Genomic DNA, 63,680 nt, shown 5'->3' with positions numbered 1-63,680 from the left:
GCATGTGACCAGGAGGTCACGGGTTCAAGCCTTGGAAACAGCCTCTGGCAGAAATGCAAGGTAAGGCTGCGTACGATACACCCTTGTGGTGGGGCCCTTTCCAGGACACTGCTCATAACGGTAGCTTTAGTGCGGTGGCTGCCCTTTTTTTATATATATATATTTGTCCATATACCTGCGGCTTTACCTAGAGATAAAATACCCGCCGATACATTTTCTCAGGTAATGTCGCAAGTAATAATTTCACAAGTAAACCCCCAAGAATAAATTCCCAGCAAAATTCGATGCACAAAATCCCCAAATAATTTCCCAGGTAATAAAATCCATTACATAAATTTCCACCAAAATATCTTTACATAAATTCGTAGGATAAATTACCTGGGGATTTTCTTATGGATTTAAAAAATATATATATATTTGTCCATATACCTGCAGATTTACCTAGAGATAAAATATCCATTGATATATTTCCCCAGGTAATGTCGCAAGTACGAAATTTGTGTAATATGGCGCCAAATTTACCGATGGAATTTGCTGCAAATATATAGTTCGAAGTAATATATTTTAATATGGAGGAATTTAATAGTTTCGTAGGTAAATCTGTATATATTTTCTGGGATATTATTTCCTAGGTAAAATCCCCATGTAATTTACAGTTTTCTAGTAGTGTAAGATCTCTGCTTTAGTAAAATAAAAAATTGATTTGTGGCTAGGATAGGAATATACCTAGATTGCCTTATTTGGTTACAAAATAAGAATATATATAAATGCATTCAAATTTGGTTATCGCATCTCCGCTAAACGTGTAGCTTTGAGGTCAGTTTAAATAGACGATTAGAGGCTCAAAAGACCATGATCATATAATCAACCTTGTAAATCAACAATTAGATAATCAAACAAGTTGATGGAATTGATACTCGACATCACTGTTAGCGAATTCATGACCCTAGATCGATCCATTCATTAATTGTGTAAAATTTGCTCTTCTTCTTGGTTAGTTGTTCATTAGTTATTTTCTTTTATTATTATTATTATTATTATTATTATTATTATTATTATCAGTTTAGAATTCATAAATACATATTTTGGGATTTACTTCTTGAATAAATAATGAGGATTAGCTTAATTTTTAAAAATAGTTAATCGACAAGTCCTTGTGGGTATGATATTTGGACTCTTAATTCTATATTGCTTGTACGACTGCATACACTTGTGTATGCAGTTATGCACTTATGAAATTATGCATATTACTTATGCAGACTGCAGGGAGCTATTAGACAGTCTAACTTACACTTAAATGCAGTTATGATGTTATGCAAGCTGTTAGAACTTAGACATATGCATTTATACAAATTATTTTCTTATTTTGTTATTCAGTTCACGTCATGCAGTTATACAACATAACTTTGAAAAACTTATACATAATGCAGTTATGTTAAACCTATGGGTTATTTTATTTCATTTCATGCATGATGGGTTATTTACATTATGAAATGAAAATCAGGTTTGGAAAAGCCATTTTTCTGGAAAAAAACTACCAATTTCAAAAGTGAAGTCATGACAGAAAAGGTCCACTACTTTGATCTTCAAAATCAAAAAGAAAAACCCAAAAAAATAGAACCGAATTTGCAAAAATCAAACTAAACCAAATTTATATCAATTCAGCTACGACAGTCATTTTTGCCAAATCAAAAATTAAAAATCCAACCGATATTCAAAAATCAAACCGAACAAACTGCATGTCCACCCCATTGAGTACTCGAGCTTCTTCTAATAAAAAATTACAACAAAGCCAAATATTTTTTTTGGTTTCCCATCTGATGTCTGGGACCTGCATTGGAGCCCTGACTAATTCGGATCGCACGTTGCAGGGCCTATTAAGGTGGCAATGCTCCCAATAGAGTTTTCTCCATACCTAGGGTTGAACTCTCAACCTCTGGTTAAGGGTGGAGCAACCCCATCTATTGCACCACAACCCATGTTGGTAAAACTAAATATTGAGTTAAATGAACTTGATAAACTAATGATTATTTGATTTGATTTAATGTTAAATTTTAGAAGCAAATAATATTCTTTGATTTGATCCATTTTAATTCTTAGAACCTATAATATTTAAGTTTTGATTTAATTGCTAACCCAAACAAAACCAATTATACATTTGTCCGAATGCCCCTAAAGTATGCAAAATTTTCACCGAATTTGTCGGCTTAGTTCAATTTCATTTTTTTGTTATTCTATTTTACTAAAAATGTCATTATTTCACACAGAACTTAGTCGAGAGCATATTTTGACCTACCTACAGTATAAGGATTTTATTTTGTAATCAAGAGATGTATTAAGAAGGAATAGTTACAGAGGAGTTAGTCTGGTTCAAGAATAAAAACCTTTGGGCTATGCCCATGAGAAAGTACTGGAACCTTTCTCACATTAGTAGTACCAACTATATCCGCCCATACATTTCGAGCTACAAAAGAGGGGGGGGGGGGAAACAAAAATATTACAAAGACTTAGCTGTTCCTTCCTTGCTCCATGTTTAGCTAAGGTATCAGCAACTAAGTTTTCCTCTCTATAGTAATGCTGAATTGTTGTTGGTCCCAGCTTTCCTAATATCAACCTTCATTCATAGAGGAGAGGGTTATAAATAAGATTTCCCTATAGGAGCATCACAATTATTTCTTCAGAATCAATATTAATATGAATTGGAAGCAAACGATGCTGCAGTACAAGATGAAGACCTTGAATCAGGGCCAATAGCTCCATCAAATTATTGGTAGCATAATGAAAATATTGGGCAAACCCAAAGATCCAGTCCCCATTATAATTCCTAATCACACCCCCAATGCCACTATTACCAGGGTTACCCAAACAAAACCCATCGGTGTTTAGTTTATAGGTACCTCGTGGGGGAGGTATCCAAGCAATGAAAATGGGAATCCTAGTAGGGAGAGCGGTCTGGTGGGTGAGGTGAGCAAATTTAGTAGCTTCTACATAAGCTTAGGTAAAGAAAGGAGGTAAGGACTTATTATTGAAGAGGTTTGTGTTCCTGTTCTACCAAATAGCCTAAAGGCAAAAGGGAAGAAAAGTAGACCAGGAGAGAGAACTATCAAAGCTTGATTGGTAAAGCTTCTTGGCAGTGCTAAACCAATATGCAAGGTGAAAGGAGTCTAGGGATAAGGAGAGCCCACCCTTGTAGAGCTTGATCAGGTTACTCTAGAAGGAGGTAGCTTGAGGACACTTAAAGAAAATGTGAGGGATATTCTCCAAAGAGTGAGTGCAGGAAGGACAAGAAGGGGAAAGGTTGATACCTCTATAAGCAAGCGTAGCTCTAGTGGGGAGGCTATTATGGCTCGAAATCCATAGAAAGCACTTAATATTATTAAGAATAAGTGCTTTCCTAATCCATTTCCAATGGGAAAGAGCAGGTCCAGTCCCATTAATCCTGGATAGCAAAATATGGTAAGCAGAAGCACAAGTAAAGGATCCATTACCAGAAAGAAGCCATTTAGGGAAGTCAGTGTTGATAGAAATGTCAGGCCTAAAAGTATTATAAATCCTGGCTTGAAGTAGAGCAGGGATATGAAAAGGGAGAGAGTTTAAGAATAGCACCCTATTAGAAAGATAAGAGGAAAGTTTAGGCGGCTTGGGGTCAGGCAAAGGGCCCTGAATAAGAGATGAAAAAGTAGGGAGAGAAGGAACCTAGTGATCATGCCAGATATCAATTTTCTTCCCATCATAAGTAGACCAGAAAAGAGCATCCTTGCATAACGACCAACCTCTCTTAATATTCCTCCAGGTAGAGGAGGAGTCAGAGGTTTTGAGGTTGGAATTACCATATTTGTTAGCCAAAAGTTGGGTCCAAAGAGAGGAAGGGGAGGTGTAGAATCTCCAAGCAAGGCTACAAAGAAAGAAATTATTTTTAATGCTGGCTGCTTGGACCCCCAGACACCCTTGATGCTTCGGGAGAGTGACAGTGTTCCAATTAACCAGGTGCATCCCCTTTTAGCCTCAATAGTGCCCCAGATAAAATTTCTTTGGGTTCTATCAAGTATTTTGTGAATCTTACTAGGGAGACGAATAAATTGCATGACATAGTTGGGAATACTGCTCAGGCTAGTTTTATCCAGGGTGACTCTCCCAGTCATATTAAGGAATCTAGTTTTCCAACCAGCAAGTTTGGAATGGAAGTTGTGTAGGTGGAAATGAAAGCAAGTTTACAAGGGCCCTGAAACATGGGGAAGCCTAGCTACTTCCCAAAAGAAGCACTAGCCTTGATACCAAGAATAGAAGACAAAGTAGATTGGGTAACTGGACTGCAATTAGCATAAAAGATAACCTTAGACTTACTGAGGTTGACCTTTTGGCTAGAGTGAGAACTAAAGCTATCAAGGACCCTGGTGATGGTAAGACAAGAGGCTCTATCTGCCTTAGAAAACAAGATTAGGTCATCAACAAAGATGAGGTAAGAGAGAGGGGGACCTTTTCTACTAATTTTGATAGGGCTCTGTTGGAGAGTGTCAACCTTATGTTGATTCTTTTGGTTAGGAGCTCCATACAGAGAATAAACACATAGGGTGACATAAGATCACCCTATCTGATGCCCCTAGTGGGACGGAAGGCATCAATTTTACCCTCATTCACAAGAATAACAATAGAGGAAGAGGAGAGGTAAGATATAATAAGGTCAGAGAGCCCAGGAGGAAATTTGAAAAAGAAGAGAGCTTGCCTAATAAATGACCATTCAAGTCTATCAAAATCATTCTCAAGGTCAATCTTGAAAATTATGCTCTGAGATCTGCCTTTTTGGGTCCTAAGGTGCCTTAAGTACTCTTGAACAATAATAGCATTGTCAGAGGCCCTCCTCTTAGAGAGAAAAATAGCCTGAGTAGGACCAATGATGGCTTAGAGGTAAGGCTTAATTATATTGGCAATAATCTTTGTGACAACTTTATACTGAGCATTGCAAAGGCCAATAGTCTGAAGTTCCTAAGAAAGGAGGCATTCTTACACTTAGGAATCAGGCATAAATAAGTAGAATTTACCCTAGCATACATGGTATAGGTGGTGAAGGTGTGGGTGAAAAAGGCAATAAGTAAAGGGCCCAAAGAGTCCCAGTATTTTTGGTACATGAAAGGGTGAAGACCATCAGGACCAGGAGTTTTTGTAGGTTTGAAGGAGAAGATAACATTTTTTATTTTAGCATAGGAAGGGAGGGAGTCCATGTCTAGTTGTCTAGAGGTGGTTATGGAGCCCATATTGGAGGAATTTGGCTGACAAGCTTGGAAATTGTAAGTAAGAGTAGTAGAGAAAAGGGAGGAATAGAAGGAGAGGGTAGTATTCTTGATTTCCTATTGATTGTGTATCCAAACACCATTCTCATTGAGGGATTGGATACCATTTTTCCTCCTCCTGTTAATGGTAGTGGTATGGAAGAATTTGGTGTGCTGTTCCTTCTCTATAAGTAAGTTAATTCTAGATTTAAGCATCCAAAAATTAGATTCATCCCTGAGAAAGGACTTGTAGTCCTGAAGAAGCTGCTGCTCAAGGGTATGTAAAAAGGAGCTGGTAGGGTACTTAGGAAACTTTTGAATCCCAGCTAATCTAGCAAGAATATATTTTTTTCTATGGAAGAGGTTACCAAAAACCTCCTTGTTCCAGGTTTTAGCCTTTTCCTCAAAGTCTATGATGGCATCAGTGAGGTCAGAACTAGCAGGGAAGCATTGGCTTACTAAGTTAGGAAAGTCACTATGGTTACGCCATATCGATTTAACTCTAAAAGGTTTTAGGATATGCAGGGGAGGCCTAGAGAGTTAAAGAAGAAAGGGACAGTGATCTAAATTGGTCCTAGAAAGATGAAATACATAGGAGTCAGGGTATAACTGAATCCAGTAATCAGTAGCCAGGCACCTATCAAGCCTCTCCATGATAAGGAACTGTCTATTCCTATATCTTATATTGGACCAGGTAAACTTACTGCCCCTAAACCCTAGGTATATAAGCCTACAATAGTTAATACATCTCCAAAGAGCATTATACCTATACATATTAATACAGTTTCCTTCAAACTTCTCAGAGGTACTCAGGATCTCATTAAAATCACCACCTACAAGCCAAGGAATACTGATATCATGATTAAGAGAGTCAGCCATGGAACTGAGATGGTCCCAGAGATTATGTCTGAGTAAGACATTAGTGCTAGATTACTAACCTGAACAGTAGCATGAATAGCCTGAGAAGAAATAGAAATGCTAGTGAGGGAAATGGTGTCCTTCCTCTAAAAGATAACAATACCCCCAGAGTGTCTAATAGCACTGGATTGGAGAAAACAGGTGAATCCCATCTCATCAGCTAACTTAGAGTGATCCACCATCCTAGTTTCCAAGAGAGCAATGATGGAAGTTTGATCGATATTAACCATAGACCTGCAATGTCTACGGAATTCAGCGTTGTTGACTCCCCTAGCATTCCATATTATGCTATTTTACATCATTGGTAGGGGGCTTTGGGGGTCACCGCTTCCAATTTTTTTACTTTTCTCTAAGAGCTGGAGGGCTCCTGAAGGGAGGGGTTCTTCATTTTCCTGGATAATGGAGCAACCTTCACTTTGAAAGGATCTCTTAGCATAAGTTTTGGTAGGCTGATTCCTAGTTCTAACCTATCGAGATCTTGAGGTAGAAGAAGGATGACCATCTCGTGTAGGAGCTCCACAAACTCTAGATTTATAGAATTTGCAAGAGTGAGCACATCCGTCTTGGGAACCCTTTGCTGAGCTAACACGAGTTCCATCTCGCGGTTACTCTTCCTTAGAGAAGCTAAAGTTTTTTTCCCTTTTTCAGCTCCAGGGAAAGAGAGTTGGAGTTGTAAGACAATGGGGGAGTGGGTATGGTTGATGTCAGACTGACCCCATTGAGATTGACAAAACGAGGCCCCTGGGATAGTAAATTCTGATTCAGAAGAGGATAAAAGGGGAGAGTTAAGCTAGTTTGGGCCATTAGCTCTGAGATTAGAGTAGGGGTGAGGTCCCCCTGAAATGTGGACTAAAAATCAAAAGCATTATCACCAACCAGACATTGGGGCCGAAGTACTAGAGCTCCTCATTGAGATAGGTCATGGCCAGCTGAGCTAGATAGGATGGGTCCTGAATGAAGAAAGTGAAGTGCATCCCCTGCTAGTGGAGATGAGGTGGAAAGGACTGGTTTGAGAGGCACATTTCCAACCATAATGTTGGAAGGTGTGATGGATGGAAGGGTGCGGAGACTAAGGTGATCGGATAAGGAAGGTTAGAGGTTATTTTGGCTAGGAATGGTTTGCTTGGCAATAGTAAAGAGTTTAAAAGTAGAACTTTTTGCAGGAAGCAGAAGAGTTGGGGATATAGTACATTCAAACGCATTAAATGCAATGTCTAAATCTACCTTGATGCCCATCAAATCCCTTTGGAGGGAAGAAATAAACGTCATCAACATGGTGAGAGGAATATCCCTAGGAGGGTTGGAGGTAATGCTTAGCGAAGGAGAGGGAGGGTCTACCTGAGAGTCCTGCATTCCCAATTGATTATTAAAAAGAGAGACAAACAACAACAACAACAAACCCAGTGTATTCCCACCTGGTGGGGTCTGAGGGGGGTAGGATGTACGCAGTCCATACCTCTACCTCTGAAGAAGTAGAAAGGCTGTTTCCGATAGACCCCCGGCTCAAGACATGCGGTACCACACAAACACATAGTAAAGCACAGCACAAGGTTACAAGATTACATAACATAAATACGGCACCCATAAGTAATCTAAAACAAAGGAAAACACACAGATCCATAATAAAACATGGGACACGGGCTCCTAACATGCATAAACCCCCACCAAGTAGTTCCCTACACTAGCGACTCAGGCTGGCCCTAGTCCTCTGCCCTGATTCGCGTCCTCCAGACCTTCCTATCTAGGGTCATGTCCTCGGTGAGCTGTAACTGCTCCATGTCTCGCCTAATCACCTCACCCCAGTACTTCTTCGGCCTACCCCTACCCCGCTTAAACCCATCCAACGCTAGCCTCTCACACCTACGGACCGGGGCATCCATGCCCCTCCTCTTCACGTGTCTGAACCATCTCAATCGGGCTTCCCGCATCTTGCACTCCACTGGTGTCACACCAACCTTCTCCCGGATGTTCTCATTCCGAACTCTATCCCCTCTAGTCAGCCCACACATCCAGCGCAACATCCGCATTAAAAAGAGAGAAATATATAATATTAACAGAAATAGTAGTAGGTGGATTATTTAAAGAAGTGGAAACCAGGTGGGCCTTGGGTGAAGGATCCACGTCCATGGATATTTTTGGGCCAAAATATGGCCCAACAGGGGTTACTTCTGACCCAGTGGCAAATAATTAGGTAGTTGAGACCGAGGTAGATCTGGGTTAGCCATGGCCTTAGTGGATGAGGGCCCAAAAAGGCGAAGCCCTACCCTGCCCTGGACGCCACAACTGGAGGTAGAGGCGGCATGAACATCCATGGAATATGGGGGGGAAGGAGACTTATCTGGGGCCGGCCTGGCCGACTCCGTTAAAGCTTTAAGAGGACTCCGGGTAGGTGATGCTGAAGAGATATACTTCTTCTTCTGGGGAAAAAAATAGTGTGCCATTCGCCATAATCCGTCTCAGTTGTCTGTAAAACTGGAGGGCTTTGTTCGAATGGTGGCTCCATGGGAGGAGAAGCCATCTTGTGGGAACAATTTGGGGCAGTGTGACCGAGGTAGCCACATAATTTATAGAGAATTCTCTCCCCTTCATACAGTAGAGATTACCGGTGCTTCCCGATGATGATGAAAGATTTGATGAGTTAACCCAAGTCAATTTGAACACAGATGCGGGCATATCTACCTATAATGGTGGAAGATGTGCATGTATCTACCTTTAGTAATTTGCTGATCTTTTGACCTAGCCGTTTCAAAATATTAAGATCGTAAAATTCCGTCGGCAGTTAAGGGAGACGCACCCAGACAGCTGTCGAGTCAATTTGAGAATTACTGGGGACGAAGTTCGGTTTCTAACTCCAAAGTGAGATGTAGCTCCCTGCAATAAACTAGGGCCCCCCTTGCAAGATCTTAGCCTGAATAGCCGGGTTTTGTAATTTGACGGTGTAGAAATTGAACCCCAAATCAAACAAACAAAGGGGTTCTAGAATTCGCCAAAGGGCTTCCAGTTTCATCTTCAAATACTTGTGAGTCAATTTGGCTCTAAAGGCCTTCACAATTAGGGAAAATTGCCAAGGGGAGTACAAACAGGTCTTGTCCTCTAAACTAAAAATAATTATAGTCTTGTAGATCAGCTGGGGTTGGAGCATCAGACGAATCTACAATCGTAGAAGTGGATGGGGCTAATTTACCCAAAGTGACATCACAGTAAGAAGGGTAGTTGAAGATAGGCTCGGTGGGAGTTGTGGTGAATTCAGAGGGAGGAGAAGTTGATTCAAGCATAGTGGAGTCCATGAGTGAGAGGAGATGAAAGCAGTATATAGGAAAGCAGTAGCAAAGGAAAAGTTTGAGAAGAAAATGAAATGAAAGAAACTAGAGAGAAGGTAGACCCTCTCTCTCTAATGTGGCAACATCTTTTTTACTTTGAGTCTTAATTATACAATATAAGGATTTATTTGATCCAATTTAGTTCTAACTGCATTATGTTGGAACTTAATTGAATTGTAATTAATTTTTCATCAACTTAATAAATGACATAGAGCATATTATGAGTCATTTTTAAGCAACTTAACACCCATTCTATACAATTTAAATTATAAGTTCTTGAGAAAATATAATTATCATAATATCATAGAATAAGAAAATTCATTACATTGTTCCAAACTATCTTTACATCCCATAAAATCACCAATAATAGAATTGGATTCCATCAACCACCGAAATTGAGAGACTAATGGAAATATGGTGACTAAGTAATGTTATAGTTGTCCCTACTTTGTTTGAAAAGCTAGATTGATGTGTGAGAACTTAAATTTAAATGACATTCTTCTCCAATTTTAAAAATACTATTGAAAATCTGCATCCAAAATTGACAAGAAAGATTACATATTTAGGATTGATGAAATTCTAATGCCATTGGGTGATATGATGAAATATGAGACAATTTCTATTTTGAAGCAAGTTTAATTATGTTATTTTGATGTTATGTAATTATATTTGTATGGCATTGTGATATTTGATAATTTGATAGAATATAAAGATAGTTTGTGGTTTGAAACAATGAGAAATAGTAAATATCTTGTGTTTCATAGAATTCGGAGTCTAAAGCATAATTTTTTCATCAAAATTTTCAAAGGGGCAACAAAAAAAATTAGAAATTAAAATAAATCAAAAGGGTAAAGGTGAGGAAAAAGCCCTACCTTAGTATAAAGAGTAAATACATAAAACCCCCTTGACATTCTTCTCCAATTTTAAAAGGATTATTGAAAATCTGCATCCAAAATTGACAAGAAAAATTACATATTTAGGATTGATGAGATTCTAATGGCATTGGGTGATATGACGAAATATGAGACAATTTCTAGTTTGAAGCATATTTAATTATGTTATTTTGATGCTATGTAATTATATTTGTATTGCATTATGATATTTGATGATTTGATAGAATATAAAGATAGTTTGTGGTTTGAAACAATGAGAAATAGTAAATATCTTGTGTTTCATAGAGTTCGGAGTCTAAAGCACACTTTTTTTGATCAAATTTTTCAAAGGGGCAACAAAAAAATTATAAATTAAAATAAATCAAAAGGGTAAAGGTGAGGAGAAAGCCACACCTTAGTATAAAGAGTAAATACATAAAGACCCCCTTGATCTTGTCCGAGTTTTAAAAAAAGACACCTAAACTTTAACTTTGACCTATTATCCCCACAATTCTTCTTTATTCCGTTGCAAATACACCATTTTGACTCTCTGTGTGTACACACGCGCCACAGGAACGTGAAAAGGCTCAAAATTTACTTTGCTGGCCAATTAAAAGCTGTCACGTGTAAATAATTTGATGTATAATTTATCTTCTTATTTTTTTAAAAAAATTAATATTTATTTAATTTTTAAAATTATCCCATACCCCCTATCCCACCCTTACCCCACCATTATCTTCTTCCCCATTTGATAGCTTCTTCTTCATCACCATAACTCAACAATATCAATTACAACAACAACAACAACATCAATTACAACAACAACAACATCATCATCACCATAACTCTACTCACCTTTTACCATCACCATGTTTACTTTCTTCAATTTCAAGTTCTTATTTCAATTTTTTTTACATTTTGAACAATTTTATAAAACTCAATATATTTCAAGATGATTAGGAGTATTTTTTTTTTACGTTTCAATAAGCTATTTATGGGTTTTAGAAAATTCAATAATTCATTTATAAAAAATTTCAATTTTGATATTATTTTTCTCAAAATCTTTATTGCTTTAAAATATCATAGTTTATTCAGATAAAAAAATGATTAATTTCATATTAATAACTTAATCAAAGTTGAGAAAGTGCTAAAAAAATTTGTAAGAAAATGGTTCTAATTGTTGTGTAATGGCTGAAGGGAATGAAAATGTTTAGTGGAGAAGAAGAACGCGTGGAGTAAAATTATTGGTGCAAAGGAAAAAAGAAAGTCAAAAAGTAAGAGAGAGAAAAAAAGAAGAAAAAAATATAAAGAAAATAATTTAAAATAAAAAATATGTATTTTTTTATTAAGTCAGACGTGTCAAATTTTAATTGGTGCGTGTAAAACACCTACTTTTTAAAACTGGATTTCATCCAAAAATAGTGTAATAATATCGATTCAAAATTGTTTGGGGGGGGGGGGGTATTAGGATACTCAAAAAGTTCAAGTGTCTTTTTCAAAAAAGGTCCAACATCAGGGGGTATTTATGTATTTTCTCTAGCATAAATGAAAAAAGAGTCATTAGTTATTTTTGATAAGGCGTAAGAAAACAACACGCCTTACTACTTCATATTTTACCAGGCCTTACGAGGCATTTACTGTCCCACGCCTTACCAGGTGTGTAAAAAACCACGCCTTATGTGACCAAAATATAAGTTATAAAAAAAAAATTATCAGGATACTTCAAAAAAGGTTGCCCCTTTAGCCATGGTTTTAATTTTTTTTAATAAATAACTATAAAAAATAATTATTTATATTTATAAACTATCAGGTCATATTTTCTTAACTTCAAACTTTTGTTGCAAAAAACATTTAATGTATAAGAGATATACTCAAATATTTTTATAAACATAAGCATTCTTCATAAGAAAATACTTCAACGTCAGTCGTTTGGTCATAAACTATTTTTAATTTATGTTATGACCTTAGAATTAGATTAGTTGAAGGTAGTTAGAGGAATAAATGAATGGCCCAGATTAAAAGCTCATTAAATGGATGTAAGTCCCAGATCAGTTGACATGACGCCCTACGTTCCTATAAAAGGTCAGGAGGGGAGAGAAAGGGCCCATTAATAAATTTTCGATAACCTAACTACCTTTTCCTATTTCCTCTCCTTCAAGTTCTCTCACGCTCTATTTCTCTCTCTACCAATTTCTTCTTCTTCTTCTTCTTCTTTTTCGTATTAGTTCAACTTGGAGTGCAACAATGGCGAATTCTAGCTTCATTTTCATTTAGTTGTTCAATTTTGTACTTTAGTTTCTTCAATCAATAAAGAAGAAAACTTTTCATAATTTGATAATCTTTGATTAATTCAATTTGTGCAATTATTAGGTCAGGTTCTGACATTTGATATTAGAGACAAGTTCAGCTCTACGACCTGCAAAGAGTAATAATGTCGAAGGGTACTCATTTGAAACTTATGGATGAGAAAATCCTTCGATACAACAAACTGTTAGTGAAGTAATTAGCTAGTCAAACTGAGGTGAAAATTATTCAAACAAGCATCCAAGGAACATTGGAACAAATTTTGGAATGATTAGTGGGATTGAAGAGGCACAATAATGGTAGTTGTAAAGGAAATCCTAATTTAGGAGATGGCTTGTTTCTGATTCCTAGAAATAAAGGTCGACCAGCTCAATGACAAGGCAATTAAGCACCTACATCAAGATGGGAGATATCTAACTTCGAAGGTCATAATCCTAAGGTATGAATTCAAAAATACGAATAATATTTTGATCTCTATAAAATTGCTAAACACTAGAAGGTTAAGAATGTTTCACTTTATCTATAAGGAGATGTTAAAGTCTGGTACCTTCACTGAACCTAATTAGAGGTTTAGTGACCTAGTTAGAGTTTAAATCTAAATTATGCAGCCAATTTAGAGATGTCACGGTGGAGGATGTGGTGGAAGAGTTCAATAAATTGGTTCAAATAGGGAGTGTAGATAAGTTTTTGAGCAAATTTGAAGATCTTAAGGCTCAAATAATAATAAGGAACCTTACCTTAAATAATGCTTATTTTTTGTCTAGTTTATAAGGACTTTAAAGAAGGAGGTTAAGTTTGCAATTAAGATGTTTTGATCGACTACCTTGATCTTTGCAATTAAGCAAGGTTGAATGTAAAATAACGCAATAGAGGTTGTCTTGAAGAAAGCTAATCCTCTGTACAAACCTGCTAGTAATGTTTGTAGTGTAGGGGTTGCGAAAGGAACAAACACCTCTAATGTGAGACCTAATGTGTTCAGGGTGAGTCTTGAAGTATATAAATATAGAAAGAGTAATCATCTTTATTTCAAATATGGGGATAGGTTTAGTCCTGGGAACCAATGTAAGATGAAGCAACTTCAGCGCATTACTGGAGAAATTAAGATGTCATCAGACCAAATAGACAACCGTAATATAGAGATTAAAGGTGAATTAAATTCATAAATATAGAAAGTTGTGTGCTTGAATGCATTATTAAGAAAAAATATAGGGGTCAGTGCTATTCTAGTTGGAGGGCCAAAAAAGAATAAGTCCTTGTCGTAGTGGTGGACTCTGGTGCTACCTACTCATAGTTTTATAGATGAACAAACTATAAGAGAAAATGACCATTATTATGTGTACTCTCATCTAATTAGAGTGGTCATTGTAGATAAAAACTATGTCTATTGCAGTTCTAGTTGCATAGACTATACTTCGCTAATTGGAGGTAAAAGTTTTACAAAAGGTTTGAAGATCATCAAGTTGGGTGGATCTGATATTGTGCTTGGCAATTAAGTTTTACAAAAGGTTTGAAGATCATCAAGTTGGGTGGATCTGATATTGTGCTTGGCAATTATTCGATGGAGAAATTTAATTGAATAGCCCTTCAGGTCATTTTTCATATTTCTAGTTATTTTTTCCATTAAGAATTTCCTATAGCTGCCCCAAGTTATTTATAACTTATTGGGACTGATAATTCGGTTATCGGGTAGTTCATTTATTTTTTAGAGCCAATTTCCTATTTAGAAGTCTTTGTTGGCCTCAAATGGCCACCGGGTAAAAACTCCAGTAAAACAATCTCAGATGTGAATTCTGACTATGCTAAAAGCTTCAAGATATCAATTTTAGGCTAGGTAGACCTTTGGTTTGGGTCCCAATGCACCCAAGCTCATTTCGACCTATTGGCTGAAAAGTTAGAAAATTGGTAATTTGGATGTGGGGACCACATTTGGTCAAAACAACCTCATATAGAAAATACAACTTTGTCATCGCATTCGAAATGTCAAATTTAGTGTGGTTATATAGTTCATTTGCATAAATTTTATTCCAAATGAATCCTAAGGTGTTATTGGAAACTTAAAAAAAAATCCAAGTTTGTTGATGTTGATGCCTATGCTATCGCACAAAAGCCACTATGATTGCCCTATTGCAATCTCAATGAGGCCATGGCGATCATACCATTGCGATTGCAATCCATGGACTGCAGTAGCGACACCTCTGTACCTAGTATGGGTATAAAAAGGCCCTTTAGGCCGCGTTTTGGCTATTTGTCACTCACTCTTGAGAGCCAAGAACCCTAAAAGGGTGATGTATCTTTAAATTGAGTCTTGTGGGTGACTTGGGAGCTTGTTTAATATCTATTATTGCAATTTTATCCGAATTAAGGTAATATTTCATCACTTTCTTGATGAATTTCTCGGTTCTTAAATTTGATCATAATTGAATTTGGTAATTATCATCAGAATTAAGGTAATTTAGCCAACTTATTAAATTTGATCATAATTGAAATCAAATTGACCACAATTGCAATGCAATTGGTTAATTTATTGTCAAAATTTAAATGAGATGGATAATCCCAACTCTATAACCTATTCCTGACCCGGTTCGGCCCATCCTTTTTTCCCATTTCCCTTAACTCGATCCACCATTGCCTTCTAAAAAAAACCTGATCAAAACAACACAATACTCCAAAAGAGCAACAACAGGAAACAACGTTCAATATCAACAACATCAACCTAACGACAGAAAAAACCCAACAATTGAATAACTCCAGTAACCCGACTCGACCCAACAAATCAAATGCAAATCGACCCAATGAATCAATACAACAAAAATCCAAAAATACCCCAATTCCAAATTTTGAATTTTTCATACGATTTTGTACTATTTCCAGCTCCTCTCTTATCCATTAAGGATTCAAAGAATTTGCTCTCATCCCACACCAAAAATCAGTCCCAAAATTCCACCTAATTTACCTCTATATAAACCCTCCCCACTCCACTATTCAAAGAGGATTTTTCGGAATAAAAAAAAAGGGCAAAACATTCTCTTCACTCGGCTAGAATTTTGGACTTCATGTTCCCAACCTTAGAATTGTGAGAATTGTAGCTCAAGTGTTATTTTCATTGTTGTTTTCTCAACAAGAAAGGTGGTGAAGCGAAGTCATCGTCGATTCGTCATCCCGTTCGCTGCTCCATAAAAGGTAAACACATATTATCTTTTCTTGTTCTTCTTCTTGGTGTTAATTTTGATTTTCATAAGTAGTCGTAGTAATGTGGGATTGTTTTTTGTAGAAGCCTTGGAGGCCATAGGATCTTGTGTAACGGTGTTTGTTACATAGTTGTGATTAATAAATATTTTTTTCCTTAATTGAGTTAGCTACTGTTAGTCTCATATTTCTTTTTCTAGTTCCATTTAAATGTTGCTTATTAGGTTTGAATCTTTCTTTTTTAACTGATTATTTTATATTCATAATTTTTCACGTGTTTGTTAAAAGTTAAAAATGAAATCTGTGTATGTTCTGAGGTGTAAGAGTGCTTAAAGGTGAATATCAAGTCATCTATTTTGCACCATACTCAAGGTTTAGTTGTTTGAGACCATTAAAGGTCGTGTTCTGTGTATTTTTGGCTGTTTTGTCTTGAGAATTCATTTTTTCCGTGCCCGATGAGAGATCACATATCATCTGTTATATTCACATTTTTGTTTAGCTAATCTATAACGTAACAAGGAGAAGAAAAACTAGTTTGAAGTTAGTAATTTGCCTTGAATGTTATTTTCTTCCTACTGATTGACTAACTTAACTCAAAGAAGGCTTAAGTAGGATTTTTTTTATGGAGTCTTCCTTTTTCTTTATCTCCCTTTTGTTGAAAAGTATGAGTTGTTTTTCCAAACTGTATAACTAACTATTAATAGTGATTACTAGGATTATAATGTTTTCATAGTCATTTTTCATAGGTGATTGTAAGATAAAAAGGAATCTGTTTTTAGTTATTTATTCTCATTATTTTATGGTTCAGATTTTGTGTAATTCTTTTTCTCAAGTCTAATATCTATGTCATCCCACAATATTTGTTCCAAATGCCCATTTGTAAACCCTTTTTGACTATCCGAATTTATTTACATTGGGTGTTTGATTTTATATGAAAATATTTTTGAATTTCTTTTTTGTTGGTTGTGTTCATTTCCATTGTATTAATCCTTATTTTTGTTTTTTTTCATTAAAAATCTGTCTGGGATCCACTTGGACTCCCAGTACCTTTGCACTTGAGCATTATCGAGTCCAAGACTCCTACAAGTCCAGAGTGGACTAAATTAATGAAGAAAAAGGTTGTATACAAAGATATACAACAAATATATGTGTCATACAAGTGATATATAAGAAAAGGAGTGCTAATATTCATCCGTAGGAATCTAAGTATGTGTATATGATTGGTTTTCTGTCATGTATACACAAAGTATACACAAATATGCAGATATTTAAGTTACTGATATACAACTGTTATACAAATAGGAAAGAGGACCCGAAGTCCATCAAAATGGGCCCAAAGCTTGGGCAAAATTGAAAATGGGCTAAAAAGGGGCTCAAATCTCAACGTCTCTTCGTCTATTTCCTTGTAATTGGTACTTGATTATTTATTTATAGTTTAATTTAATCTAGATGAATCATCGGGGAGCAAATTATATTGAAATTATTCGTTTATGTTGGTTGTTTAATATTTTTTAAAAAATTGACTCCTATATTTTAGGCAAATTTAAGCTCGAAGAATAACTTGAGGATTTACTTATATCCTTTCATAGTTATTATCGATCCTAAATTCACGTTTAAGAAGTTGGTTTAATTCTTTAGCCTAAAGTCTTAATCCGGATAAAATTCTTAAAATTAAAATTAAATTGTAACTTCGACATTAAGTTTATTTCATTATTTTGAAATAAAATGAATGGACAACTTTTAATAATTTTTATTCACTTTTAAATGAAATTTTTGAATAAATTCAAGACTTTATAAAATAATTTCAAGATTTTTACAACTTAAAAAGTTTCAAAATTAGCCAAATAAGTTTAATCCATCGGGAACCACACTTTGTGGATTTTCGAAAGTGCCCAACACCTTCTTTCGAATTTACTTGAAACTTTACATAGACTCTAGTTATTTTTTTAAAATATTTTATTTCAAAATCACCTTTTAAATGATTTCTTAATTTTTCTAAAAATTAAGTGGCGTCTCTAAATTAATTTTTCAAAATAAAATCAAATTGACTTCTTTATTGTTCGCTGCGAAGTTATGAAATGGTTTTTCGAAAAGGGATCGTAACAATATGTAACCTTATTTGAGCTATTGTGGCGACCTAGAAATCGTAATTTAGGTTGAGTTTACTTAAATGCCCATGTTTCTAGTCAAAATTCTTATCTTAAGATTGGTTATGACTTACTTGACATCTAGAAGTTGAACTAGATACCTTAGCTTAGTTTGGGGTATAAATTTCCTAAATATGGACATTGAGGATTAGGAGTGGGTTCCTCAAACCCACCTTAGGCCAAGACTTGTGTTAGTCCTTGTGGACTTAGTTGCGGACATTATGCCTAGTTGAGACTGTTAAGCCTTTAGAATAAGTTTACTTCGTGGCTTGGTAAATTCTAATAATTTTTCCTGAATTATGATTAATGGCTTGTGTCCATGATATTGAGCCTTTAGAGATGCTATTTCCTCTTAGATATGATATTTGGCCTTTAGAGATATTATTCCTTTTAGATATGAAAAATTACATTATAGAGATGATATTCCTTATAGTTATGATATCTATGAGAAGTGTTATAGATGTGCTATGCCTCATAGTTATGAGTTATGCTTTATTGATGCATTATGCCTCCCAGAAGTGAGATGCCTCCTATATGTGAGATGACTATTGACATTCCTTATGGCTTAGAGAGATGTTATGCTTCATAAATATGCTATGACTTATTTAAAATGAGATGTATTATAAATATAATTTTGATATGGATTTCAGATATATATGTGGGCTAAAGGTTGTGATTATGATATTATAATTATTTCGAACACATTATTTGGCCAAAGGTCATGATATGGTATGAGTTGATCATCCGGGAAGTGTCTATCCTTGTAAAGGATATGATTGTAGTTTATTGATATATTGTTGCTTATGGTTCCATTGTATGAATACTAGCGATGGCATGCATAACTTTGGTACATTCTTGATCGTTGCATCGATGATTGATACGATTTCGATTAGATTATAATATTATTATTTTTGTCACTAACTAAGGGTTAAAGCCCACTTTCTACCTTAAAAAAATAAATTTCTTCATAATAAATGCTTGTTTTAATGAATAACTTATATGTAAAAGAGGTTAATAATGATGTTTAAAAAGATGTGACCAGAACAACTTTCGGTTATGATTTGATACTATTAATTATATCAATCATTAGAGATTTCGACCCTTTATACACTTTTATAATGATTTAGTCCCAAAGTTCACTCCGAGCAACAAACTTATGAATTTATACTCTTTTAGCCACGACTTGAGCCCATGCACCCATCATATCCAGACACACATCTCTCTTGTATGGGACGGAGGAAGATGCTGGATTGATAATATGAATTTTGGGTAAAATCCAATGAAAGTTATAATATTCATGTTAGTGCATATGCTTATTGATAATGTGATATTGATGATAAGCGATGAATTATGGAAGTATACTCTACCTTGCATCTTTTTGATGTTTATTTACTTTTGTCCTCATGGGGCTTGTTCTTTACTTTAGCCCTCGTGGGGCTCGCTCTATATTATTGACCTTGATTTGAATATTATGATGATATGATGATATCCGAAAAAGGCTGGACAATATTATGATGATGTGATTATTCTTGGAGAGGCCAGAGGATATTATGATGATACCCGACAAGGCCAGTGAATAGTACGATGATATGATGATATTCAGAAAGTCTGAAGGATATTATGATGATGTGATGATACTCGACAAGGCCGGAGATGATTATATTGATATGCCTATGTGCACATCTATTTTATCCCTTTTTGGTTTGAAGTGTTGGGAAACACTTGGTTTCAACTATTTAAACCATTTCAAAACTTTAAAGAAAATTTTGAAATAATTTAAGAAAATACAGAGTCGAGACTTAATTTATTTGAAAAGAAACTAAGAAAACTTTTTAAAGAAAATTCTAAGTCTTAAATCAGAAAGACTTAGACTTTTTGAGAAAATCCAAGGTAAGAGGTTCTTATTAACATTTTAAGAAGGTTTTAAGGCACCTAAATCGTCCACTAACTTGCAGTTATCCGAACTGTTTGAAAACCACCTTCGACTAACTTTGAAAAAGAGAAGTGGTTTTTGGAAAGAAAGTGATTAAGGAAACACTTGTGCAAAATCAATTTGACAATTTAGTAGGGAATTTAACTAGGTTCGAAGGTACAAATAGCAAATAACCAGAGAAAAGGAAGGGAAAATTATGAGATTTAGGCTTTTAGGCTAAAACCCAAGAAAATATGTCCTAAACTAATTTGGATTTATAGCTCACTTGCACTTGTCCTAAACTAGTCATTTTGGGCTTTCAGGCCACAACCGCTTCACCTGTATTAAATTACAACTTTGGCTTCTAGACCCAAATGAATGAATAAATAATAAAGAAATAAATTAAATTAACGCAATAATAAAATCAAGACTTTTTCAAGTCTTCATAGTATCTTTATCAATAGGTTTTAACCCATTCTTCTTCTTTTATCTTCTTGTAATGGTACACTATATAATTGACTTTGGGGCCTTCGAAATTAACTCAGGAGTAATGGGCCTCAACGGCCCATAGTGATAATGTAAAAATGGGAAAGAGTCCATTTAGGACTCGAATGTATCCACATGCAAAGAGAAAAGTAAAGAAACTAAGATATGTTTAAAGTGTTAATACCTAACAATTAACAATGACATGAAATGAGAACATTTTTGTGCGTAATGAGAACAATATTAGCATGATTTACCTGAAAGACATTCTATCAGCCTACTAATTCATTTCACTTGTGGAGGTATCGCATTAAATTTTATCCACCAGGAAATATATACTTCAAACACCTTTATCAAAGAAATCAATGAAAAACATAATTTATTATCAGCAAAACAACATTTAGACCGACCAATTTCACTACTTCATTAAATAGGAGAACATCCTTTCTTGCATAAATAGCCTTGCAAAACTTTAAGAGTTTTAGAAAAATCAACCAAAATTAGTCCAAGATAAAGAAATATTAATGAACAACCAACCTAAGTGACATACAAAATAAAGAAAGAAGAAAAAACAACAAAAGCAATCTAGAAACACAATAAAGCAAAGAAAAAGGAAAGGTCTATCTGAAAACAAACAAAGCAAATAGAAAAGGGAAAAGGCAAACTAGAACCAAACAAAACAAATAAAAAGGGAAAAAAGAAATTGGAAGCGAATAAAGTCTTGACCCTAGAGTTAAGCAGACAATATAGGTTGTTTAAATAACCCAACATGAACTCTAAAGGAAAGTTTCCGACTTGACTTACTTTCTCACTTTTGAAATCAAAACTGGAGTTTGAAATAGAGATGTCTTAGACTGAACTTGCTTATTTTTATTCTTTACATTTACCTCCCCTTAAGTCCATTTTAACACCGATATGAAAAAAGAAAAAGATAACAAAGGGACTTGAAAATCAAAGTAACAGCTTACTAGCAAAACCAAAACCTTAATTCATCCTCATCCTCTCTTTGACAAGTTTAAGATTACATGTCAAGCGGATCATAGAGGGGTCTTTGGATTAAATACCCTTCACTTATGAACCTATTCTGTTGTTTCCATTAACATTGAGAGTCAAGGGAACTTGGGAGTGATTCTAAGACTCAAGGAAAGGAGAATAACAAGACAACTCAATAAAAAGCCGAAATAAACATAAAATCTTGAATAAACAGGAGATGCAAAAACTAGACTAGGATATATAATACATTACTAGAAGAATAACAAAGAAAGCAAAATCTTTAGACCACAACAAATTTAAAAAACTAAAACAATCATAAGAAATAAAACACACAACTTAATAATACAATTCAAAAAAACAAAGCTTAAAAAGTTAATATTAACAAATAAAAATAGGGGCATTATCAACACAACATCTTCATTTTTACTTAATGAGGTTTATCCTATCAAAAAATGAGAAAATCGTGGACCGAATTCCAACCAGCACTTGTTTGAATAAAGAAAAATATTAAATTCGACACACGATAAGCCAAGGCAAGCTAACGTGCACCGAACATGGGACGACGATGTAATACGGCGACCTCCATGATAGTGATGGCCACTACGGCAATGGAAACATAACGAAAATGTTCTTCTTTAACTTTTGGTAGCTTCCTCCCAACTTAATTTCAACCTATTCACGAGGAAGGGGAACTTGATGATGAGGAAAATGTTGAATACAATAGTGTTTGAGAGAAAAATCAAAAGATAAAAACCCAATTACCTCAACAGTGACCCCCCCTCAGAGACTTTAAATCTCAGATGTTAGTTCTTCAACGAGCTCGACATCTGAAAATCCAGCTACACAAAAAACAAAGACAACAGAGGTCCCAAAATCTCCAATGAACAGAGGTGCAAACAAAGGTAGTATGCTGACATATCAACCACCTAACCAATGCGAGCAAAAGAAAGTGGTTAAGTTGATTATGGAGGACATGCAAACAACTGATAATCACTGGTCGACTGCACTCATATGTACTTGGTGATACTCCTTATGAGAAGTTTATGGACAATTTTGTAACTACAGTGTGGAACTTTGTGAAAAATCCCCAAATCCTGTACCATGCTGACGGCTATTATATATTTCGATTTTCATCGATTGAGGATAGAAAAAAAGTCATGCAAGCTGGCCCTTGCACTTACCACAATAAGACATTAATATTAAAGCATTGGGTAATGGATTTTGTTTTTGACACTGAATACATCACCACAATTCCCCTATGGGTTAACTTACCTGGGATGCCTGTGCGTTGTTGGACTGTGGAGGCACTAAGCAAGGTGGCTAGTGTAATTGGAAGACCCTTTCATACTGATAGGTACACTGTAGAAATGAATAGAATCTCTATGCTCAAGTATTGATCAAAGTAGATATCTCCTATCTGCTCCTAGACTCTATTGAGATTCACACACCATTTGGTACCATTAAGAAAGGGATTGAATATGATTGAAAGCTGAAATTCTGCTCTGATTATGTTAGATTTGGACACACAGATGAGGAATGCTGGCTAAAGAATAAAGAACCTATTCAAGATAAATAGAAAGAGCAAGAAGAGGAGGCATTTAAGAAACTCCCTAAACAAAAAAGAAGAGGTAAAAGAAGGAAGAAAATGATACCAACTAGGATAGTTTGACAAGATTAAGCTGTCGTTAAGGACCAAAATAAGGTGAAGGAAGATACTGGGATAGCTGAACCTGAAGTGGCTACTATGAGTGGTATGGAAAGCAAGTTTCCAGGTAACAAATTTGATGTATTGAATAAAATAGAAAATAATAGAGCTGGTCCCTCAAGACTAAGCCAGGTTGTACCTCACCAACCTCCATGAATATCTGTACCTAGAATGTAAGAGGGTTAAATAATCCCTTTAAGCAGAAAGAGGTGATCCTCTTTATGAAAAAAGAATAAAATAGATGTATTTGGTTGTTTAGAAAAAAGAGTTAAAGAAAGAAATGCTAAGGATGTACTTCTAAAATTTAATAAAGAATGGTCTTATGTAAAAAAATTTCCACGTAGTGAAAATGGTAGAGTCTGGTTGTTTTGGAAAAAACACCTCCATGTACAAATATTGCAAGTACATGAGCAATATGTGCATTGTAGGGTACAGAATGTATCGATAGATTTCTTAACTATTGTCACTATTGTATACGCTAAGAATGAGTTGTCTCAAAGAGAATCATTGTGGCCTGATATCCAATGTATTAGTGGGAATATTTATGAACCCTGGCTATTATGTGGTGACTTTAACAATGTCCTGAGCACTGATGATAAAATAGGTCAACCAGTAACACACCATGAGATCAAAGGATTTAAAGAGTTGATAGATAATCTGCAGCTAACACCACTGATATCAAAGGGTAGTTACTTTACTTGAACCAACAAAAGCAGGATGCAAATAGAGTATATAGCAGAATTGACTGGGTGCTTGGTAATTATGAATAGATATAAAGATTTTTCACACTGAAGTGTATTTCTTGAACTCGAGAATGTCTGATCACTCACTAATATTGGTCTAATGTATACACAAAGAATGCTTATATCTAAAGCCTTTCAGACTTTATGCTTTAGTATTTCTACATCATGAGTTTCAACAGAGTGTGCAAAAAGTATGGAGTTGATATATGAGAGAGGACCCTATGATTATCCTCTAGAAGAGACTTAAGAAACTCAAAGTACAAGTGAAGGACCTCAACACTTACATGTCTTCTTATGCTCAAAATCTTTCCCAGGCTAGACAACAACTGGAAATAGTATAAGCTCAGGTTACTATCCAATTGAATAATCAGGATTTGTTTGACCAGGAAAAGGCTATTTTAAAGGATATTCAAAAATGAAGCTTAGTAGAGGAGCAAGTTTTAAGACAGAAATCTAGAGCATGTTGGATTGATAATGGTGATGCTAATACAAAATATTTTCATGCTCAGCTCCAGATCAGGTCTGCCTAGAATACAATTTTATCAATCTATATAGAAATTGGAACAAAGCTCATAGGCTCACAGGAAGTAGAGGTTGAATTTGTTGACATATTCACTGCACTTATGGGTGATTGTGCTAATAAAATGCCATATCCAAACTCAGAAGGGATCAAAGTAGTGTCTTTCTTACTAGAGAATAACAAATTTAGCTAGTAAAAATGGTGAGTTCAGAGGAAATACACCAAGTGGTTAGAAATATGCCTAAATAAAAAAGCCCAGGGATGGATGGGTACCCTATTGATTTGTTCTAACAGCAGTGGTCTATCATCAGAACAGAGGTCTATTCAGCTGTGCAACATTATTTTATACTGGAAAGATGAAGAGAGGTTGGAACTGCACAACTGTCACACTGATTCCTAAGGTTCCATCACCAAATAAGGTTAAGGGATTTAGACCATAACTTGTTGTTCCACCACCTACAAAATAGTTGATAAGATCCTGTCTAACAGAATAAAATAGGTGCTGAATGGTGTAATTGGTTGCTTACTGTCTACCTTTATTAAAACAAGATCTATCACAAATAATGTTCTACTTAGTCATGAGCTATTCAATGGGTATACTAGGAAAAATATATCACCTAGATGTGTTCTTAAAGTGTACCACAGGAAATCTTATGATACCTTAAAATGACCTTTTATTAAGGCCATGCTTGTTGAGATTAGATTATGGAATGTGTATCAACTGTGTCTTACTCTTTGATGCTTAATGAAGGGCTTACTAAATTATTCCAAGCTAGAAGGGAAATGAGGCAAGAGGATCCCATGTCTCCTTACCTCTTTGTAATAGCCATGGAATACCTTCATAGAGAAATGCAACAACTAGCACAACAGAAATAGTTCCACTTCCATCCAAGATGCAAGAGATTTAACTTAATACATATGTGTTTTGCAGATGACCTGTTTATGTTTTACAGGGCTGACAAAGAATCTATCTTGCTGCTGCAACAAACATTTCAAAGGGTCTCAAGAGCATCTGGGCTAGAAGAAAATGCTAATAAAAGCTCCATCTATATGGTAAGATTAAGCAACAATCTAAAGTGTGAGCTGGTACAGAGTTTGGGATTTTTATAAGGGACTTTACCTTTCAAGTACCTGGGAGTTCTATTATCTGCAAAGAAGCTGACAATTACATAATGTATGTCTCTAGTGGAGAAATTCTCTGCCAAAATTATATGATGGACAACAAGGCTGCTATCTTATACTGGTAGGCTTTAACTTATAAAAGCAGTACTATTTGGTATGCAGAGTTACTGGGCACAGATATTCATATTGCCTAAGAAAGTGATTAAGATGTTGGAAGCTATATGTAGAACCTTCTTATGGATAGGACAATGGGAATTATCAAAAAAAGCATTAATAGCATGGGAGAAGATATGTCCACCAGGCTCAACAGGTGGACTGGGAGTTAGTGATTTGAAGCTGTTGAACAAGGCAGCTATACTAAAACATCTGTGGGCTATTTCAAAAAACAAGGACACACTGTGGATCAAATGGGTGCACTACTATTATGTCAAGCAAAGGAACCTGAATAATATGCCAATACCAAAAAATACAGCTTGGGTAGTGAGGAAGATAATTAATAGTAGAAAGGTGATACTTTGCAGAGCGAGGAGGTCTTGATGGAAACACTAGATAAGCCAGTATAAGGTGGTAAATTCTCTGTCGGGAAGGATTATCCGAGTTCGCAACCACAATACACAAAAGTAGACTGGAAGAGTATTACTTTGCAAAATACATCCATCCCAGGTTCAAGTTCAATCTATGGTTAGCAGTGAATAAGAGATTAACTACAGTTGATACACTTTAGAAAATTAGAATCCAAGTAACACTAGAGTGTGCCTTTTGCAATCAAACTGATGAGACATTTGGACATCTCTTCTTTAAATGTAACTATAGTAAACAGTTGTGGAGTACCTTGGTAAAAAGGCTAGGCTTTAACAGAAGCATAATGCCCTGGATGCAGGAACTAGATTGGATATGTAAATTAGCTAAGAAAAAGACTAGACCTACTAAGATAGTTTTTCCTGCTTTTGCTATGACTTTGTATTATATCTAGACATACTGAGGTTTCAGATGGCTCGGCTCAACTTGGAAAAAATATGTAAGGAGATTGGAATGAATATGCACATTCAGGGGAGGAATACAGCTACGTGGCAAAGCACCTTGAGGATGCTGAATCATTTTCCTAGAAAGAAGAACCACTATAATACCCCTTGAGTTTTTGAGTAGGTTGAGTAGAGTTAGCAGTATATGTAAAATTAAACTAGCTCAAAGATAGGTGATAGGTGGTAGATGGTTAACTTCTACCCGGGTATGTAATGACAATTTTGATTAATAAAGAAATTATTGATAAAAATAATAAATTCAAGCATAATCATCACAACACTTATCACATCAAAATCCTATAAGCTTCAAAGCCTTCTACTACAAACAATCCCAATATTACCACGTCTATAACTACACAACTATTGCTATGGAGAAAGATATGACAAAAAATTAATAATAAAACTAAAAGTGAGAGGCGTGTTTACCTTTTTTAGGGTAGCAAAATAGAACTTCGAGCTATCGTCGTAATCTCGACCACTGGAAAATTCAACCACCACATCTATCGACAACTTTCTTGAGAAATTTGTAAAAAAAAAATTTAACTCTTGCTTAATGATATCACCCAAAACTAACCTCCAAAAAGTATGCTATGGTCGATGCCAAATATAGTAACCCAACTAAGATTGGGGCCGATCCCAAAGTGAAGACATCAAATAGTATCTTAAACTTTGACAAAATCCACGAACAGTGCGGAAAAGTAAATGGGGGAATATGAAGGCAATAGTAACAGGGAGCCAAACTTGGAAGGTTGAGTTTGTAAAAAATAGAATATGAATATTAGGACTGTGTTCCCCCGGGCTTCACAACTATATAAGATTCTCGTGTTCAATCCACCTAACCTCCTGCTTTGTATGCAAAGTTGACAAGCTATGTACTATCAACCATCTTATGAGCACATTGATAGATTTCACCCTTTACCTTGTGAATCTCAGAGTTTCACCTTGTTGTACCTTGTCTATAACCTCAATACAAGTGTCACCTTTTAATTCTCAATTTGATTAGACTAGGGTTGATAGCCTCAAAACTATTGTAACCTCTTTTTCCCAATCTCAAACTTCCTTGTGAGGATGTTCTCGAATACAGGCAATCACTACACTTCTGTAGTAGCTTAGGTCAAATTAATATGAAAAAGTTTGCAATACACGCAACCACAATAGATTAGATAGATCTCTTACTTCCCTTATATAGCTAATTCGTCAGGGTTCCCACCACCCTAGTTAAGGAATTTAGCTGATCATGTTCATGAAATAATATATGACATAAATGAAGAACACATGTAATTAATTGTAGAATAATGAAAGAATAAATCCAAAGTCTCCAATTTGATGCGAAACCAAAACTCCAAGAACAAAATCTCAATGATCAAAGTATGCTAAGAGTATCAAAAGAAATGTAAAAGTGCATTCAAATTGCATAACCTAATAAAGGAATAACCCTAAGGTATTTATAGTATCTCAAAATAATAATTCTAATAAAAATGGAATAGGAAAATTAAGTCGGCAATCATTACGACTCGTAAGGTCTCTTTATGAGTCGTATGTTTACTAGTTGCCGACATTCCAGTGTAATTTCATCATCCAACTTTCAAGCCTATATTTTCATTATGATTACTCACCAAGAGTCATAGCCAGTCCTTACGACTCATGGTCTTCACTCAGTATCACTTGTGCCTTAAACTTTAGGATTTTGAACATTGATCTCTTTACTATTGTTCATTATGAGTCGTAGCCAAACCTTATGACTCGCAGTCTTAAATGACTTCACTTCTGGACTTCATCATAGCTCAATATTCTCTTTATGATTGCATGCTATGATTTATATTCACTCTTTATGAATAGTTATCATCTAATACTTAGCTCTTCCAGCTTAGCCTTAGCCACTGCCATCTTTACGAGTTGTGCTAAGATTCGTATAATGTCTTAACTACTCGTAGCCTAACCAACATTTTATCTATTTCAAACTTTTCTTCAATATTTTCAAGTCAAGCCACTTTCTACCTGATTTCGCTACAACCATGCAACAAACGATATCATATCCACCAAACTAACCTAAGTTCAAGCATAAATTCCTTATTTTAATCATCGAATGTGACATTTTTCATAGGTACATCACTCAATAAAGTTTTTTAGCCTTTTCAGACCTTGAGACTTGGCATTTTTATCTCATAAGGAGCTTTATATAGAAACAAAATAAGGGTTCATTTTTAGGCTCTGAACGATGTGGGAAAAGGGGAATTAGGGGTATTTTTGGATTCTCCTTGAGAATTTTTTGAATTTTGAATTAGGATTAGCTTTCATAGATTGTAGATTGTACGGATTAGTATGAAACAGGATCAAAATAGGGTAAGAAAAATTTGGGAATTGTAAGAAAATTCAAAAATTCTTTTCAATCCAATAAAAAATACCCACATATGTACTTGCACAGTATGAAATTTACAAAATTGTAAGGTGTATTTAACCATTTTTATGGACATATTGCCGATTTTGGATTCTTCTAGAACCCATATAGCTTAGCAACTACGAACAAAAAGGATGGAGGTGGAGATTGATGCAAATAGAGGAAAAAATAGACTGAGCTTGGGTTTCGTCTGGTTAGGTATGGTTGTTCGGTCAGAGCTGTTGAGGTTACATTTGGTTTTTATTTATCAGTGTATTTTTGTTGTTGTTGTTTTTCTATTGAAGAAGAATAGGGGTAATAGAGGTTGGTCTGGGTATGGGCTAAGTATTATTGGGCCTGGGGGGTCGACTGATTTATTGGGTTTAGGCCAGCTGGTGCAGCTGATGTTGTTGTTATATTATTGAATTTAGGCCCGGGTATTGTGGCCCAAAATTAAAAATGGGATAGGGTTGAAATTTGGTCATTTATAAAATGGCCAAATTAGACTAAAATTTTAGTCAACCTTGTTTCAATGTTAACCAAATTGGATATCAATTGACCAATTGCATTGCAATTGTAGTCAATTTGATTTCAATTATGTCCAATTTTAATAAATTGACTAAATTGAATCGAGGCTTAATACAAACTAATGACCAATTCAATCTCGAGTTTCTTAGTTTAATAAAATCAGACACATATTTTTCCAAATAAATTATTTTTGACAACAAATTATAATTAAATTAATATTTTAACTGTTTGATTTTATTATCAAGATAAGGTTGATTAAAATTTGATATTTTATAAAATAAATATTTAACTAATAAAATTATATGATTTTGTATAATTGAATACAAAAATATATAATCACTACTTAAAAGGGCAAAATTACCGAGATAAATATTTTGAAAATTTTTTATCCAGATAAAATAAATGTTGTAATCTTATTAAAACTAAAGAAACTTAGGAACAAATTTATTCGAAGAGGGCAAAAATTAGGTGTCAACAACTCCTCCCCCCCCTTTGGGTAGGGTGGATGCAAGTAACCCTGGGCAAAGGGAGTTTGATGTTTCTAATTTTGTCTGACCACAAATTTATTTTTCATAAACGGTTGTTTTCACATGAGTTTCATGAAGTTATGGTCGAACCCCAGTATCAGTTTTCCTACATATATCAAGTTACATGAGAACTCATGCCACTTTTAGTTCATAATGCTTGATTTTAAGCACAATTTTCATAGAATTCACAAGCTATTTCGATTTTTAAATTTTAGTAAAATAAAAAATTTGGGGATAAGTGGATTAGGGGAGAGGTAGAAATGTATTTGAATTTTCAACATACATCCCAACCTACATATCCTCAAGACTCATGGAATCAAACTGCTTGTAGTTTGACTCAATCGGTAGAAAAAATAGTCCTTTATTTCAGATGATCGTTGGTTTGAGATGAGTGACAAGTTGATCGAGCTGTGAAAAAAAAACTTTTAACCTATTAACCATGAATGTGGTATCCTTCACATCCATAGGCAAGAATTTACTTGGACATAATTTCCAAAAGTCTAAGTGTGTTGTCACTCGGATTTGAAGGAAAGAGAAGGTTACCCTCGGTATGAGTTTAGAAATATCTCGAAGGTGAATCTGAAACTAGAATATCCCAAAATATCCAAATTACTTCTAATATAGGTGTGTTTTGATGGTAGTGTCAATCATCCTTTAGCTCGTGTCCAAAGATTTTGATGTCTCTCTCTAGACTAAGTCCCGTTTTGCTGCTAAGAAAAAGTTTCACGTTGTGTTGCATCCTTTTTAGAGTTGTCCACACCAGTGGTTTTGATTTGAGATTTTCATCCTCTTGGATTCTCTCAACAATATCTCAAACAAATATTGTTAGTAATAAACATTATTCACGAAAGGGGTATATAGTTTTTTACCATATCTCTACGTGGGGTGTTATTCGAAAAGTGAAGTCGTCCCCTCGTATATCTATTTGGAGGGCAATAACTTGCAATAAAAAACCTAACAACCCTCTTGGTTGTTGAATAAAATAGCTCTTTTATCGATTGAATATGTCTTTAAAGTGGGGTGGTCCTCTTGGACATCGACGACACTTTATATAGAACGGTCCCTACAATCGTCCAATCTTATATTGCTGTGGATACCCCTTTGGTCAGCTATAATGCTTGTTGTATGTGGAATGATAAATTTTCTAAATATTGGAAATTATCCTTTATATGTGACCTCTGGTAAGTCTTGTGTATCTTTTGTATCAATATGACTTATAGATTTTCCTTGAATTGTCAATCTTTGGGTAATCTTGAGCGTTATTTGATGTTGGATACAAGGTGACTACCAAATAAACTTTGAGTTGTTAGCTTTTGGGTGATCCTGCATATTTTCTAACCTTGTAGAAGAGATGACTTAAAGATATCCCTCGAATCGCTAGCTCCTAGGTATTTTTGCACATTATCTGACCTTGGATACAATATGACTTATAGATATCTCCCAGATTTATAGTCTTTGGGTAATCCTACGCATAATTGATCTTGGATATGACACGGCTTATAGAAAACCCTTGGACATATCAATTTGGTAATCTTGCATATTCTCCGATAAGGATTTAGCTGCAACTTATTGATAACCTTCGGACTATCGATTTTTGGGTAACTTTACGCACTATTTAGTTATGATTTTTTTACAGCTTACAAATGACCTATGGACTATCAACTCATAGGTGATCTCGCACACTATCCTATTTCAAATAATGTGATATATAGATAACCCTTGTATTATCAATTTCTAAGAAATCTGATACGTCGTTCGATTTTAGATAGTGACTTAAAGACGCACCTTCAAGTCATATGATTTTGAAGCATTTAGATACTAGTTCATAAAATGATTAGATATCCTCAATGTCGGGTTATATATCCTTTGCGTGGTCAACAAATATAAAATGTTGTGATATCTTTGACCTCATATTATGCTATCTTTATGTGGTTGACGGATAATGTGCTCTAAATCATCTTTCAAGGGAAGACCTTATCATCTTTCATGGAGAGTGATTAAGAAGACTTATTTTAATGGCATTATTGCCCTCTTGACAATGAAATGATATGAAATGTCCCACTTGGCAATGGAATGAAATAAAATGTCCCTCTCAACAATGGCATATAATATCCCTCTCGGTAATGATATGATATAAAATGACCCTCTCGGTAATGGAATAAAATGAAATGGCCTTCTCGGCAATAAGATGATATGAAATAGAATGGCCCTTTCGGCAATGGAATGATATGGCCCTCTCGGCATGTCCCTCTTAGCAGTGGAATAAAATGAGATGGCTCTTTTTGTGATTTGAAAACAATTTCACCTAAGTCTATTTTTCTAGATTTTTTCTTTCTACATGTACCTGTACTTAAGGTATTCAGTTAGTAGTCACAATGTCTCTCGCACTGGTGACCACAATTAAACTTTATGATAGTATAATGTCAATACTCAGTATCATAATCTGAATGACTTAGTCCGCTATTAATATTCTCTTTCTGAAGAAATAATTAAATAGCAAATCCACTGGGTGAAAGTAAATGGGGTAAAATACTTTTATAGGGATTACTCAAATATCGTTTCTTTGGTTCAAAGCGAATTTTGAGGATGAATTTCTGCCCTTCCTCATATTGAGTGATCTTTTGATTATTGTATTTATCGTGCAAACTCCCTTGAATGCACCTGCACTCAAAGTAAATATTTAGTGGACACAGTCACTTTTTTTAGCGACTATTTTTTAAAAAAATTCAAAAAAATATTCATAAAGAGGATAAGGCGCCTTTGTTTGTCATCCATGGTCTCTTGAAATGAGATAGTCAATTCAAAAGGTACTCAACAAATGGATATTTAACCGATCTTTGGGGCTACCTAAAAATACCGTTCTTGAGCATTATATGCTTTGGTGTGGTTCCCAATCCATTTGGGGATTTTTGAAGAAGATTTCTATTTCTATGTGTTGATCCCTGCATCCATAGAAAAATGGTTAGTTTTAAGTGAAACTACTTCGTGTTAACCTCCTTCGATCTTTAGTCTTCTCTTTGCCATCTTTTGGGTGCTCCGTCATGTTTGAACTTCTGTCCTGACCCCCGTTCCAATAGATGCTTGGGAAATCTCTAAGTAAAAAGACGTGCATATATTTTCAAAAATAGTCTTAATTTTGAAACATTAGTTTCAAAAATTTTGTAAAAGTTTTTAGAAAATTTCTACCAATCATGTCATGTGCTAGCTCAACAAACATTTTTCTATGTCTGACATTCAAATAAAGGAATTCCCAAAAACTTATCATCGTCGCTGGAGGGTTCTATTAAAAGTTCTATCATAGCTGGAGATCTAGTCTATCTAGACTTTGTCATAGTTAGTGATTTCTAAAGCTTGACTTTGACCTCCTGGTGCTGGGGAATCTGAAATATGTTCCAATATTACTGGAAATTTTGAGGATCTCCTCAAAATTTCTACCCTAGTTAAATACTATTTGAGATGATCTTGGCTTGAGAGGATCTAAAGTCTTTGCTGGAATGGATGATGATCTTCTTCTTTCGAATTTTTGAGATTCCTTCTTAAAAATTCTGCCCAAGTTTCCATTTCCTGGGGTGGTATGACCGAGCCCGCTAGGATGGCTATGTATCCTGTTAAAGCAGAATTAGATCAAAAGTAGTCCAGGCCTATACTAGGGATATATAAAAAAATCTAATGGATCAACCAAAGCCGACATAGGCTGCCTACGTATCTCATTCTTGAGAATTCAGGTCATTACATAGTTCATACATAAAAGGAAAGGATAAGTTCTCCTACGGGGTTGACCGAAGCTGGAATAGGCCACCTGTGTATCCCTTTCTTAGGAATTCAGGTCAAATGTAGTTTGTACATAAAGGGAAAGATATTATAGGAAACCACATATCATAAAAACAACTACCTTTATAAAAGCGATTAGAAATAAACAAAGGAAAAAAGTGATAAACATTCTTCAAGCATAGTATCTCTTTACCGCATTGGAATTAATTGTTTTGCTCCACTTTTGACCATCTAACTCAAATAGGATCAGGGCTCCTCCAGATAGTACCTTGTAAACTATGTACAAACCTTGCCAATTCGGAGCGAACTTGCCTTTGTACTCTTCTTGGTGAGAAAATATGCATTTGAGAACCAATTACCCAACTTTAAATGTTTGAACTCTTATGTTCCTGTTAAAGGCACTAATCATTCTACATTGGTACAACTAGCCATGACACGCGTCAACCATTCTCTTTTCGTCAATTAGCATGAGTTGTTCATAGCAAGCTCGAACCTATTCTTTGTTGCTTAATCTAGCTTCTTGAATAATCCTTGAGGAAGGTATTTTAACCTCAAGTGGTATCACAACTTTATTTCCATAAACAAGTAAATAAGGAGTTGTTCCAGTTGATTCAAACTGTTATGCGATATCTTAGTAGAGCGTAAGGCAATATCTCATGCCATGATATATCATTTTCAACCATTTTCCTTAAGATATTTTTGATATTTTTATTGGAAGATTCCACAGCTCCATTTATCTGTGGACGATATGCGGTTGAGTTGCGATGAACAATCTTAAACTGATCACAAATCTCATTTATCAAGTGACTGTTCAAGTTAGCCTTATTATCAGTAATGATTGTTTTCGATACTCCAAATCAGCAAATCAAGTTGTTCTTGAAAAAATCTGCAACCACCTTCTTTATTATGGCTCTATAGGAGGCAGCTACAACCCACTTGGTGAAATAATCAATAGCAATCAAAATAAATCTATATCCATTTGACATCGGTGGCTCTATTGATCTGATAATATCCATACCCCAAGCTATGAAAGGCCAATGTGAAATCACCGCATAAAGCTCATGTGGAGGCACTCAAATCGAATCTCCGTGTATCTGGCATTTTGTACACTTCTACACATACTTGATACAATCATTCTCCATAGTCATCCAGAAGAAAATAGTTCTCAGAATCTTTCTAGCAAGGGAAAATTCATTCATATGGGTCCCACAGACTGTAATTGTACTTTTTTTATTAGTTTCATGGCTTCCGCGGCATCAACACATCTTAGAAACACTAAATCTGGAGTCCTCCTAAAAAGAATTTCACCACTTGGAAAATAATTCTTTTCCAAAGGCCGGATTGTCTTTTTGTGATTGTTGTTGGCCTCTTCAGGATATGTGCTAGATTCTAAATACCTTTTAATATTGAAGTACCACATCTTTCCATCGACTTTCTCTTTGACATGCACATAATGTGAGGGTTCTTCCTTCAAGATTATTTCCAAAGAATTGATGTAACTTTGATCTGGGTGTTGAATCATAGAGGATATAGTAGACAAAGCATCAACAAACTCATTCTGTATTCTCAGTATATGTCTAAAATCAACTTCCTTGAACCTCTCTCACAAATCTTGCACAAGTTCTAATTAGGGGTAATCTTGGAGTTCTTTACCGCCCATTCTCTTTGCACTTCATGAATTAGCAACTGAGTCTCCAATGACTAGCAATTTTTGAACACCCATGTCAAGTGCTAACTTGAGGCCTAGGATGCATGCCTCATATTAGACCATGTTATTGGTGCATGGAAAGCATAGTTTAGTGGTTGCTGGATGATGCTAGCATGTTTCTGACACCAAAACCTCTCCAATTCCCAAACCCTTGAAGTTGACCGCTCCATACAAAAAATCTCCATCCGAGGAATGTTTCTGCAATGTTATCTCCTATGAATAAAATCTCTTCATCTGGAAAGTAAGTTTAAAGTAGCTAGTATTCGTCATCAAATGGATTCTCAGTTAAATGATCCATTAAATCTTGCCCCTTGATTACCTTTTGAGTCACATACACGATGTCAAACTCACTCAGAAACATTTGCCACTTGGCTAACTTTCTCGTAGGCATGGCTGTCTAAAACATGACTATATAAAATATATACTTTAATGGATCCATTTTAGAAATGAGATATTTTGTATATGAGGATAGATAATGCCTCAACTTTTGTGTGACCCAAGTCAAAGCACAACACATCTTTTCTTCAAGAGTGTAGCAAGCCTCGTATGGCGTGAACTTTTTACTCAAGTAGTAGATTGCTTTCTCTTTCTTACCTATCTCATTATGTTGCCTAAGGACACACCTAAAAGAATTTTCTAATACTAACAGGTAAAGCAACAATGAACTTCCTTCCTTTAGTGGAACCAAAATAGGTGGAGCATATAGATAATCCTTGATTCTATCAAAAGCCTTCTAACATTCTTCTATCCACTCATTCAATACATCTTTTTACAACATCTTGAAAATTGGCTCGCATATGATTGTCAATTGGGTACTGAACCTGCTAATGTAATTCAAATGACCTAGGAAAATCATAACCCCTTTCTTAGTCCTTGGCATCAATAAATCCTGAATTGTCTTGATCTTGGATGGGTCGAGCACGATGCCCCTTCTACTGACTATGAACCCTAGTAATTTTCCAACTAACACACCAAAAGAACACTTAGCAGGGTTCAAATTTAATTTATACTTTCTCATTTAGTTGAAGAACTTTTCAAGATATGTCACATGATCTGAAATCTTACGGGATTTGATAATTACATCATCCATGTACACCAAATGTCTTTATGAATCATATCATGAAAAATCATCATCATATCTCGCATGTATGTTGCACCAGCATTCTTGAGACCAAATGGCATCACTCTCTAATGATACAAACCCCAGGGTGTAATGAAATTTATCTTTTTTTTTGCTTTCTCATCCATTAATATTTGATGATGCTCGACAAAACAATCCATAAAAGAATGTATTTCATGATTTACACAATTATCAAAGAGGAAGTGGATGTTGGGTAGCGGTAAATTATCCTTAGGATTGGCTCTATTCAAATCTCTATAGTCAACACAAACTCTAATCTTGCGATCATTTTTTGGCACTGGCACATTATTGTCTAGCAATATTGGATATCTTGTGACCTACACAACCTTAGAATGAATTTGCTTCATCACTTTTTCTTTGATTTTCAAACTTAAGTCCGGCTTGAATTTTCATTCTTTTTTGCTTTACTAGATCAAACTCGAGATTAATCGGTAGCTTATGTGACACAATGTTGGTGCTCAACCTTAGCATATCATCATAGGACCAAGATAATATGTCAATGTATTCCCATAGCAAGTGAATGAGCTATTTTTTTATACCTCTATTAAGTGAACACTAACTCCTCTCCTTGACTTTATCACAATTTCCCAAGTTGACTATTTTAGTTTTCTCTAGGCTAGGCTTCTCTCTATTTTAAAATTCTTCTATATCTTTGTAATACCCCGCATGTTTCTAAGCTAGGAAGTGAATAAGTATTCCTACGTATGAAATCTCCTATCCTGTGATTCATACTTGAGTACATGACTTACAATGAATATCCTAGTGATAGGATAGCTTATGATGTATTAAGCATGTTCATATTAGTCACTTAAGGTAATACAAGCTAAGAGTTTTTGAATCCATCAAGTTATAGTGTTTGATTTTATAAGGGTCATCTTTGAACGAGTATAACTCAATTTTAATACGGTATTTTGACTGATTTAGACCCACCAAATTGTAGAGAATCGAATTATCTTTCCAACGATATCAATTTCGCCTTAATCGAATACCCGAGGGAAAAGTTATGTCCATTTTCGTGAGAGACAGTAAGGATAGGCGATTGGTTAGGCGCCGCCCAACCAAACATAGGCGATTGGTTAGGCGCCGCCCAACCTAGCTTAGGCAATCACTTGGGCGCCGCCTAAGTCAGTTCCAGGTGCCAAAAACACTCTATTTTGAGTTATTTTGAGGGTAATTAAGTCTTTTAACACTCCTTACACGTCCCTAAACTTAACCCTACAAAATATATAGCTTCTAAACATATTACAACCCTATTATCATCTCAAAGCTCATCATCCAAGAGAACTAAAAGAGAAAACAATAAGGGTTGTGTAACTAAGCTTGAAGATTCGATTTCAAGGAAATTCCTCCGTCAATCATCAAGAATCTTCTTTCTAAGGTATGCGTGAGTTGATTCATGGACTCCTTTCATCCATGAAGCTTAAGAACCATCTTCTAAATTTTGTATTATGATGTTTATGTTGTTGGTGGTTGATGTTCATGTGGTTGGAGTTTGATGATGCCTAAGATGGGATATTTGTATGTGTATTGTGAGGATATGGTGGTATTTAACGTATAAATATGTGAAATTGGTGGTTAAATATTTGTAATCTTGATGAACCCACCTATGCCTAAGATTTGCATGTAAGGTGTTTGTGAAAATACCTAAGGGAATAGAAATCATGCTTTTATGACATAATAAGTCCTAAATGACTATTCCATGTTCTAAGTTTATGTTCAACGTGATTCCCATGCTATTGTCTTGAATTGAAGAAGTTGTACGAGATGCTCATGATATTGTTGCAATATGGAATGACCATGTTATTGAAGCCATGCAATTATATACATTTTGTGTGCATTCTCGATCATGTGATAGTTTGTTGAGAATCATTCTTGTTATGAAAGCCTTACTTATGATATTGTGAATTGTGGACTCAAATCTTGTGATCAAGTCATGTCATGTGTGTCAGTTTCCTCCTATCGAGTCCTGGGGGTACTTGTACCCAAAAACTATAGCTTTGTGCCTAGAGCCATATCATATTTCATGATATCCGAACTCAAGCTATGATTCCATAGACTTCAGTCAGTCATGTGACTCAGGAAAACTCATGATCTTAGTCAGTTGTCAGATATCAGTAACATTCCATCAGTCGATGGAATTCAGTAATATTAAGTCATGCACAGTCAGTTATTCATGTCTAGTCCCTCCAGATGGGAGTATAGGTTAGCACCGAGTGAACCCAAGGATAGGAACTCACCCGCCAGTTCAGGGTGTGATTCTTAGTATTCATCCTTGTTTTCTAGAACTACATAGCCAGTGTGTCCCACGTTCAAGGTCATGCTATCACGTATTCACGGTCCCAGTTTCTATATATGTGTGTTTGCACTCCCACATTCATATTAGCCAGTCAGTGTTGTTCATGCATGAAACCCTTTATGTTCAGCCTACCTTCCTCGTATACTCAGTACTCCAGTTGTACTGACGCATTTGCACTATGGTGCTTTCTTTTCATGTTACACCATAGGTTTCGAGACACGAGCTCCAGCCCAGCAGTAGCGGTAGCATTCCAGTCGCAGACACACAGTGAGTCCTCATTAATTCGAGGATAATATGATTTGATACATTTATTTATTTCTTCAATTCAATTTTACAGAGTTAGTTGGAGACATGTTCCTTTAACTCCTTATTCAGATAGTTTAGAGGCTTTCAGATTTACGTTCAGATTTATGTTCAGACTTAGCTTTTAGATTGATTTTTTTGGGTATTTTCACCCACATGATTTTATTCAGTTGAACCTTATGGCCTTACTGTTCTATGTATTCTGCATTATTATATCATGATTTGCAGTATACAGGTACAGATATCAGTCATGGGTTAGCTTGTGGTCCCTTGGGGTTATGAGCATCGTGTAGCATTTCAGTTCAGCGAATCGGGGTGTTACAAACTTAGTATCAGAGCCTAAGGTTCAATAGAGTCCTAGGAAGTCTGAAAGCTGCATCTAGTAGAGTCTTGTACATGGGTGTGTTGCGCGCCATATTTATGTGCGGGAGGCTATAAGATGTTTTAGGAACAGTCCCCTTTCTTCATTATTCATGTCATATTAGTGAGCATAATCACAAGTTAAAATCTCAGTCTAATCCATTCTTTTCTTATTCCAGACCATGGCCCCAAAGAGAAGAAACCAGCCAGCTCCTCGGCTCGAAGATCCTTTGGGCGAACATGTTTCCCATACGGAGTTTAGAGCCACTTTTACCATACTTGCTCAGTCCATAGCTGAAAAGAATGAATGGCCACCAGTCATTCTGGCCAATCCAGTGGTCAATCCCAAAGCAGCTAGGGTTCGGGACTTCAGCCGGATGAACCCTCCATCTTTCCATAGGTCTAAGTCTGATGAGGACCCTCAAGAGTTCATTAACCAAGTCCAGAAGGTCATTGACATCATGGGTGTTACTTCTATTGAGAGTGTTGAGTTAGCCGTATACTAGTTATAGGATGTTTCTCATGATTGGTACAAACAGTGGAAGTCTAAGAGGTTAGATGATACAGGCCCTATCGAGTGGGAGGAATTTGTCACGACCTTCTTAGACAGATTCTTTCCCTAAGAGCTGAGGGAAGCCAAAGTTCTTGAGTTCATCAACCTCAGGTAGGGGAATATGACGGTTAGGGAGTATTCTCTCAGATTTACTCAGCTAGCTAGGTATGCTCCTCATATGGTTGCAGACAATAGAGCTAAAATAAGCAAGTTCATGTCAGGGGTCAATGATAGCATGGTAAATAAGTGTAGGTCTGCGATGCTGATCGGTGATATGAACTTAGCCAGACTCATGACCCATGCTTAGAAGTAGAAGAGTAGAAGTTTAAGACAAGGGAGAGGCAGAACAAGAGAGCAAGGTCAGGTAACTTCAACTTTGCTCACCCCAAGTCAGATGGAGGAAACCATTCATAGTTTTGCTCCAAGTCAGCCGTTCTAGCTCCTTCCTCTGCCATCTTTCCAGTGCTAAAGTTCAGAGACGGAAATAGAGACAAAGCGTCAGGCTCTAAATCTCAAGGCAGTGTTAGCAGTACCTGAACAAATCCCCTTTGTCAGACTTATGGTAAGAACCACAAGGGCAATTGCAGAGCTGGTAGTGATGTCTGTTTTGGTTGTGGCAAGACAGGCCACAGGATTAGGGAGTGTTTGCAGTCAAGTCTTCAAGGTCAGCAAAATCATTCTACAGCTCAGTCCAGTTGCCCAAACCAGTAGGGTACCATTTCCAGTGTTACCAGTGGGCAACGCCCAAACAGACTCTATGCTCTTCAGTCCTGGTAGGATCAAGAAAGTTCTCCTGATGTCATTACTGGTATGTTATAGATTTTCCATGTTCATGTTTATGCTTTGCTAGACCCAGGTGCATCTTTGTCTTTTGTTACTCCATACATAGCAGGCGATTTTGGAATCAGTCCTAAAGTCGTAGCAGAGCCCTTCTCAGTCTCTACCCCAGTGGGTAAAACCATTCTATCCCGATGGGTATATAGGAACTGCTCAGTTATGATATCTCAGAAATCCACATCAGCAGATTTAGTAGAGTTAGAGATGACTGATTTTGATGTCATCTCTCGGCATGGATTCGCTTCATTTCTGCTATGCCACAGTCGACTGCAGAAACAGGATATTTTAGTTTCAATTCCCGAATGAGCCCATCCTAGAGTGGAAGGGTAGCATTTCAGCGTTCAGGGGTCAACTTGTTTCCTACCTTCGGGCAAGGAAAATGATTTCTAAGGGGTGTGTTTATCATCTCGTGCATGTTAAAGATTCCAGTTCTGAATCTCATAGCCTTGAAATAGTCCCTGTTGTTAATGAATACTCAGATGTCTTTCCCGAAGATCTTCCAGGCATTCCTCCCAAAAAGGAAATAGACTTCGGCATAGACCTTCTTCCGGATACTCAACCTATTTCTATTTTGCCATGCAGAATGGCACCAGCAGAACTCAAAGAACTAAAAGATCAGTTGAAAAAACTCTTAGATAAGGGATTTATCAGACCCAGCATTTCCCCATGGGGTGCGCCAGTATTATTCGTGCACAAGAAAAATAGTTCTCTCAGGATGTGTATTGATTACCATCAACTCAACAAGGTCACGATCAAGAACAGATATCCTCTTTCCAGGATTGATGATCTATTCGACCACCTTCAGGGTGCCAATTACTTCTCAAAGATAGACTTCAGATCAGGCTATCATTAGCTCAGAGTTAGAGAATGTGACATTCTGAAGACAGCTTTCCGTACTCGGTATGGTCATTTTGAATTTTTAGTCATGTCATTTGGTATTACCAATGCCCCTGCAACTTTTATGGATTTGATGAATCGTGTGTTCAAGCAGTACTTGGACATGTTTGTCATAGTATTTATAGATGATATTCTGGTCTATTCTTGCACAGAGCGTGATCATGCAGACCATCTCAGGATTGTTCTTCAGACTCTCAGGGATCACCAATTATTCGCTAAGTTCAACAAGTGCAAATTCTGGCAAAGATCAATAGCATTCCTTGGCTATATTATTTCCGGTGATGGCATTAGAGTAGATTCTCAGAAAACTGAGGTAGTAAGAAACTGGTCCAGACCCGTATCTCCATCAGATACTAGGAGTTTTTTGGGTTTGGCTGGCTATTAAAGACGGTTTGTCAAGGGATTTTCTTCTATTGCATCTTCCATGTCCAGATTGACTCAAAAAAAGATTAAGTTTCAGTGGTCAGATTCATGCGAGAAGAGCTTTCGAGAGTTGAAGACTCGACTCACCTCATCTCTAGTTCTAGCTATTCTAGATAGTTCAGAAGGTTTTATAGTCTATTATGATGTATCCAGAGTGGGTTTAGGTTGTGTCCTCATGTAGCATGGTAAGGTCAAAGCCTACGCCTCTAGACAGTTAAAGCCACATGAGAAAAATTATCCTACTCATGATCTTGAGTTAGAAACGGTAGTTTTTGCCCTGAAGATTTGGAGGCATTATATCTATGGATTTCATATAGATGTCTTCACAGACCATAAAAGCCTCCAGTATGTCTTTTCCCAGAAAGATCTTAATCTTCGCCAGAGAAGGTGGTTCGAGCTCTTGAAGGATTACACATGAGTGTTCTTTATCATCCGGGCAATGCCAATGTTGTGGTTGACACTCTCAGTTGACTCTCCATGGGTAGTATTTCTCACGTTGAGGATAGTAAGAAAAAGATGGCTCAGGAGATCCATCATCTTGCTAGACTAGGCGTTCGCTTAGTCGATTCTTTAGAGGGTGATGTATGTGTTCATAGTAGTTCAGAGTCATCTCTAGTTTTCGAGGTGAAAAAGAAACAAGACAGGGATCCTAGCCTTGTAAAGCTCAAAGAGTCAGTTCAGAATAAAATAGTTGAGGTTTTCTCCAAAGGGGGAGATGGCGTTCTTTGTTGTCAGGGTCGTCTAGGTGTTTCAGGTGTAGATTAATTGAGGCAGCGAATTCTTGCAGAAGCGCATGGTGCGCGATACTCTATTCATCCAGGGGCCACAAAGATGTACTGCGACATGCGGGAGATCTATTGGTGGAGTGGGATGAAGAGAGATGTTGCAGAGTTTATGGCTAAGTTCTCTACATGTCAACAGGTTAAGATAGAGCATCAGAAACCTAGTGGTTCCATGCAAGAGTTCACCATCCCTACTTGGAAGTAGGAAAAAGTTAACATGGACTTTGTGACGGGTTTTCCTAGAACTCGTCATCAGCATGATTCAGTCTGGGTCATTATAGATAGAATGACCAAGTCAGCTCATTTCTTTCCTGATCGTACTTCTTATTCTGCTGAGGATTATGCCAAACTCTATATTAGGGAGTTAGTCAGGCTACACAGTGTTCCACTATCTATCATCTCAAACAGAGGTACCCAGTTCACTTCTCACTTTTGGAAAGCATTCCAAAAGGGTCTCGGTACCCAAGTCCATCTCAGCACAGCATTTCATCCTCAGATAGATGGTCAAGCAGAGAGGATAATTTAGACTCTTGAAGATATACTAAGCGCATGTGTAATTGACTTCAAGGGAAGTTGGGATAACCACTAGCCTTTGATTGAGTTTGCATACAACAATAACTATCATTCTAGTATTCAGATGGCTCCATTCGAAGCTCTCTATGGTAGGAGATGTAGATCTCTGATTGGCTGGTTCAAAGTTAGTGAGGCCCCAATCATAGGTCCTGACTTAGTATTCGATGCCTTAGAGAAAGTTTAGTTAATTAGAGAGAGACTTCGGGATGCTCAGAGCCGACAGAAGTCCTATGCAGATGTTCGTAGAAAGGATCTCGAGTTTGATGTCAATGACTATGTCTATCTTAAGATCTCTGCTATGAAGGGAGTGAAGAGGTTCGGCAAGAAAGGGAAACTCATTCCCCGATATGTCGTTCCCTTCGGAATTCTTTGTTGCTTCGGTAAGGTATCTTATGAGATTGAGTATCCTTCAGATCTAGCCTCAGTCCATCCAGTCTTCCATGTCTCTTTGTTAAAAAAGTGCATAGGTGACCCAGCAGTTGTTATCCCTATTCAGATCATCGACATTCAGAACAACCTCTCTTATGAAGAGATTCTAGTCGAAATCTTAGATTATCAAACTCGTAGATTGAGGAACAAATAAGTCCCTCTAGTCAAGGTTCTTTGGCGAAATCAGTTTCATGAGAGAGCTACTTGGGAAGCAGAAGCAGACATGCATACCAAGTATCCTCACCTCTTCCCCGCCAATTCAAATCAAGCTCAAGGTAACAATTCTCCTTAAGCTTATTCAGTTTCACGTTCATATTTCCAGTATAAACTTGGTACCTATTAACCGTTTCATACTCAGTCATGCATTCAGTGTCAGTTGTCCGTGCATCAGATATGCACGAGTTCAGTATGTTTAGCATATCAGTCATGAGATCAAGTTTCAGTTCTTCATGTTCAGTTCAGGTTTTATTATCTTGTATCCCTTCTCAGTAAATTCTCATTCGAGGATGAATGTTCCCAAGGGGGAGATATTGTAATACCCCGCATGTTTCTAAGCTAGGAAGTGAATAAGTATTCCTACATATTAAATCTCATATCCTATGATTCATACTTGAGTACATGACTTACAACGAATATCCTAGTGATAGGATAACTTATGATGCATTAAGCATGTTTATATGAGTCACTTAAGGTAATACAAGCTAAGAGTTTTTGAATCCATCATGTTTTAGTGTTCGATTTTGCAAGGGTCATATTTGAACGAGTATAACTCAATGTTAATATGGTATTTTGTCTGATTTAGACCCACCAAATTGTAGAGAATTTAATTAGCTTTCCAACGATATGAATTTCGCCTTAATTCAATACCCGAGCAAAAAGTTATGCCCATTTTCGTGGGAGATAGTAAGGATAGGCGATTGGTTAGGCGTAACCTAGCTTAGGCAATCACTTGGGCGCTGCCTAAGTCAGTTCCAGGTGCCAAAAACACTCCGTTTTGAGTTATTTTAACGGTAATTAAGTCTTTTAACACTCCTTACACGTCCCTAAACTTAACCCTACGAAATATATAGCTTCTAAACATATTACAACCCTATTATCATCTCAAAGCTCATCATCCAAGAGCACTAAAAGAGAAAAACAACTATGGTTATGTAACTAAGCTTAAAGATCCGATTTCAAGAAAATTCCTCCGTCAATCATCAATAATCTTCCTTCCAAGGTATGCGTGAGTTGATTCATGGACTCCTTTCGTCCATGAAGCTTAAGAACCATCTTCTAAATTTTGTATTATGATGTTTATGTTGTTGGTGGTTGATGTTCATGTGGTTGGAGTTTGATGATGCCTAAAATGGGATATTTGTATGTTTATTATGAGGATATGGTGGTATTTAACGTATAAATATATGAAATTGGTGGTTGAAAATTTGTAATCTTGATGAATCCACCTATGCCTAAGATGTGCATGTAAGGTGTTTGTGAAAATACCTAAGGGAATAGAAATCATGCTTTTATGACATAATAAGTCCTAAATGACTATTCCATGTTCTAAGTTTATGTTCAACGTGATTCCCATGCTATTGTCTTGAATTGAAGAAGTTGTACGAGATGCTCATGATATTGTTGCAATATGGAATGACCATGTTATTGAAGCCATGCAATTATATACATTTTGTGTGCATTCCCGATCATGTGATAGTTTGTTGAGAATCATTCTTATTATGAAAGCCTTACTTATGATACTGTGAATTGTGGACTCAAATCTTGTGATCAAGTCATGTCATGTGTGTCAGTTTCCTCTTATCGAGTCTTGGGGGTACTTGTACCCGAAAACTATAGCTGTATGCCTAGATCCATGTTATGTTTCACGATATCCAAACTCAAGCTATGATTCCATAGACTTCAGTCAGTTATGTGACTCAGGAAAACCTCATGATCTTAGCCAGTTGTCAGATATTAGTAACATTCCGCCAGTCAATGGAATTCAGTAAGATTAAGTCATGCACAGTCAGTTATTTATGTCCAGTCCCTCCAGATGGGAGTAGAGGTTAGCACCGAGTGAACCCAAGGATGGGAACTCACCCACCAGTTTAGGGTGTGATTCTTAGTAGTCATCCTTGTGTTTTAGAACTACGTAGACAACATAGGTTGAGACATCTTAACTCATTAGATTAGGGTTGATGAGGTGGCTTAACCCATCAGTTTAGGGTTCCCACCATTCTCATTGAGTACCTGCCAGATAAGGGTTACTCACAGGCTGTCCTTACCCATGGCACGGTATTGATACCCCTCTAGTTGGGGCAGAGATTGGACCACATCTTAGCCATAATGGCATACATGGGGCATGTCGGTTAAACACTACTTGCCACAGTTTCAGTATTAGTCTCAATAAAAGAACTCAGGGCGTTCTTCAGATTTCAGTATATATAGGACTGTCAAATACAGTCATCCATGTTATCTGTTTTAGTATCAGTCATGATAGTTATCAGTAAACCATGTATTAGTTTACAGGTCATCCTATCACGTATTCACGATCCCAGTTTCTATATGTGTGTGTTTGCACTCCTACGTTCATATTAGTCAGTCAGTGTTGTTCATGCATGAGACCCTTTATGTTCAGCCTACCTTCCTCGTATACTCAGTACTCCAGTTGTACTGATGCATTTGCGCTATGGTGTTTTCTTTTCATGTTACACCATAGGTTTCGAGGCACGAGCTCCAGCCCAGCAGTAGCGGTAGCATTCCAGTCGTAGAGACACAGTGAGTCCTCATTGATTCGAGGATAATATGATTTGATACATTTATTTATTTCTTCAGTTTAGTTTTATGGAGTTATTTGGAGACATGTTCCTTCAACTCTTTATTCAGATAGTTTAGAGGCTTTCAGATTTACGTTCAAATTTATGTTCAGACTTAGCTTTCAAATTGAGTTATTTTGGGTATTTTCACCCGCATGATTTTATTCAGTTGAACCTTATGGCCTTACTGTTCTATGTATTCCGCATTATTATATCATGATTTGCAGTATACAGGTACAGATATTAGTCATGGGTTAGCTTGTGGTCCCTCGGGGTCATGAGCACCATGTAGCATTTCGGTTCAGCGAATCGGGGTGTTACAATCTTCTACTAACCGCTCCTCATTATAGTCTTATTATTCATCATCATTCATCTCGCTTTTTTTATTTAGCCCTTGACATGCCATGACATTGGTAGGTTTTAAATTATTGTTACAGAAATAAACAAACAAACCAAGTTAGAATGATAATAAGATAATAAAATGGTAAAATAGATATAATCACATTTCAAAATATTTCTTAGATAAAGGGAGGCCTTTTCATTGAAATTTGGGAAATATTTACAAACTGTGGCTCATGACCCGCAAACATATGGGCCCATGCCTAGTAGAAAATGGTAAAACACGAGAAGGAAATTTGAGACATAAAAGAGTGGATCAAGGGGCCTCCTTCAGATCATCATCAATTTTTAAAACTACTAGCAATTTCCCTTTCATCTACCACGATGAGCGATGAGTTATGAGAGGAGTGGATGTCTATTTTTGAAAAGTCTCTACGGATGCAACCTTTCTCACTCCACTAGCCTTTGGAAATCTTCTAGTATAACACTGCATTCTTGGAATAGATTCCCTATCCTATCCCTAAGACCATTATCTGTTACAACTCACGCACAAAAAATAACTGGTACAGGAGTGAAAACGGCTTGGGTAGACCCATCTTTGACTTATCTTCATTCTTAAATTACTTTGTTGACTGGTACCCTAACCCATACCTAAACGCATTTTATGGTATCATGATTGGCTCAATGATTCCTTCCAAATTCTTTCCCAAGCCTCAACTAGGCTTGAACCCACTTCTTAACATCACAGTCACCATCATCTTATATATAGAGGACAATGGCATTTGGGGTGCTGGATCTTTCTCTTCAGCATGCACAATTTCCACTATATAAAAATTACTACCCCTTGGAATATCTTCAATCACAGGCACCTAACCATTCGGGTGGATCAAATGGATTCCTTATGCTTAAATGACTACCTCATGGTATTCCCAAAGGAATTTTAACAATTGAAGAAGAGTCAACAAAACTACTTTTGCACCCTGGATCCACAGCCTCCCCAGAAGTAGTTTATAACTAGGATGGATATCCATAACATGAAATTTAGTCTTAAATTCAGCAGGTCCCACCTAGATATAAAATTCAACTTCACCTATAGTATCTTTTTTCCCTCCATCAAAAGCTCGCACATTAACATGGCTTTGGTGAACCTTTCCTAAATTGTAGCTCATTTGAACCAATGTAGAAAGAGGACAAATGTGCAAGCCAGATCCATCATCTATCAATACCCGATTAATCACATAGTCACGATAATTGACAGTAATATCCAAGGCTTTGTTATGCATTACACACTCAAGAGGCAACTCTTGTTGACTAAACAATATACGGTGACTTCCCATAATATTCTCCATCATTGTGGTTAGATTTTCAACACTCGTGCTTGTGGGAACATATGTTTCATCTAGGACTTTTAATATAATTTGTAATTGGTATTGCAAACTCATTACTGGGCTGGAGTCTCTTCCAAATGCTTGACAATTGAATACTTCTTTGGCTGCATACGCCTCCAAAATTCTTTGGCCTCCCTTTTAGTGATTGGCCTTTTTTTTAATCCTTTCTGTTAGACAAATCTTTAGGAATATAGCATCTTTTGAATCGTGTCATTCCTTAGGTAATGGCAATCTCTATGATAAATTTCTTTTTAGGCGGCCATGGAGCATGTACCTAAGTTAGAGCTGTCATCACTATAAATATGGGACTTTTATTATTATTCGAAGCAACCACGACTCTCTCTATCTTCTCTATTCCTTCTATCATTTTGGGCTTTTCTAAATCCACCTTAGTAATAGTTTTGCTAGATACCCATTTGCCCTCTATTCAATCATGTTAACTGTGGCTCCCCCATGATTAGGTAATGAATTACTACTGATATTTAGTGCTAGTGACTGGAGAGTGTTGACCTTCTATTCAACCAAGTCTAGGATCTTATGCTTCAAGTTAATGCAATCTTCAGTATTGTGCCCCGCCACTCTTAAATGATAGACATAGTTTTGGTCGGTATGATAAAATCGAGAATTAGGATTGATAGGTTTTGGTTGGATAGGCTATAGATAACCAACTTTTTTTAATCTTTCAAAGAGCTAGGTGCGACTTTTATGTAATAGCGTGAAGTTTCAAGAAGATTTCTTTTTGAGATTTGGATGAGGAAGGTTGTAATGGTTTTAATTAGCAGGAGAAGGTACTTGATGATAGTTTGGAGGTGATTGGATGTTTATTTGGATGTTTAGAAGGGTAGCTTGAATATGAGAGTGACAATTTGGCTGTGAAACTTGATATTGAGGTAAAATATTTGGTTGTGGAGCTCGATATTGAGGTTAGATATTTGGTTGTGGAGCTTGGTATTAGGGTTGGGCATAGAAGATGGATTGAAGATTTGGTGGTTGTGGATAATAAATAATGCTCCTGGGATTGAATTTCTTCTTCAATGAAGCATCAGTAGAGACTTCATTCATATCTTCTTTTTCATTCTTTGGGAACACAGAAGACATAGATGATGTTGAGGTTTTGATAATCTTCCCCATTCGAATGCCTTCTTTAGTGACTCCCTAATTTTTACCAAATTTGCTAATATTTCCCAGACTACTAATACCATCCTGGTATAAAATTCTCCCTCTTGAGCACGCAAGAACATCGACACCATTTCCTCCTTAGTCATGGGAGGTTGTAGTTTAGTAACTTCTTTTCTCCAGTGGAAGGCATTGTCTCAGAAACACTCATCATTCTTCTACTTAATTTTGTCTAATTAGTGTCAGTCAGAGACTATTTCAATGTTTTATGTAAACCTATCGAGAAAATTTTTAGCCAATGCCCTCCAGCTAGACCAGCTTTTCAGATTTTGAGACATGAACCAATATAAAGCTTCGCCACTCAAGCTTCGACTGAATAGTCACATTAGTAATGCCTTATTTCTCCCTACCTTGACCATTTGATATCAATATCTACTTAAATAAGCCATGGGATTTCTAGTGCTATGGAACGCTTTGAATTTAGGGACCTTGTACCCTTTTGGTAGATCTACCCCAAGGTAAACGAAAAGATCATCATACCCCAAACCATCATTATCCCCTATCCCATGAGATTTCTTGATACTTATAATCTCTTCAATCATGGCCAATATATTTTTTCATGCTCGATCCTCCATTTCTTTTCTATCTCCTTATAATGGTCTACCTCAGGATTAGGAAAAGGGTTATAGATGTCAGGAAATGTAATAACATGATAAGAATTTAGGATAGTAGCTTGATTTTGATGATGATATGAGGTTGTGTGGTAGGTAGGAAGGATATTTTAAAGATTGAGGATATTTTATGGGATTTGAGAGTGGTTTTTTGAGAGGGATTTTGTAAAATTAGGGATGAATTTACAAATTTGGAAATAGATTTTGTGGTGTTGGAGATGAATTATGTGGATTTGCAATTAGATTTTGGGGATCTAGAAATAGATCTTATGGGGTTAGGGATGGATTTTATGGACGGTAAGTATCTGTCTTATTTTCTCAATTGGTGTTTTGGACAACATGAACTAGTGGATTATTAATTATGGGATCTATGGGCAATTGGGAGGTGAAGGAGGACGATTTGTTATTTGGATGATTCCTGAGAATAGGAGTATTGTGGTGAGAAATTTGGAGTGAAGTGATGAGTGGTGATTTTACCACTCATTCACACTCATTATTAGTTCACATTACCTTGTTTTAAATGAATAAATGAGTCATGATTGTGATTAAATGCACTAATATTCACTCTTTGCAGGTATAAGAGTTGAAATGACACAGAGATGAGGAGCGGAGCTTGTAATAATAAAAAGGGAGAAGAAAAATATAGTTGAAGACCTGCAGTGGAAGAACCTCAGTTATAGTGGTCGCGACCCAGTGGTCACAGTCGCGATCAGTCAAGACAATCAATCAACCACGATCATAAATGTTAATCGCGGTTGCATAACTGCGATCGCATCCAGACCTATGCGATCGTGGCTTGGCAGAAATGTTCATCCCAAGGGCAAAATTATAACTGCACGCGATGATCCCAATTTGAGCAAAAAGACTCAAACCCTAATTCCATGTATCATTCATTTTATAACATCCCTTCTTCCCTAATTTTTGAGGTTTTAGCTTGAGACTTTGTAGCCTCTATTTTTGCAGAAGAAAATATTGTGTAAATTTCAGGTGAAGAATACATTGGAGGATTTCTAAGTGGAAGATTTGCTCACTTCCATTGTTGATATTGTGGGAGAGTCAAGTTTGAAGTAACATTTGCTTAGATCTTCTACAACTTTTCTTTAATAGAGATTATGGGTATATCTATGCTTATTTATCTTATGTATGCTAAATCTCCCTCTTGAGGTTATGTGTAAATTGGGGTTAAAGTGTGTATGGGTTGTTATTGGTAGCATCAATTTGATAGTTCATGTTTATGGGTTCTATATTGCTATACTATTTTGGTTAGAATTTGATGGGTGAAAGCTCCAAATACCCATAGGATTTGATGAGTGAAAGCTCCAAGCTCTAGAAATTTCAATTCCATGTTTGAAAGAAAGGTTTTGGGTGAACTTTAGGAATCCATATAATCCTATAAAGAGGGATATGGAGACCAAAGCAATGATAGACAATTATGTGTCTAGTTTGCTAATTTTTTACTATCTTAGACATAAGGGTGAATGTGAGGTGAACTATACCATGGGTGTCATCCTAGAAATAGGGATGCCTTGATTGAGGTTGTGGTTGCTAATTATTGAACACACCCATTAGGTATTCGAAAGGATCAATGGGTGAAAGTTTGGTGTTTTATTGAAAGACTAGCATCAAAATCTATAACCAACCATACCCATATTTGACTTATTAAAGCGACGTTGATGACTAACTCTCATATGTCACTCCCTTAGTAATGCATAAACCCAAAAAGAAACATTAGCGTAGGAACTCACCTCCCCCATTTTATCTTTTTGTACCATTTGTTTGAATTTAACTTGTACCTATCATTTTGAATTGATTTAATCTCCACTCACATTATTCCTCATGGATTCGACCCAAACTTCAAAGTTGGGTAAATATTTTAACGACGACCTCCTTGCACTAAAATTAACGTGTAAGTTGACCGTTATAAAAAATAGCGCCGTTGCCGGGGAAAAATTTAGCGTATTAAGTTAGTTTGGAATTTTAGCTTACTTTCTTGAATTCAAGCTTGTATATATGTGTTCATGATTTTTCTTTGTAGGTAGATTTAATTTAATTTTCACTTTTCTTACATCTTCTAACTAATGTGAGTTGAATAGTTGGAAGTCATATCATGACCCCCCATGTTTGTATTATTATGGGCCACACTTCAGGAGAGTTTATAAATATGCTCCCCGGGGAGATATTTTACCATCTCAATCCGATTGGAAGTATGGTTGCCCTATGTATGGCCATCAATAAGGGCATTAGGATGAGTGTCCAAACACCCCCTCCCTCTATTATACTAACCAAATGCAACGAGTCCAGTAACTGGGACCCAAGGTTAATAACCATCTTGGACCGGGTAGATACAACGGAGGAGTATATAGAATACATGTATAAGGAATGGGAAAGTGTCAAGGAAGAGATAATGGGCAAAGAAGAAAATCTTTAAAATATCACTACCTTTCCCATTGCTCAAGAGGAATTTTATTATGAAGAACATCCAAGCTATGATGATGAGCTCGGTAACGAAGATTCGTCAATGACTTCCCAATCGTCCAAATCATATAAGGGAGAAGAATCCATAATAAAGAAAATGGGACTATAGTTAGAAGAAGAGGCTAAGAAAACCCCTTATGATGACTGTAGCTCATTTCGGGATGACTATGCTAAGTTGGGTGTAATTGCTAAATTAAGGGAGGAACCCCATTCTAACCACTTTTCAATATTATGCTTGTTGGATTGGATGAAAGTTTATCTATTCAAGCTAAAGATGAATTTTGGAAAAAGGAAGCTCTACCTTTATAATTTGGAATTTGACATTTCAATGGAGCATATGGAGCCCCACACTCAATGGCTGAGAAACTCAACTTCTAGAGCACAAGGAACAACCTATTGATGTACATGATTTTACCCATGGAACCAATCCAAAAATTCGATGTAAAGTTGGGTAAAAGTTTCAAATCTTCAAAATGGCGAGATCAAAGCTTTCTTGTTATTTCTCTACATCTTCCAAGTTTTACCTTGGAAGATTTATATCTTTTTTCCCTCTGCCGTTTACTGCATTATGAATGAAAGATGGGACAGAGATTCAAATCTTCTAAGTGGAGACATAAAAGGGAGAAATACAGGTGTCGTGCTACGATAATAAACTAAGCGCTCGATGGGAGGCAACCCATCATACCATGAAAAATGTCACATATCATTTTTATTTATGCATGTTAGAGTAGAGTTGATTTTTATTCTTTCTTTTGTGCACGCATAATCCATAAAATATGGGTACTAATAAAATATGGGTACTGAGACATTTTGATCGAATTTGAGAAAGAAATATGTGAAATTGGTAAGTTGGACTGACTAGGAATATGCAGAAAACCCAGTTTATAGGTTTCAGTTATCGCGACTGCGATCCATACCAACGTGATCGAAAAGGCCGCTTGATCGCAATTGCAGAGTTAAGACCGTGACCGCGGTCAATTCAGTTTTAAAAGACCATTCGTTCTCCTATTTCCCCCCACATCCCTCTTTCAAATTCCTCTCAAAATTCCCTATAATTATCGGGATCCTGTTGTATCTTTAAGAACCAATTCATTAGTCTGCATTGATTAATTCGGTAAGTTGTCAAACTCCTCTTGGTTTTGATGTGAAATTGCATGTTTAGAACTTGTAGTGTAGAAAATAGCCCGAATTTGTATTTTCATTACAAAATGCATGCTTTCTAATGATTAGTGTCATGGTTAGCGGTTTTAATTGTTGCACACATAATTGGGGAAGTCATGAGTACCCAAAAATTGGGCCCTAAACTGCATATATTGAAGTATGGACCGTGTGTTTGATCAAATACCCCTTTGACTTCTATGTGCACGTCTCTTGAATTTTTGTCCATGAATATGTACTTTAGGTTTAATTTCACTATTGTTAATTTGGTCCTACCTTGATTAACTGAAGAATTGGAGTCAAGATTGAATTTTAAATACTAGGCAGAAATAGCCACCCTGGGCCTCAGGTACCGCAATTGCGGCCCCAATAATCGTGATCGTGTCACCGCGATTGCATCCAATACTCCACGATCTCCAAACCTGAAGGCTAATTTTGGCATACTTCAAAATTTTTGCAAATCCTTTGCTACCCCCAAATCTTCCCATAATACTACCACGTGACTTATCTGCTGGTGTTAGCTTATTTTTAGCGAAATGGTGCTGTTATTTTCCTGAGTGGAATTGCTAATAGGTTCTAAGTCTCATAATGGGAGATTATGGCAACACCATGTTTATGGCCCCAGAATGCTAAAGGAAGTACGATAATGACCTCCAAAGAGTCAAATTATTATTGGAGAGAGGCATCAGCATCGAGGGGGTCCTAGAACAGTATCCAAGATTTTTTTATAGGCTTGCTACATCTGGATGGATATACCTTGCCTCGGATCCTTGTGAGGAAAATGAACAATGGGTGCGTGAGTTTTACACAAAACTGAGAGTTATCTCTCTCGCAAACCCAGTGATGAAGATTCGGGGAAGCCAAGTAAATTTTAGAGTGCGATAGGTTAATGAAATACATGTGCTTTAGGATACTGACATGGCATATTTCCAAGCAAAAGGGTCATGAGCCAGGAATAGAGATAGCTAATATTCTTTGCCCAGATAGAGAGGTTTCCTGGGCTACTACCAAGAGACGGATCACTACGAACAAATTCTCTGTAGAGGCTAAATGTGGTTACACATTATCTGTAGTAGGGTCTCACCCTATACCCACTTGACATCTATAACCTAGTGTAGAGCTCAGATAGTTGCATGATGACTAGGATTGATCTGAATGTAGGCTAGATTATACTTGAGGAATTGATGCAATACAAGATTCAGGGTGGTACATTTCTTCCTTTACCTTCACTTATTACTAAATTATTCAAAAGAGACGAGGTAGAAGAATATCCTATAGATACCTAGGTAAAACCAAGTACTCACATCACCCCACTCAAAATAAAGGGTGAAGGTATAGTAAGAAACAAGAAGTCAACCAGATAGGTCAGCAGCTGAGGAGCCCAAATCTTATAGGCCACCCACCACTTGACCTTTGGATGATTTGAATGTTGATGCCAGAGTTATCAGAGAGTTAAAAGCAGGTTTGCCTCAAGGACCAGGGGAGCCATCCAATAGGCGTCATTCATATATGTTTGTGTCAGATTATGAGAAATACAAAGAGGAACAGAAGACACGAAGTGATACAATTTCCATCCTAGAGAGAGCTTACTCATCCCTGTCTCATCTCACAGGGATCTCAAGATCTCACACGAAAAGATGCTAAAGCGAGAGAAGAAAAAGGATAAATTATTTGACAAACTGAGGAAAGAGGTTGAGAGCTTATGGAAAGGCCTGAAGCCTAATACCAACTCCCTTCTTCTAAGCTTGATAGTGATGACGAGGCACCTGCTAAGTGATCAAATACTGAGAATGGTGGTAAAGATTTACAGTCAACAGATGAGGGCGACTGGTGATTCATATCCAGGGAGCCACTTTTTACTTTCTTTAATTGCACTTGAAGTAAGGTCACTACACTTTTAAGTTAGGGGTGCGACCCGAATATTTACTTTACTTGTGTTGGAATGATATTTTGGATGATATTTTTAGTTTATGTTTTGGATACTACACTTTTGGGTATGTTTCTTTTAGGTACGTTGATGGTGCCCATGTTTTATGAATTATCATGCTTTTCTTCTATTTCTAGTTTTAGTTTTCTATACTACTTTAAATTTTGTTATTTATCTTACTGATATTGGGACAAGTATGCAGGGGAATTCTAAGTACCCGTAGCACAACTACCAAAGATGCAAGGGAAGCCTGAGTACCTGTGGCATTTTAGTTTATATTGTAAAAGTTGGGATCACTTTACACACCATCAGTGTAGCCACATTATTATTTTTCCCATTCTTGATCCAAGATGTGAGAATAAGTCTTTGGTTGTATCCATAGGTTAGCAATTTTCATGTGGTGCTATTGTAAATCAAGAAACCCCCTCCATCCAAAATTTTTGAAAAATCAAGGGCATGGACGTGTGCAATGTTGCAACAAAACTTTTTCTCTTTTGGTGGTTCCAAAATTTTTTGACTTGTGTGTGGTGATAAATATTCCAATTGTGTCTCCCGCGGAAGGGACATTTCATCTCCCTTGGCCAAATTTTGCATGCCCTGTGTGGTGAGCTACTTGATATTCATCTCTTGTATACTTGTGTTATTTAGAACTTGCCCCATTAGTCTTTCAAAACTAATTTTGACTGTACTTGGTTGGAGAAATAATCTTAGGCCCTCTTTGTAATTTTGGAACTCACTCTAGCTTGAAAAGCTTTCCCATGCGTAATGGAAATCCCTAGTTATCCACTTTGGTCTTTTGGACCTTCCTTTGGAAAACACATTACAAGCCATGAATCATTCTTTTGTCCCTCTTTTGAACCATACCCTCCTTGAACTTAAAAATGCAATATGAGGCTAAAAGCCTAAGTTGGGGGTGGTAAAGATCGATGGAAGTGAGTTTGTGGCCACGAAGTATTAGTAAAATGCCAAATGAGCCTAAGTGTTGAAAAGCAATGTTTAGAAAAAGAAAGGATCCCATAAAAGAATGAACTACACAAAAGTGCAAGGAAGTGGAAGTAAAAGAATAGTGGTAAACAAAGGAAACAAAAGATAGGCTTTCAAAAAAGGAAAATAAATAAATAAGAGTGGTCCTTAGACGAAAGAGAAGGGTTGTAAAGCGTGATGTAGATGTTCAAGGTAAGGTGTAGCCATATTGTTCCTAAATGATATCCTACCCTAACCCGAACCTTTGTTAGAACCTTATAAAGTCCTTTGAGATCTCCAACCATTTATTTTCTTTATAGTGGTGATTGAAAATAGGGGCAAGCCTATGGCATGACACTCGTTGCATTGAGAATACTTTTGTGGAGGGGGGGAGTTCTTGCACTTAAAATTCCTTGTTGTATATTAGGTAGTTTGATGTGTGGAAATTGTAACACCCCGAGATCCCATCTCGAAATGTCACACGGTGCTTGTGACCCCGAAGGACCACAACCTAACCTTTACTGATATCTGTACCCGTACACTGTATAATATCAGGAATAAATGCAGAAACTGACCATAAGGTTCAACACATCTATAAATACTCAAAATATACAATTCAATATCTGAAAAGCCTCTACTCTGACTGAACTGTGGAGTTGATAGGATAGGTCCCCAACTAACTCTGTCAACTGAAAGTTAATAAAATTTTGATTACAATAATAGAAAACTGAAACTCATCCTTGAAAGAAGAGGATTCACTGCTACTGCTGCTGACTGGGACTGATCTGCTGATGATACTCTGGGTCCAGTGCCTCTAAACCTATGGTGTCAAATAAGACACCATAGCGCAAATGTGTTAGCACAAAATGTACCGAGTATGTAGACGGGATAAGGCTAAATGCAAGGGCTCATACATGCAAAATATGTATAACCTAAATGATCATGAGAATACCGCACGAAAATAAGAACACATACAAGAATGCATGAATCATACTCATAATCATCACAACTCTAGAGACTTGACCTTAGATACCGCTTTACTGCAAGTTAAACTCACTACCATTACTAAGATACTGAACCACTGACTCATCTACTACTGATAACTGAGAATCTGAGTATACTTATATCTAAGACTGAGTTCTGAGCTTACCGCTTTCAACCGACAAAATTAGAGATTCAACTTTTGTAACAGATAACTTTGGAATCTTTATCAATGTTAAGAAAATAGGATTATATCCGAATCCGACAACAAGAATACTCAACAAATTTTGAGAAGAAGACCAAGCCTATCTGACGGGAGATTTTTAAATATGATAATGAGAATATTCAACATGATCTGAAACTGAGATCAAGCCTCTCTGATGGGAGATCTTTAAATATGCTAGTAACCATCTGTATATAAGGCCAAGTCTATCTGACGGGATAGTCCATGAATTAATAGAACTATATGAGTTCGTTACTGAGATAGAAGACTGTACCATAGGGTCTTGAATTTTGAAGGTTGATACTGAAACTGCAACTGTGGGAAGTAGTTACTTAACCAACATGCCCTAACCTACCACAGGTGGGGTCCAACCTGTAACACCAGCTGGAAGGGCATCAATACCGTGCCACGGGTAAAGACTCACTCTCGGGTCAAGCCTCTCTGATGGGATGACCCTCGCAGGAAGTCGACCTGAGGCAATATAATAGTAAACCTCTCTGATGGTGACAACCTCTACTGATGGGGACTCCTGTATCTTGCGTTGGCTATATAGTTCTGGAGTTCAGGGATTGCTACTAATGACTTTGGCCTCTCTCTCTGATGGGAGAAATTGCCATCCCTTCCCTCGCTCGGTTCTAGTTTCCACTCCCAACTAAAAGATTATCACTGAATCTTTTGAACATAATACAGCTGAATCTGTTTACATGATCATGTTTCTCAAATGATCTGGCTGAAATATGCTGAGATCACTTGGTTCTGTATCTGACAGAAAAAATATCAAATCACGATATCTAACTGATGATACATAGCTTGATTAGATTATTCGAATCATTTCTGAGATTAGAATTGAATCACTTGAGTTTTATAAGTACTGGGCTGAGTACATGTCTAAGGCTAGATTATTAGCGATACAGAGATAACTGAGATTACTGATCTTTATTAAGCTTCGCACTTGTTTGAGGATACAGAGTTCTATAGTTCACTGAGTTCTGAAAATCATGGCTCGGTTGGAATAATTGAGAAACTGAAATAGGTTCTAGACAACAGCTCTATTTTCGGGTATAAATACCCCCAGGACTCGATAACATAAAAGTAAAGCATCACCATTCATTCAAGCATCACAAGCATTCATGCATCACTACCATCATTCAGGCATATTCACAAGAAACTCAGAAATCATGCCATATATTCAATTTCACAATCATTAGAACATCACCTCAAGCCTCCAAGGATTCACAAATGGCTACTCATCATCACAACTACCAAGGGGTCACTCTAAGCATTTTAGAATCATAACATACTTTCCCCCTCACAAACCTTACGGCATCGCATTTATCATTTAGGAAATATAAACCTCTATTCGCCATCATGATTACCAAAGGATCACTCCCAACATTTAAGGGGTCATCGATATCGATTTACCGTCATAAACTACCTTAAGGAAGACATGCTATTAAATTATACCCCATTCAACGAAGTCTTGCATCAAGTACTTCACACCTATATCGGTCTCAACATATATCTAGATATCACGAGATTTTAGGAAAACTTCACACTATCATGTCATTACTCTCTTGTTAACCACTTAGCATGTATCAAAACTTAAAATAATTCAAAGAGCACTCACTTGAGAGATTTACCGCTATTTTGTCTCAACTTACTCACTACGGTCTTTCGACAACCACTAGACATATCCGGTTCTACACCTACTCGGGGATTCTATATTATTATTATGGCTCATTCCGCTCACTAAGGCATTTTATCAAACACTAGGTGTGCACGTACTAGCCTACGACTTTGGGTTTCCCCTTTAACATGCTATAATGTCCCTCTATGCTTTACCTCAGCCTTTCATCCAACCTATGGGGTGCATACTCTGCTTATTCAACCATCTCTACACCCTAATGTCATGAACACCTCACATAGAAACCAACTCCAAAAGGACTCATCACAACATCACATAAATTCCACATACTAGGGTCAAAGACCATAAATGTTGCGAACAATCATGAACCCAAACTCAACAACACAAGTAACATCAACTTCAACTCATACAAATCATGGAATATCACAAAACATAAAACCCTTAAATTTAAAAATGGGTACTTGAGCTTCTTGGATGAAAAGGACCCAAGAATAAACATCTACATACCTGAAAATTTCTTTTCTTGAAGGCTCTTAAAAAAGAGTTCTTGATTTCTCTAGATCCTTCTTGATCTCTCTTGAATTTTTTTATGAAAGAAGAATAGAGTATTTTGATTTTGGAAACCCTAATTTTTGGGTAGAAGAGAGAAAAATAAAGTTGAAGGCCCTTGGCCCGGTATTTATAGAGCTGGGGAAGGATGTGGAAAAGACCAAAATACCTCTTTAAAATTTGTCTAGAAAATTCTGATCGGGGTCTGTAACGGTCGAACTGACGGTCCATCAGAGGGAATGATGGTCCACCAAGTTGTCCATCACTCAAGTACCAAAACTGGGATGTTCTGGCTCGGAGTGATGGGCCCCTTGATGGTCCATCAACTTTCTAACGGTTCACCACTTTGGTCGTCATATGATGACCAAAAGAGAAAGCCACTGCCTTGGTCTGATGGGACACTTGATGGTCCACCAAGGACTTGGCGGTCCGTCAGATTGACCGTCAAACCTTCGATTCCGACAACGCTCAGTAAAAAAACCATAACTTCTTTGTTCGATGTCGGATTTTGATGAAATTGGTATCGATGGAAAGATTGTTCAATGATCTACATGACTAAAAGTAGAAATTAGGTAAATTAAATATGATTCAAAGTGTTACATACTTGGGAAGATACTTCTGAAACTTTTAGACTCAGATTTTTTGCTTTGCTAGATACACACTAAGGCTCAGACTACAAGAGAACTTTGCAGGGTATTACAGAAATTCTCTTTCTTGTGAGAACGGCATGTAAACAAGTTAAGGTGAGTGACTTTTGTCACCTCCCAAACAATGAGGCAAATGAAGTATGGTTTAGTTTTAGTCAAAGGTGAGACACTTCTAGAGTATTAAGTTTTGTTGTTCGATTGCTTCATAAAGTCTTATGCAACCTTGAATATTATATTTTATAATGAGGGGTGTTGAGAAATTATTCTAGCATATCTGCGATAAGCTACTTGTGGTTGCGACTTAAGTTAAAGTTAGTACGACCTTTAAGGCATAAAATGTGGGCATAAATGATTGTGTCTCATGGTAAAGAGGTAGTGTTTCTTGAGGATAAGAAAATGCTTAAGTTGGGGGTATTGATGAGTGGAGATTTTACCACTCATTCACACTCTTTACTAGTGCATATTACACTGTTTTAAGTGAGTAAATGATTCTTGATTGTGATTAAATACACTAATATCCACTCTTTTATGGTATAAGAGTTGAAAAGACAAAAAGATGTGGAGCGGAGCTTGAAATGATAAAAAAGGAGCAGAAAAAGTGCAGCTGAAAATTGTAGTGGAAGAGCTTCAGTTACCGTGGTCGCGGTCAGTCAAGATGGTCAATCAACTGCGATTACAAAAGTTAATCACGATCGCGTAGTTGCGGTTGCAGCCAGACCTGCGCGATCGCGGCTTGGCAAAAATGTTCAGCCCAAGGGAAAAAATATAATTGCACGTGGTGATCCCAATTTGAACAAAAAGACTCAAACCCTAATTCCATGTATCATTCATTCTATCCTATCCATTCTTCCCCAATTTTTGAGGTTTTATCTTGAGACTTTGTATCCTTCATTTTTGGAGAAGAAAATATTGTGCAAATTTTGGGTGAATAATACATTGGAAACTTTCTAAGTGGAAGATTTACTCACTTCCATTGTTTATATTGAGGGAGAGTCAAGTTTGAAGTAACATTCTCTTAGATCTTCTACAACTTCCTTCATAGGAAATTATGGGTATATCTACTCTTATTTATCTTATGTGTAGGTAAATCATCTGCTTGGGGTTATGTGTGAATAGGGGTTAAAGTGTGTGTGGGTTGTTATTTTTAGCATCTATTTGGTAGTTCATGTTTATGGGTTCTATTATTGCTATTCAGTAATCATCTTACTTTTTTTCTATCACATTATCCCTGATGGTCAATGGATTCTCTTCGTCGCTTCCAGTTATATTTGAATTATGGTTGGGGAATGGTATTTTAGGAGGTTTTGACTGGGTGAAGTAAGGATATTCAGCCAGCTTATTTCAACACAAAGTAGTTTCCTATTATCTGCAAAGTAAAATAACTCAAAAGCAGATGTGTTATATCCCATACATGATAACAATGCAAGATATTCGACAAGAATTAACCACATAGAGTTGTTTTCATCATAAGCAAACTGATCCATGGAAACATAGTGGATAAATTTGCCTCTGATCCAAAAAAACACATATAAGATAGTTATATCACACAAAAATATTGTAATAAGTGCATATCCTGCTTGGGGTTACCCTTTTGAGACAAAGTTTGGCCTAGCAGATTTTGAAGGAAATATATGCTTTTTAAAACCAATCAATTATCCCCACAAAATATCTATATCGATATCTATCTATATATATATATATATATATATATATATATATATATATATATATATATAAAGGCATAAATTCCCACAAAAGTTGCATAAAAGGGAAACAATCTTTAGGGAAAAGGAAAATAACATGAAATAAAGAACAAGGTCCCGCAGAGAGGATAGGAAAACTAGTTCTTAGATGCTCCTTCATCGGCCCTAGCCCTCTTAGCTTTATCCACCTTCCAAATGTGGTATTTGTTGATAATCACGTGACTTCGGCATAATTTTTCTTTACTCTCGTAGGTCATATTCCCCATACTATCAATCTGTGAGACCCTGTAATTATCTAAATCAATTAAACACCGCCTAACATCAACAACTTCCTGCCTGACTCGCTTTAACTATTCTCTCAACTAGTGTATGGTTGAGGCATCCTCCATATGTGTCATGATTCGAACTAGGGCCTGGCCATGATGGGTATCTCGAGTTTACCGAGGACTGAAGACCACTTCCTTAGCCTATCCAATCAAAATACAACAGATATATATAAAATAGGAGAGACAAACCCACCAGTCTAAGTGATATCAATATCCAAAAACATCCACGATACCTATGTATACTGTATACATAAATCCTCTACCACAAATCGAGTATCAATAAAATGTCGGGACATGCCCCTGAACATACAAAATAAGACCAAAATAAAGTCTAAGATATAAGGACTAATACCTGAAATAAAGTCTTCCGAATAGATGAAAGCTCACCACTTCAAGTCAACTCTAGATCTAACCACAAACACTTGATCACTGCAAAGGAAAGGTAGACTTGCCTTTGGACCTTGCATCGCGTAGGGATACAACGTCTGAAAATGAATATTGGGTTGAACACTAGCATGTAACTCAGGGAATAAGGGAATAAATAATGCCATGGATGATGATTCAAAACTAGTCAAATCCCATGCATAACATCAAATGAAAATACATATATATATATATATCACATGCCAGGAAAGGGAACAAGTCTTAGCATGAATATTTAAAACTTATCCTGAACTATGTAGCTCAATCGTCATAAACATCCACCCATGGGCTATATGGGTTCATCTCCCCCTGCTGAAAGGGCTCATGTGCTT

General features: G+C 36.5%; 1 long non-coding RNA gene across 2 annotated transcripts; it reads right to left on the bottom strand.

Moving 5' to 3' along the window:
- Nucleotides 1-21,752: 21,752 nt before the first annotated feature.
- On the bottom strand, nucleotides 21,753-29,219 carry LOC124885586. Of its 2 annotated transcripts, XR_007042783.1 has the most exons (3): nucleotides 26,941-29,219; nucleotides 22,165-22,328; nucleotides 21,753-22,074 (listed from the first exon to the last, which is right to left on the bottom strand). It is a non-coding gene; the product is annotated as an uncharacterized LOC124885586 (long non-coding RNA). The 2 variants fall into 2 exon arrangements; XR_007042782.1 differs by lacking the exon at nucleotides 26,941-29,219 and having other exon boundaries at nucleotides 22,165-25,212.
- Between the last annotated feature and the right edge of the window lie 34,461 nt (nucleotides 29,220-63,680).

This window comes from Capsicum annuum, chromosome 7 (assembly GCF_002878395.1).
Source record: "Capsicum annuum cultivar UCD-10X-F1 chromosome 7, UCD10Xv1.1, whole genome shotgun sequence".
Taxonomy (NCBI): Eukaryota; Viridiplantae; Streptophyta; class Magnoliopsida; order Solanales; family Solanaceae; genus Capsicum; species Capsicum annuum.
The sequence above is the reverse complement of the archived record's forward strand: the minus strand, read 5'-3'. Positions and strand labels throughout refer to the sequence as shown.